The sequence below is a fragment of the Amborella trichopoda genome, chromosome 9, assembly GCF_054954075.1.
Source record: "Amborella trichopoda isolate Santa Cruz 75 chromosome 9, AtrichopodaSantaCruz75HAP2 v2.0, whole genome shotgun sequence".
NCBI classification, from domain to species: domain Eukaryota; kingdom Viridiplantae; phylum Streptophyta; class Magnoliopsida; order Amborellales; family Amborellaceae; genus Amborella; species Amborella trichopoda.
In genome coordinates, this window is record NC_142344.1 from 54,258,029 (window position 1) to 54,317,068 (window position 59,040).

At 35.7% G+C, this 59,040-nt stretch overlaps 3 protein-coding genes and 3 long non-coding RNA genes across 6 annotated transcripts; 3 read left to right on the forward strand and 3 right to left on the reverse strand.

Moving 5' to 3' along the window:
• Window positions 1-1,035: 1,035 nt before the first annotated feature.
• Window positions 1,036-11,417, reverse strand: LOC148780661 (uncharacterized). Its single transcript, XR_016040401.1, has 3 exons — window positions 11,065-11,417; window positions 1,343-1,876; window positions 1,036-1,248 (listed from the first exon to the last, which is right to left on the reverse strand). It is a non-coding gene; the product is annotated as an uncharacterized LOC148780661 (long non-coding RNA).
• A 7,608-nt stretch (window positions 11,418-19,025) lies between these two features.
• On the reverse strand, window positions 19,026-20,580 carry LOC18447867 (putative transcription factor At5g28040). The gene has a single exon (XM_006857953.4). The coding sequence runs from the start codon at window positions 20,528-20,530 to the stop codon at window positions 19,277-19,279; it is 1,254 nt and encodes a 417-aa protein (XP_006858015.1). The 5' UTR covers window positions 20,531-20,580; the 3' UTR covers window positions 19,026-19,276.
• Window positions 20,581-24,369: 3,789 nt separating this feature from the next.
• On the forward strand, window positions 24,370-26,837 carry NEET (2 iron, 2 sulfur cluster binding protein). Its single transcript, XM_011630096.3, has 2 exons — window positions 24,370-24,642; window positions 26,538-26,837. Exons 1-2 carry the CDS (start codon window positions 24,422-24,424, stop codon window positions 26,635-26,637), a joined length of 321 nt encoding a protein of 106 aa, XP_011628398.1. The 5' UTR covers window positions 24,370-24,421; the 3' UTR covers window positions 26,638-26,837.
• A 3,768-nt stretch (window positions 26,838-30,605) lies between these two features.
• Window positions 30,606-31,595, reverse strand: LOC148780662 (uncharacterized). Its single transcript, XR_016040402.1, has 2 exons — window positions 31,040-31,595; window positions 30,606-30,844 (listed from the first exon to the last, which is right to left on the reverse strand). It is a non-coding gene; the product is annotated as an uncharacterized LOC148780662 (long non-coding RNA).
• Window positions 31,596-34,126: 2,531 nt separating this feature from the next.
• Window positions 34,127-38,087, forward strand: LOC148780663 (uncharacterized). Its single transcript, XR_016040403.1, has 2 exons — window positions 34,127-34,178; window positions 35,154-38,087. It is a non-coding gene; the product is annotated as an uncharacterized LOC148780663 (long non-coding RNA).
• A 3,139-nt stretch (window positions 38,088-41,226) lies between these two features.
• On the forward strand, window positions 41,227-45,412 carry GT18 (glycosyltransferase 18). Its single transcript, XM_006857951.4, has 2 exons — window positions 41,227-42,937; window positions 44,688-45,412. Exons 1-2 carry the CDS (start codon window positions 41,416-41,418, stop codon window positions 44,981-44,983), a joined length of 1,818 nt encoding a protein of 605 aa, XP_006858013.1. The 5' UTR covers window positions 41,227-41,415; the 3' UTR covers window positions 44,984-45,412.
• The last annotated feature ends 13,628 nt before the right edge of the window (window positions 45,413-59,040 follow it).

Here is a 59,040-nt window from a genome sequence, read left to right on the forward strand (position 1 = left end):
TTTTCCTCTTTCTAGAAAATCAGCGTTCATCCCGCCGTTGAAAGCTGAGGTTCTTCACTTGGACCGTCCGATCCAAAATGTCGGTGACGTTCCATCTCTTTCCTCTTTAGGCAAGAGTACATTGTTACGAGTACAAACGTGGATTGTTGTGACTGCCCACGTTTTTACTAAAAAAAGGAATTGTCATGGATGGAGGAATGGTGAGCATTTATTGAGCACCGACATCACCCCAAGGGTTTTATACTTTCGTGGAGAATATGTCTATTTACCATTGGATGTATTGATGGTTGTATTTATTTTATCGATCATTTTTAAAATATAAAATTTTATTTTTTGAATTTTGTGACGCACTTAAAATCTAGGCTTTCAAATTTTACGTCGGATCGGATGGTTCTAACTAAATATGACCTCTATGTATAAAAAATAAATAGTCTCATTGCATGCAATTCCAAAATAAAAAAAAAAGTAATTCGAAGACTTCAAATTTTAACATGAGTAAAAATAAATAAATTATATGAGTTAAAACCCATTTAAATTCCAAATAATTTGGTTTATTATTTGTTTAATTATGAGAGAATTTAGATGTGGTTTCAATAAGCGATAAGATGAGAGAAAATATATTTAGATCGACTGGGTACGTACGACACACACTCAGTATTACCTGTTGTGAGGTGGGAGTTGGTTTAAGCATGTGGTTTCTCTATAAAGTTACAACATTAAACAATCCAAGTAAGGCGCACCACCAAATTTTATCATAACATGTAGTTTTGGTGTAAAATATTATTAGAATATATGAAAATCTATTATCATATCTAATTATAAAATTTTAAACTTCAAAAGTAGTTAAAATCAAGTAGACCTATAAGCATATGAAAATCTTGAAAATGGACGGTCTAGATAACATATTGCAAAATGCACTATTTCTAGAACTCAAAATCTTTTTTTTTTTTTATTCTTATTCTTATTAGAGGGTTTTCCAACATTAATACAACTTTTTTTTTTTTTTTGATAGAAATTCTACTATTTTATTCAACTAAAAGAATATTACAAAGGCAGAGACAATAGTCTCAGAAACGAGGGAAACCCCTTTAGCAAGGGAATCAACCAATACATTCGCATCCCTATAGACATGTACAAATTAAAAGGAAAAGGGATGAGAAAGGTCTAAAATTTGAAAAAGCAGTGATTTGATCCCTCAAGGCAACTTCTGCTCCCCCGTACACCATTTGATGACGTTCAATGAGTCACCTTCAAAGACACAAAAACTCCTCAATTTTCTATCCATAAAGATACGAAGGCCAAAGAACAGAGCAAATAGTTTGGCATAATTAGCAGTACGCACCCCTAGAGGACCAGCATACGACAATATAACAGTCCCTGGCCAATCTCTGAGAACACCAAATCCCGCAAGACCCGAGTTTCCTAAAGAATTGCCATCAAAGTTTAACTTAAAAACCCCAACAATTGGACCCACCCACCTACCTTTCGGTCTGCACTTCAGAAAGTCCAACTGGAACAACAACTTTAAATTACTCCTGACATCCACCTCCAAGATATTTTGACCAAATTTAGAAATCGAAAGATATAGCCAAATGGCATGTAGAATCTTCTCCCAAAGGATCTCAAATAGCAAACTTATCCCATCAAACACTCTTCTATTTCTCTCTTTCCATATTTCCTATAAAATTATATGTCACACCCCAAGAATTTACAATACTATTATTCCTGAGATGTGACGGACAAAACATATATACATCTATTGATAGGACAAATTTACAGTGGCGAGGTCTTACATAGTAAATAAAGAAAGCTAGCACAACAACAGTATCTTCCAAGGTTGATCTTGACTAGCACTCAAAATGAATCCGTAGTTATCCTGAAAAAATGTTTACCATAGTTTGATGAGTTTGGCTACTCAGTAAGTGATCATCATAATCCTAAAAATAATCATGATTGAAAGATATTAATATTTTCCAAAATGAGATCTATTAACAGAAATGCATCAACAGTTTCACTTTCAATAAATGCATAATTAAGTATAATCCGAGTAATTGAAATGCTTATAACACTTTTAACGGCAGTACATAATTCAAAGGATTTCACAAAATACCCTACTGGCGTCCCAAGTAGGTCACCTATATACCCCATCAGCGTCCTGATGGGTCCACTTAATTCCTATCGGCGTCCCAGATAAATCCACTTAATCCCTGCAGGTCCACTTATACCTCACCGGCGTACTGGATGAATCCACTTAATCCCTACCGGCGTCCCAGATAGGTCCACTTATACCTCACCGGCGAACCGGATGAGTCCACTTGCATACTTAAATTATTTCTAAATCTCTTTAAACATTCGAAAGCAGCAATATCATGTACTCAACATATCACTGAAATCATTAATATGAATTTCACTTAAACCATTAATAACAGTCACTCTCTATAACATTTCAAAAATAACCAATCAAATATTTTGGGCTCAAATTTAGAAAGGTAGCAGTTTGTAAAGGCATTCTAGCATAATTGCCAATTTAGTATGTATAGAAAAACTCTTATAAAAATTCAAGAATACGAAATTATCACAATTTTTGGAATATCAATTCACAAATAAACATTTCACAACAATACTATAATCAATTGCAAAAATGTCAATTTTTAAATAATAAGGCAATCATTTGCACATGAATTTTACAATGTCTAAATATTCAAAACAGTAGAAAGAAATATCACAATTTTACTAAAAGCAGAAATATTTATTTCTAACAATAGACAAGAAAAATAAATAAATTTATTTTTCTAATTTACAGCATTTAAAATTTCTAACATAGATAAAATATCACAATTTTTATTAAAAAGATTATTTTTCAAGATAATGAGGTCACGTGCGCATAAAATTTATCACGCCTAAAATTCATGCTAATAAGCAGAAATAATTATTTCATTTTATTTTTAAAAAGAATGGATTATTTTTCGAGACAATGAGGTCACTTACACATAAAACTGATAAAATAAAGATCCTAGACGGAAATATCACTATTTATTAAAAATAGACTATTTTTCAGAAAGACGATGTCACTTACCCACAATTATTTGAGAGGGAGCTTCCGATAAAAAATTCGGTTCGAGAGAGAAGTTCACTATGTTTCGACCAGAGAGAGAGATCTCAAAATTTTGTTTTAGGGTGGGAGTGCTCACATCCCCTATTTAAATTCTTATAACGTATTATTATATTGTTTTATTACGCTCTACCTCATACCTGAGGTGTCGCGTTAAAAACAGACTTTTATCGTACGAAAACCACGTCCGCTAAAGGACGCTGCCAGCTGCAAGCAGCAGGAGGCAAAAGCATGCAAAGGAAAAAAAGTAAAGGCAAAGCAAAAGTTAATCCAAAGCAAAAGTTTTGAAAATAGTGATGGTCCCCAAGGACCATCATACTCAATCAGACCATCACCTTAAAGCATCATTTCCCCCCTTTTTTTTTTGAAATTTTAGGATTGTTACATTATACCTCTAGTGATTTGCCAAATGACAGCACCCGTCCGAGACAAATCAATCGTCAAATTATGCAAAATACCTTCAACACTTGGCGGCATCACCATCGCAAACCCAAGCAAGGCAAAGAACCTTCTCCAAATGCGAAAGGTAAAGAACAATGAAGAAAAATATGATCTCCAGATTCCCCATTCTCCTTACACATTGGACATATATTTGGCAATATTTTCCCCCTCTTGATAAGATTATCAACTGTCAGCACCTTATTTTGAATAGCCAACCATATAAAGCTCTTGCACCTTTAGAGGTAAGGGCCACCTCCAAATGATGGCCAGTTCAAGTCTCGACCACTGCCACCGATCATGGAAAAGTAGCTGGTATATTGACTTCACCGAAAATTCTCCATCCTTATCAATCTCCCACACAACCTCATTTATAACATTTAGAGAGATATAAACCTCATCCAATAATCTTAGCAGACCGGAAAGCTAAAAAAAAAGTGCATCAGAGATCCTATTATTAGGGAGCTCAATATTCCACAAAACTTGGCCAGCTCGATGCTGATAACAATAAAAAACTATAGCGTTGGGGTTAGCCACTCTCTGGAAAATATTAGGAAATGCCAATTTTAATGGAGCATCCCCAACCCATTTATGATGCCAAAAGGAAATATTATTGTCATTACCAATAGACCACCAAATGCCTCTATGTAACAAAGCTTTACAGTTCTGAATCGACCTCCAAGTTGGAGACATACCCCTGTCCCCCCTTTTGGTACCCACCCACATTCCAAACTTATCAACTTCATACTTCGACACAATAACCTGGTACCAAAGGTGATATTTGCAAGTTAAACTTCTCCATCGCCATTTACAAAGCAAGGCTTGGTTCAATGTAACGATTTTCCTAATCCCAAGACCACCCTCCTTTCTGGGTGTGTAAACTCTATCCCATCGAAGAAGATGGAATTTTTTCGTTTCCACAGAGGATCCCCACAAAAAATTCCTCATCATCATTTCGATCTTCTTTGCTACCGAAGAAGGGATTTGTAGGATTGACATCTGCTAAATAGGTAAGTTAAACAACCATGCACTAATTAGAGTAATCCTACCTCCAAAAGAGAGATATTTAAACTTCCATAAATCTAGTTTTCTTGAACACATTGAAGAATTTTGTCCCAACCAGCAAATGAAAGGCGGCCATCCGAGATAGGCATACCCATATACATGATTGGGAACTTCTCTACCTTATAGCATAAAACCCGTGCCAATGAATTTATCACAAATGAGAGAGAGGGTCACCTTGGCGAAGACCCCGAGTAGCCTTGAAAAACCCAATCCGACTTCTCTTATACATAATAGAGAAGTGGGTTGAAGATAAGCGACCAAAGATCCACTGTCTCCATCTATCGCTAAAACCTATGTTTTTCATAATTTCTAATAAAATACTCCATTCCACCCTATCATATGCCTTTTTCATATCTAGTTTGATCACCACTCCAGGATTCCCACTACTTATTTGTGACTGGATACATTCTTGCGCAATGAAGACACTGTCTGAAATCAACCTATCCTTATGAAAGCCGACTGGGGACCAGAGATAATGAAAGAAAGAACCACTTGCAATTGCTCAGCCAAAACCTTCGCTACTATTTTGTATAAGCTCGTCAACTGATTAATGGGTCTAATGTCTTCCAATTGGGCAATAATTGACTTTTTGGGGATTAAGGCAATGAAGGTGGAATTCACACCCTTAAACATATGCCCACTCCTAAGAAAACCTCTAGTCATTTTCAGGAGCTCGCCACTAACCAAATTCCAGAATTTTTGGAAAAAGATTAAAGGAAACCCATTAGGACGAAGGGCCTTGTTACTCGGGAGGGCAAAAAATGTTTTTTTTAACTCTTCTAAGGAGACATCCTTATCCAATATAGGAATCAAATTAGATGGGAGGACTTTAAATCCCACCCTACTTAGCCTAGGCAGAACTTGGACTTCTGAAGAGAAGGCCTTTTGGAAATGGCTGATGATAGCTTGTGATATGCCCTTCGTCCCTGAATAGTGAGACCAAAAACGTCATTCTGGTGCCTTCGAGCGTTAGCAATGGCGTGAAAGAATTTGGTGTTCAAGTCACCCTCCTTCAACCACTTAACCATAGATTTGTCTCCAATACACCTCTTCCACCCTTCCAAGCTCCTGAAGTTCATTCACTTTAAAGTTTCGCGCCATAGCCAACTCCTCAGACCAAACCCCCGACTGTTGCATATGTTCATGTCTTTTTTATGCATTTCAATACCTCGCCAATCTTCTTTTTTATAAAGGAACATTTAACTCTTTTCCAATCCAATAGTTTATGTTTGATGGTCAATAGCTTTTTATGAATTTGGAAGTCTAAAGAGCCAAAGGAGATTGAATTCTCCCAGATACTTCTGATTATCTGAACCACTTCCTTTTCCTAAAGCCATCCAATTTGAAGCCTGAAAGGTTTGGGAGCCCCCGACCAGACTTTAGAAGATAGCAAAAGAGGAATATGGTCAAAGGAGAGTCTAAGGAGGCCTTTGACAAAGGCTAAAGGGGACAATTCAGACCGTTCCCCAGACACCAAGAATCTGTCAATCTTTGACGTAGACAAATTTACAACACTTCCATTAGTCCAAGCAAAATTCGAGCCTGAAATGGGAAGATTAACCAAAGCATGAGATTCTATAAAGAGATTAAAAAGACGCATGGCAACAGTAATCATCCCCCCATTTGAACTCTCTTAAGGCCAGCTAGTGAAGTTAAAATCCCCCACCGATACAAATAGGATATTGAAACTAAGAAATAACATCAGACATATCAGAAATGAACATTTCTTTTTGGGCAATAGGATGAGGGCCGTAAACATTCATCAGCCCGCACTAAAAATCCGCCTCTGGACCCACAAAACCAACAAGCAAAAGTTTTCTTTTTTCACCAAAGTAAAAGACAGTAAGACTGAAGGATCCCACCTGATCCACACACCCTCAGAGGCCCCAACAGAATCCAAGACCACGAAATCTAAAGCTCCAGGACCTCAAACCTCTCGAGCCCCAGATAAATTAGAACGCATAAGTTTAGCTTCCTGAAGAAGAAGCACAGTGGGTTTATACTTACCTACCAGAAAAAGAACATATTTTTTACGCCTGAGGTCGCCCAAGCCTCTAACATTCCAAGACAGTACTAGCATTAGAAAGGGAAGAGCCAGAACCATCCCTTCTGGAGCCGAATAAACTCTCTGGCTCCAATAGCATATCCTCTATAGCCTCATCAAAAGCAGCATCCAGGGATGATGACGAAGAAGGAGAGGGACTAAAATCAACGGCATGTTCGTCGTGGATGACAATTCCTGGAGCAACACCCGGACGATACCCCCGAGCCAACAGTCGAGCTGATGATCTAGTGCTTTTCATCAGGCTCTTACCTTTTTTCTTTTTCTTAGCCACCTCCTTCGACAGAGACTTCTCACCAACAACTGCGTCCTTCTTCCCTGCTTCATCACGAACCATCTTCCCATCATCATCATCAGCTTTCCTTCCTTGATCCTCAGCTCTAAGTTTCGCCACTATGTCCTTGAAGACAACCCCAATGGGCACATCGAAATCCATTCCGCTATCCTGAACAATAGCACCCACCTTCTTCTCACAATGGAGTAAAGTAGAAGAGGGCCTAACTGACACTGGAGCCGGATTCCCAACATGCTCAGTTGTCAGGTGGAGGAGCTGTGGCTGCTCTTCAGAATGAATCATAGACAACGGCGCAATCGCTTCAGCTTCCACCGTTGCGAGCACAAGTTCCTCCACCCCTCCTTCGTCTTCTAATCCAACAATGGGGGGAATCTCCATGTCTCCCTCTTTCATCACCACAATAGGGTCAACCTTCTTGTTCACCACGACCAGAGCCAAAGGATTAATGTTGAGTGGATCAAAGGCTAGCCTTATAGAGGGGCAGTTCTTCCTTGTTGCACGACAATGTCAGAGGGGATACATGATTCCAAGCACAACATGTACGTGCTGAAGGGCAACCGACGAAGAAAAGTCGGCACCAGCGACTGAGAGAAAAGTGGCAAGAGTCTTGGCCCTTAACAAGAAAGTAGTTATCGCTAATGAGGAAACCTTCGGAAGCTTGGAGAAGACGACTCCAGCATCTCACATGCTTGCGGAGGGAAAGTACAGGCCGACACATGGACCTCTGCCGTCATCGCAGCCGTCGAATCTCATGGCGTAAATCCTTGAGATATGCCTCCCACCTTTTCGACTTCATATGGAGCATGCGAGTCTAACGGCTTTGGTGGACTCGCAGCATTCGAAACCGCAAGTGGTCCTTCAATATATTCTTAAACGTTCGACGTAGATCTTGCCTCATAATTCGCAAAATGGCCCACCGGTATCCATCTTTTTTGAATTTTTAAATTTTGAAACTCCCTCTTTCATGTCCTGGAAACTCGGGAATTAATCACTGACATGGGAGTGCCACCTGGCTTAGGCCGAGCAGGTGTAGCATCACGATGACGAACAACTTTCTGCCAACCTACCTCATCCTGCAACAACTTAGGTTCACCCGTCTGTGCGCAAGGAAGTCCATCCAGTGACGACTTAGGTACAATCCTCTGTGCACCAGGAAGTCCAATACCCTTAACTTTCGACTCTTGCAATACCGAAATTAAAAAGGACTCTTGGCTTACTTGAAGCCTCAAAGACTTAGGAATGGAAGCCCCACACAATTTCCAAATACGGATATGAACAAAGTGCAAATCACCTCCATTAAACGTAGTTTTATCAATATCACAAAACTCACCACACTTGTTAGCCAACTTACGAAAAGTCGGCATGGACCAAGCATGAAAGGGAATACCTGACAACCTGATCCAAAAACTTTCCTTCCGTAAATAAGACAGATGGGAAGCCGGTTTCCATAGATCAAGAGACAAAAGTCTATCTCTAACACGGATGAAACAATTGTGTAGCTCCTGAATTGCATCCTCTTTAGAATAAAGGAAGAAAATGACTTCGTTATCTGCCATGATTTTTACCTTCTAGGCAAAAGACAAACCCCAGCTTCTTCTAGCCCAATCGAAGAGGCCTAAGAGATATCATTAGATGGCAGAGAGAAAGAGCCCACCATTGGAAAGTTCGCCCTCGACAATAATCCACCTACTTTAGAAACCACAGCATCACCACGTACTTTAGAACCATCAATGCGACCTTCATTCTCTCCCTCCATTACCTTTTGTTAATCAGAATGCAACATAACACCTTAAATCCCTTATCCCTAATTCATTTCATCCCAAACGGTGAAACCCCATGGCCCCAGCTTTCCTCCTCGCTATGCCTCTCTTTGAGTGCTCTCTCACTCTCTTACAAGTCCACCAACTACAACCCTAATTGAAAACAAAATTCCCTTCGCTTCCACCCAGGGCCATAGGAAAACATGATCACAGATAGAGAGAGAAAGTAAGAGAAATAAGGTAAAGAGAAAAAGTAAGAGAGAGATTAAGGGGAAATAAGGAAGCTGCTTGATTCCTTTTTATTAACACTGGAAACCCCACAAAATTTACCAGTAAGAAACTGCGTAAAAACAAAAGCTCTGCAATCTCTCTCTATCTTCACCGTTTGTTTCTCTAAATGCCTTCCTCCAATAAAAAGCAAACGCCCACTTTTAATCATGCTATGAAATGACCGTAAGGAGGTCCCTGTATCTTCTGAACATATTCGAAAACAATAATTTTTTAGCATCCCCAAGGTACGACCTTGGGAGTCACAAGTACATTTATATCCATTTCTTTTGAAATTTGATGGACAAAAGGCTGTGACCTCTTTGTGCTATATAAGTCCATTGAAACAACTTTTCCCCATAAATTTTTGAGGCGCATTTGTAATTATACATTTTATTATATAAATTTTTTTTTCAAATAAAAGATTAGAAAAAGACAATAGGTAGACCCAAAATGGTATAATTGGAAGTAGTGAGAAAATATATATGGATTTATGACCTTACTAAGATTATGACTCTTGATAGAGTAAAATGATGGATCAAAATTCATGCAGCCAACTCCTAACAATTGCAAAAAAAAACTCTTATGATGATAGCTTGTTTAATCATGGGAAAGGTTAGTCATTCATGACTGGAATACTATTGTTCTAAGTTTAAAATCTATTGTTGAATTACCCAAAAGGAAATGTTTATATGATAGCACTTTATCAATGGAGAAGGAAATTGCATTGGCCTTTTTTTCCATTCGGACAGCCTTCTAATGAATATTGGAAATAGACAAAGGAAAATTCTTTTTTTTTTTTTTGGGAAAAAATTATATAGAGTCAAGGCTCTAAACAATCAAATTAAAGAACACATCAAAAATTTCACTAGAAGATATTTTTTTTAATGCCCAAATATCCTTAAATTTATCATCTCAATATCAAGATGCATGGACATGAGAAAAAAATGGATTTCAAGTTTTTAGAAATAGTGCATTTTATAATATATTTTTTGACCGTCAATTTTCAAGATTTTCAAGTTTTCATAGATATGCTCGATCTACACTATTTTTAAGGCTTTAAATGTTATAATTAGATATGAAAATATATTTTAAGGCTATCACAAATATTTTCAGTATTGAAATCACATTTTTTGACTCTATTTGAAGGTGTGCTCCACTTTAATTGTTTAGAGCCTCGGCTCTATATAAACCGATCCCTTTTTTTTTCTTCCCCTGATTAAGCATCGAGTGGAAATTTTTTGGATGTGATCTCTAAAACCCAACAAACAAACTCAAACGAAAAATAAATAAATAAATTTGACTCACTCTCTATGTACCTAAAAAAACAGGGGCTTCCCAACATGGTATTGACACCATCCAAGTTTTTGAGGGAATAATCTAGATTTATGAACTCAAAACCCAAATCTTTTTCTTTGAAAATAATCACAATTAGATGGATACCAAAAAAATTTTTTTTTAAAAAAAAACTCCCAAGTTAGTGTTGTCTGATGGAGTAAATGTATAGCACACTTCCTAGGGTTCATAGGATACACGTTCAAAACTCAAGAGCGAAAATAAGTTTTGAAAATAAAGAGTCTCTGTTCAAATCTTGAAATCTTGAGACATTATTTTTTTTTCAAGTGCATACAGGAGGTAATTAGGATTATTTATTTATTTACTTTTTTATTGAGGTTAGTTTATGGGTTGAAGTATTATATTCCCAATATTTGATATTCTAAAATTAATCCTATATGAGGTTTTGTAGGAGGGAGTAAATGAACAATATACTCCCACATGAGCAAAAAATATTTGCCCTTCGTCTTTTTTTGCTCTAGGAGAGAAGAAGTTTAGCCGAGACCTGGTTTCTAGTAAAAGCAAGGGGTTTTTGGTGAGTTGTAAACTTGATGCCATCCAAAACTGATTTTTTTTTGGGCTATGAAAGTGAAGTTATTAAAAGCGGTTTTCTTGTCAAATGAATTAGTGATTAGTGATATCAGTGAAAACAAAGTAGGCTCTGACAACCCAAACAAGCTCTTATAACAAAAAAAGAGTAAATTTTAGGGAAACAACAACTAGTACAAACCAGGTGTCACTAAATAGAAGAGAGACCCATCTGGATTAGAACCAGTCAATTTGGATTGAGAATTGGTTGGACCGAACTGAATACTCGATGAAGAACTGAATACTCGATTAAGCGAGGAGGCTCTTTGATGAGATGCCGGAGAAGAATTTGATCACTTGGAATGTGATGATTTTGGGCCTGCAATTCATGGCCATGGTGAGGAAGGCCTTGAATATGAGAACCAAAGGAATTAAACCAGATGATGTCACTTATATCGGACAACCTGATCTATCCGAGAATCATAATTGTTTAGTCATCCATGAACCAAAAAAAAAACCACGAAAATGAAAGACAACAGTGAAATGCATGTCAAACTTAAGTATCTTGAATTCCGCACAATAAGCTGGTGGTCAAGTAGAATGAAGTCATAGTAGAAAATCTTGCCATTCTGCACAGTTAAACTCAACACATGGTGATGGTCATGGTTCTTAGATTCAGTCAACTCGACTCGACCTCGCCTTATTGCCGAGGCTGAGGAGTCCGGTGTCAATGGTACAAGTTACTTTCAACTCCATGAACGAACAAGACTCGGTGGAATATTAGAAGACTTTGACCCCATCAACAAACATTGACTCGGTGGAATATTAGAAGACTTGGACCAAAATCACTAAAACTCGAACATGAACTCGAACATGAATACGATTTGGGTTCATAAAAACCCAAATCGAACAAAATTTCATCACAAAAATTATGGGTTTTTAGGGTTCTTTGCGCAATCAATCCGTCAAATCTTATGTATTCTCACTGATTTCTCCATCAAATTGATTGAGTATTAACTTGTTTTCAATATATTGAAATTGTATGTAAAAGCCATGTGCTGAATCACACATATACCAAGTTCATATACCAAGTTCAATCACCATAATTTTTCAGTTTGAGGGCTCTTCATGCGATTTTGTTTTTTTTATTCTGCCAAATTTATCTACGTTGTTGCTGATTTCTAAACCAAATTGGATGATTTTTTATTTGTTTTGAAGCTTTTAAAATAGGCTTAAGAAGCCCTATGCAAATCCATGGTTTTTTTTGGTCATTATTGACTGATTTCGTGATTGAAAGAGGTAATATCGATAGTCTATCAAAAAAATCACCAAATTTATTCTCCCTCTAATTAGTCAACAATTTTTTTTGATTTTTAGTTTGTTTTGAAGCTTTTAAAATCATCTTCAAAATCCCTATATAGATTCATGTGCTTTTTGCTTTAATATCAATTGATTTCGTGCATCAAAGGAATAATACCGATAAACTGTCAAAAAATTGCAAAATATATTATTTATCTCTAATTTCTCAACAATAATTTCTCATAAAAAGTAGAGGTTTGGCAAGAAAAAAAATGGCACAAATAACCTTAAAACGAAAAAATTATGGTAATTGAACTTGATAAATTTGTGAATCAGCAGATGGATTTGGTAGATAATTTCAATAGATTGAAAAAAAAGCCAATAATCAATTAATTTGGTGGAGAAATAAGAGAAAATAGAGAAGATTGGCAGATTTTCTATTTCCCGCTCAAATAAGCCTAAAAACCCATAAATTTCGTGATGAGATATTGTTCAATTTGGATTTTTATATCCAAACTGTATCATAAAGATTAGATTGTTGATAAAACACAAAAGTTCCAATAATTCATCAAAATCAGACCAAAATTTCCATTTTTCAGTTGAAACTTTCCATATTTAGAAAACCAAGCTTTATCTGCAAAATCGGCATTCTTGGGCGAGTTTCAACGATTATGATAAGAAGCCTCTAACATTCCATCCACCGAGTCCTGTTCATTCATGAGGTAAAAAGTAACTTTTACCATTGACTCGGGACTCCTCGGCCGAGTCCAAGAACCATGCAAAAAAGTCATCAATGGAAGTTAAGCTGAGAAGGAAAAATACGTATGTAATTTTGATCTTCATTTTCTAAGGGTAAAATCTAACCAAATCCCTCCCCACTAACAACTGCGATACATATTCTCCAACCATACTCTGATGTCACAATCAAATTAGATCAACTATTATCACAGAGCCAGAAGTTATCCAATAAAATATTCTCTGAATTGTTCCTCAAAAGATTTTGGATGCATCTTCCCTTTTGTATGCCATGTCCTTGCTCAACCTAAATCTCTTCAAAAGAATTATAGGTGGCGCCACTGGGCCTGGCACGGTGCACTGCATGAATAAACATACCTCGCGAGAGGTTACCAATAACCAAGCACAACCTATACTTCGAATATGAAGCAATCACTTAGGCAATGCATCGTCTGAGTCCACCATATGTTCAAGCATGAATAACAAATAAAGGGTCCTAAACTGGTGCTGGTCCCGCCTAAGCAGGGTCCGGGGAGGGGTGGGCTGTAAGTGGTCCTAACCTTTGGCTTATTATATTACGATTAACATTAGTTCTGTTTTGGCTTATTATATTACGATTAACATTATTATATTTACTATCATGCATATTATATTACGATTAACATTAGTTCTGTTTTGGAGGGAAAGATTAAAAATAATTTTCCAAATAGTAAAGTACCCACTGGGGGAATGTCAATGGCTGCTCTTTAGGCCAGCTGAGAAGCGGCAAAATCATTGAAGGTGGGCTCTCGTAACTGTACTTTGGGCATTCAGTAAGAGGATAAAAACCACATATCTGGAGGTACCATCTCAAGGGCATCTTCAATGCTGCAGAATGTTAGCAACTCAGTCATTTTTTGGTTGCTGTCTCAATCAGAATTCAGTAGCACTTTAATATTGGAGGTTGCTCAGATGGGTACAAGCTCCTCTTCCTTGCCTGTACTCGAGGTGGTGGCCAGCTCCCTTAAGATATCTTAAGCTTCGATTTCGCAGGTTTTGGTGGAGTAATTACAGTCCGAAGAGCTTTAAGGGAATTTTAAGGGTTTGCCTAGGGATCTCGGTGAGGTCCTTTCTCTGGCCAACGTCAGGATCTAAATTCCTATGTAGTGAAGGCTAGAGCACTTACCATCAACTTTAATAGCAGACCAATCAACTCCTCCAAAACATCCATCTTACTTGGGAAGGGAATTTGCTATATGTTATTCGGTGGGTAGTGTGTGAGTTGCCTACTTCAGGATATGTGGCAAAACTCTCATAGGAGATCAGCGATCCACACCTTGTGCGAATTGGCTCCTATATCTTTTGCGCTCAGCCTTGTCCTTGGGAGAAAATACAAAGCTTCTTCTACAGGCCAGACAAACCAGAAGAGTTAATTTGGAAACCTGACTCTTAAGTGTGACTTCACAGTTAAATCCATGTATAGGATCCTCACGTGGTGTTACACGCAGGGTATGGGATGTCCAGGACACCCAAGTTGTAGGCATATTAACCTGATTGAAAGTTTCACAAAAGGATTTTGATGGTAGAACAATTGATTGAGCAAGGTGTCTATCCCAAATATTTGTATTATGTGCAAGGCTAATGCAGAACAGCTAGCTACCTATTCTTACACTGCCATGATGCTGCCACAATATGGCCTTTGAATTTGTTTGGCCTTATATGGGTTCAGCCACCCTCCAGCCCTGCCAAAGAGAGCGTTGACCCTATGAGGAATGATGGTGTTAGAGGTGCGGTTCGATATAGGAAAATAAAAGGGGGTTCAAAGACCAAGCTCCAGGTAAGAACTCTGATAGAAAATCTGAGAGGTACCATAATTTCTTGGGCTAGAAGCGGAAAGGATTATGGGGTTATTCGGTGGTGGATTTAGAAAATCAAGGGGAGAACATAGCAAGCAAGGCTAAAGAGGGGTAGTAGGTCAAATTTTGACAGCTGCTCCTGAGCTAACTTGGGGCCTGCACGGAGTAGTGGCATCTTCAGGGACTACCAGGGGTGAACAGCAATGTTTACTCTAGCCCATTACATGCATGCAGCCCAAGTGCGCCTGAGGAATGGTTGCTTCTGTTCAGCCCAAGAAATCTTCATCTTAGTTGGAAAAGTGTAGCCCAAGAAGGCACAAGTATCTTCTTTGGGAGTGACAGATTCCTCCTAATTGTTTCTTTTTTTTTAATAAATATTCCTCCCAATTCTTGCTCATATTTGGAGGATCCATGAGGAACAAAAAAAGCAAGTAATTGTTTGAATAGTTTTTTTTAGTAGTTTTTTAGGCTAATTTAGATTTTGTTTTTATTTAGTTCATTGTTGGACTAGTTATAGACTTTTTAATTAAAGTTTGCTAATTTCAAGTTATACTTAAGTTAGGACCTCTTAGTCACAATTTTCATTGTATGGACAAATATTGTCCAAAACATTAAATAGATACTATTTAAGTGGGACGTGGATGGCTCGAGGGGGAATCACGTCACCTTTTTTAGATAAAAACAAACTTCTACTGAACAAGAGAGAAAAGAAACCTAAGGCTTGAGACTAGGTGGCGAGAAAACCTCAGGGCTTCCTCAAAATTGCATGCGTTTGGCTGAAATTTCTTGCTGATTTCTTGTTGATTTTATTATTTCTCAAGTTCTCTACATCAATGATAGAAGGCAGAATTATTCTTACTTTTAATATTCGTAACTTCAAAGGATGTATATTTTAATTTTAGTTTTAGGCTTTATTTCTAACATTTTTAAGTTTTTTAAGGATTCTAGGGTGTTTTTATATTTTTAGGTATTGTTCACTGGTTAATTCATAGTAACTGTTCACAGGTACTTTTCATGTTATTGCTCATGTGTATTTATTCATGTATTACTGTTCACATGGGTATTTCTGAAAATTTACATTATTTAGGGGTATTTTAGAGCCTTAAATGTATAATTGGTTTCAAGTTAATTTTAGGATATCATAGGCTTATAAAATTAATTTTAGGGTTTCATAGGCTTATAAAATTAATTTTAGGGTTTTTTAGGCTTATAAAAGGTTGGGATGTCAGATTTCATGAACTTTGGCCTGTAGTCAGCACTTGCAAGTGACCCTAAAACACCCTACAACATGCATGGAGAGTGTCAAATGTCGAGGTGGATAGCTCGCTAGGGGGTGGGGGTAGCAAAACAAAATCTCACGAGCACCAGGTTTTTGCACATATACCCAGAAGGCCTTAGAACATTCATCTCACTTTTGTAAACTCCAGGTGTAAAGCCTCATTTTTGTAGTAGTAGAGTCTGATATACATAGACTCAATTTTGTAGAAGAACTGCTTATACTTGTGGATCAGTTCTTAATATGCAATAAAAAAACAGTTACCATTTAAATAAAAAATGCCGTTCTTGACCTTTATGTGTTTCCTTGAAATCTCTTTGACTCTTGTTGTCTTTTTAAATTGTATCCTAGAGGTCTACTACAGTTCTCTTCGCTTCAATAAAATTGATTACATCGAAAAAAACCCAACATGGGGATATTCAGTCATTTCGATACTGCTCATTTTGATAATGGGCTGTATCAATACATGTAGAAGTATTATTCAAAGAAAGCACTAAGCCTGGTATCCAGTGAGATGAGCTACAAAATAACCTACTACATGGAATTACAACCATAGAGCTGTGAATTCTGTGTTTGGAGGTATACAAGTTTTTCACTTTATCTTTTAGCTAATTTAGCCATATTATAAGTTTCCTTCTCTGACGGCATAATTACTTTTCTCAACTAAAGGACCAAAAAAGCGAACCAAATTCCAACAATATTCAAGAAGGTTGTTGCCATGAGCAAATTAAAAGATCACAAATCATGGAAGCAAGCAGTCCTGATCTAGAAAATCTTTAGAGCTAACAACAAGAAAAATTACATTCATCTTTCTCAGTCTACTGTTAGAATACTAAAATAAAATGACTATGGCCGAGAAGCTAAATCCTTGGTACTCAACAGTAAATAACACGTAGAAATGTGATCCACATTGAACATCATAACTACACTTCATTGTGCCAGTTGTTTTCTCGAACCAGATTGGATGCTGAATTGGAAAGTTGCAATACAAACAAAGCAAGTGATACATCTTAACCAAAATTGTATTCCAAAAAAGCGAACCAACAATATTCAAGAAGGTTGTTGTAATGAGCAAATTACAAGATCACAAATCATGGAAGCAAGCAGTCCTGATCTAGAAAATATCTTTAGAGCTGACAACAAGAAAAATTACATTCGTCTTTCTCAGTCTATTGTTAGAATTACTAAAATAAAATGACTATGGCCGAGAAGCTAAATCCTTGGTATTCAACAGTAAATAACAGGTACAAATGTGATCCACATTGAACATCATAACTACACTTCATTGTGCCATTTGTTTTCTCGAACCGGATTGGATGCTGAATTGGAAAGTTGCAATACAAGCAAAGAAAGTACTACATCTTAACCAAATTTGTATTTAAAGCCCCATAGTAAGATCCAAATTGATCACATGAATAATAGAACCAAATCTTGAATACCAATTTCACTATTTATTTGAAAAAAAAAAAAGAATCTGACTTCAATTGTGTGCACATAATGAAATCCTGAGAAAACAAGTTACTTTCTTCATGGAGTAGTGTAATGCTACTCCACTACAATGCTATACTTCAACTCAGAACCGAGAAGGAAGCTGAACCATAGTTACTGGAAGCGCCCAACTAGGGTGACGCTCCCGCTCCAGAACCCAGCTCCGGCGCTCCGTAGCCGAGATCTCGATCGGAACTCGTTCCCTACTTTTTGGGAGCTTGCTCCTATTTTTAGGATTCTCGATCCCGTTCACAACAAAGCTCGCTCCCGATACTGCACGGAACGAGTTCCTTAAATTTTAGGATCTCGTTCTTGAATAAATTAGATCCTCGCTCCCAAAGTTTTTGGAGCGCGATCCCTACATTTCCGGAACTCCATCCCTATTTTCCCGAAACATCCTCAAAGAAACTTCTTAAATGAAATTAATTTTTAAAATAAAATAATTATATTTTAAGCCAAATTTTTATAAAAAGGGAGTTCTGCGATGGGAGTGTGGACTAATCATGCACAGAACGCGATCCTTCCTTGAATGGAAATCGATCCTTTCCAAATAGGAACACGGTCATTCTTAGATGGGGGCGCGATCCTGCTGTCGATGGGAGCATGATCCTAATGAATATGGGAACACGATCCCATTTAACATGGAAATCATTCCCGTTAAATAGGGATCTCGATCCCGATGTATTGGGACTGCACTCCTTGTTCATACGGGATCTCGATCTGCTACTTTTACCCTCACCGGAACTCGCTCCTCGAGCTCTAGAGCTTTGAGCAGACATCGCTCCGACGCTCCCGCTCCCGCTAGCTATGAGCTGAACCACTTAGCTATGAAGTATTAATAGTTAAGTATGTAGAAATGACACGTACTCAACGCACCCATCCACCAACAGGAGTAACCTGACATCTCCTTAATATTATCCACTCAATAACTTCACGAATCATCTTTACATACATAACATAATTCATTACATTTACTCTGAAAATACAAACATACGACAACCACCAATTGATTTGGATCTACTGATTCATTTTTTTCTCCAAAGACATAAGAAGATCTTTTCTTTTTTTTGAGAAAGGGTTGACTTTATAAAATAATAAGTAAAATACATTAAATTTTAAATAGTTAAGAGGCATCCACAAACTGGGTGCTCAGAGTACAGAAGGAAGTAAGAACACGAGAAGGAGAAATCTGGGGAAGAAAAGGAAGCAGAAGAAGTCGGTTTAACAAACTTAAACCAGATAATGAATTATAGGAGAAAAGGAAAATGGGGTCTTCTCGTAAATTGTAAATTCTACGAGTACAGAAGGATGTAAGAAGATTAAATTATAACAAGACAACTTGTAAATTGTAAAACATAGGGGACATCAACATCAATCAAAATGGAGAAATCAATCATGCATAACAGAAAGATATCATAGCACCACACACGATGACAACAAGAGGAAGGAGATAAACCAAATGTAAGGATAAACCAACCCTGATTGACCAAAATCATAAAACGAATAAGGAAAAAAACAGAAGAAAGCCAGTCCAACAACAAATCACAAATTCATTATAAAAATTATAAACTAACCTCAATCATGCATAACAGAAAGATATCATAGCACCACACACAATGACAACAAGAGGAAGGAGATAAACCAAATGTAAGGATTAACCAACCCTGTTTGACCAAAATCATAAAACCAAAAAGAAAAAATAAGGAAAGAAAGCAAGTCCAACAACAAATCACAAATTAATTATAAAAACTATAAACCAACCTTTCCATCTATAAGTAAACCTATGTATCCATCGACTTGAGGGTTTCCACCATTAACTTTGTTTGCTCATGCACCAGTTCCACTCTCTTCAAGTAGACATCCATCTCCAACATCTGCTGCCTTCCCCACTTCTCCTCCAACATCTGCACCTTTGATTTCTCCATCGACCCCAATACCCTCTTCGCAAGCCCCTCACCCCCAACAAACCCTAGCCCACCAAACCCTGGCACAAACCCAGGGTTATGGGGACTCGGCCCACTCTGAATCCACTCACTAACCAATGTCGAACCTGGATCCTTCAGCTCGGGTACTTCACCACCCACCACATGGTTCTGGACATTCTCCTTCTTGACCGCCTTTGCCTTAGAAAGGAGTCTCCTCTTTGCATTTGAAACAGGACTGGGTTTAGGTTTTTGGGAGTCATTCTCTTCAAATTCAGCTTCCTCTTTACTATTTTCATCCCCCCAGATCTTCTTGGAGAGCTCGTATGCGTCCTGCTCCTCTGGGGTCTTGAAATTAACCTCTTTTCCTGCTTCCTCCCTTGCAAAAGTGGTCTTGAACTTCTTCCTGACCCTCCTGAGCTTCTCCACAACCTGAGACTGAGATTTATTACTCTCACTGTTGAGCCACTTCTGAACAAACTCATAGATGGCGGCATGGTCTTGACGGCCTTTCGGGTGCTTCTTCGAATAGTCGAGGAACCCTTTGAGAAGATCAATCTCCTCACCAACTTTCCAAATCCTCTGAAAAATCTGCTTCCCACCTCCCTCAGCATTCACCTCCGAGAGCTTCCGTTTTTTGGGATCTTTGCTCTCATCCTGTCTAGATTTCGCGGGTTCAGAGCGTTTCAAGGGAGGAGGCGGGCTGTTCATCAGCTCGGTGGGCCTGGACTTAGGGGAATCAGTGAGCAACGGAGTGTCCATGGCCTTCGAGCTCAGAGGCTTGGCTGAGTGAGACGTGGGTGGGTTATCAGGGTTCCCTTTGTCTTTGTCTTTGATGGAGGAGCGGATGGTGGAGGACCTGCCTTTAGTGGGTGGCTTCACCTTCTCACCCTCGGATTCTGATTCTTCTTCATTATCATCTTCGTCCCCTTCTTCGTCCGATTTTCGGACAGTTTCTTCTTCTCCTCCTTCCTCAGATTCCTCGCTTTCAGAGGTAGGGGATTCTGGGGGACGGACTGCGGGCTTACGCTCATATTGCGATTTATCGTCCTGTTCCGAAGAGGAAGAAGAACTTTCAGAGGAAGAAGACGAAGGCTTTCTCTTGAGGGCCATGTTTCTTTCACTCAGTGAGAGAGAGACAGAGAGAGGGAACTGGCGAAGACAAATGGAGTTCGGCAAACAGGTCCCTGTATAACTGAAAATGATTTCTCTCTTTCTAGGGTTTACAGTTTGGAGCGAGGGTTTAAAAAACGGTTCGGTGACCCAGATCGCACATCGTGAAAATTGGGTTGGATAGGTGGATCGACGGTCGTGATTGGAGGATCTGCCGAATCAATAAGGTGCGACATTAAATTTTGAAAAAAATATATTGAAATTTTTAAAAGAGTATTGATAATACAAGACCTTTACACACCTATAAGAGTAGGGCCCTAAAATATTATCATTAAATTTTAACATAAATCTCTAGAAAAGTTATCAGATGAGCTTGAGATTTTGGTGAATGGGTTTATTTATAACTTTTTTAAAAATTTATGTCAAATTTAATAGTGATCATTTGGGTCACACTCATATGAGTGTGGGATGGTCTCATAGTATCAATACTCAATTTTAAATATCTTTTTTTATAAAATCAGTAGTATTGTATTATATTTTTTATTATTTTATTAAAATACATAGAAATTGAGAATTTGTCTCACGTCGAAATGTTTGATATTTATTGCATTCATTATATAATCAAAATGATATTTAAAATGCAAAGCATTGTAATAAAATAGATATCTCTTACTCAAAGGAAATGTATAATAGTTTTGGACATTTTGATTTAATATAACGAAAGAAAAAATATAACTCTCACAAATAAATAGATCTACAATATTGGGAACTAGTCGGATCTTGCTAGTTCTTTGATAGAACTAAGGGTTTCTCCCATAGATTGACAAAAACTGCATCCACTGTTTTTTTATTTTTTCATCACCAAACTGGCCGGTTCGGGCTGGTTATATTCGGTTTTGGCCGGTTCTATTACAATGAGGCCCCATTGTATATTTTCAAATTTTTTAATTTCCAATTTGGTAATCTGTTTTTGAGGCAAAATATAAAAATTTAAGCAAAAAAAAAAAAAATAACTTTGATGCAAATAAAAGCAATTTATGGCTAGATACACTCGATTTCCTACCACATATGAGCTTTTGGGGTCAACAAGGTCAATTTATTAGACAAATCAGATCATAATCCGGTTAAAATAACCATCTCCCGCAAAGACAAGAAGCTTCCAGCTAATATTATTCGGGCCGGACCACAAGCTTCCAGCTAATATTGTTCGGGCTGGACCACATTTCTACAGGGTCCAAAGTATAAAGCATCCATCTTAAAGATGGATGCAAATAGGTGGTCCATCTAAAAACAATTGAAACAAAGGGTCGAAATGTTTTTTTAATAGAATTATTATTTTTAATTTATAAAATTTATTTATTTTTTCATATTCATGATCTCCATATTAGAGATTACATGTCCTTAAAAATTAAATAAAAAAGTCATCTCAAAAATAGATTTTTAAGATATGGCAAAAGGTGTTCCTTTTTAAAACATATAAAAATTACATTAAGGCTGGAGCTTGCACAATATAGTCCTAGACACTCCTATATGAGGACATTGTGAAGCTGATTCCCTCAGGCAAAAAGCTTACTTAGGAGTATATTTTCTTGATCTAAATAAATTTAGATCCACTTTAAAAACACCATTTTGAAAAAATAAATAAAAGAATTCTTAAAAACTTAGAAATTTTGAGTTGGGTAGTTGATATCTAAGTTATACGCAACTAAAATTTAGAGTCCCATAAATGTTTTTGAAAAAGAAAAAATAGCCTTGCAATATATGATATGCTTGAATGGAGTACATAACACTCTTGGCAAATAGTGAATGCATGAGCTCCCATGAAATACTTAAACTTTTGGTGATTTTTTATTTTCCCTCAATATTGCTAAGTTAATATTCAAAAAGAAAAAAATTATAGATACCTTTTTGGACTAAACTTTCTAGGTATGCCACCCTTTATTACTTTTTAAGCTACATCACTAAGTCTAAAACTATTCATTTTTGCATTTATCCCCAAAGTACCTACATGTATTTAAGATAATTTTTCTTTCTAAAAACTTGAAATTAGGAATTTTAGAGGACTAAACTATCTAGGTATGCCACCCTTTATTACTTTTTAAGCTACATCACTAAGTCTAAAACTATTCATTTTTGCATTTATCCCCTAAGTACCTACATGTATTTAAGATAATTTTTCTTTCTAAACACTTGAAATTAGGAATTTTAGAGAGAGAAACTATCTAAAAAATTTTAAGTGAAAAATTATCTCAAATTTTAAAAGTTTAGAGAGAGAAATTATACCCCCAAAGTACCTGCATGTATTTAAAATAGTTTCTATTTCTAAAAACTTGAAATTAAGAATTTTAGAGAGAGAAACTATCTAAAAATTTTAAAAAAGGAACTTATCTCAAATTCTAAAATTTTTGAGAGAGAAAACTAGCTCAAATATCAAATTTTAAATAGAAAAAAAATTTCAATTTTTTTAGAGAGAGATACTATCTCAAATTTCAAGTTGTCTCAATTTTGAAGTTTTTAAATAGAAAGTAGATTTAGGTGGGCTGGCCTTGTGCGACACTGACCAAATACAACATATATTAAGAAGTGCAAGTTAATTCAAATGGAAAGACTTAAAAGGGCACGGGGCAAGACCAAAAAATTGTGTTTGGAAGTAGTTCGAAAAGATATAAAGACTTATGGTTTCATTGAAGATACAACATTTAATAGAGCATATTGGTGGTTCAGGATTCGTGTAGCCGACCCAATTAATTGAGTAAAGGCTATGATAATGATGATGAAAATGAAACTCTCTAAAAATTTAAAACCAGATATAAAAAAACTAAATGGATGGGAGCATTGATTTCATTATCATCAAAGCTTTTTTCCAATTAATTGCAGTCAACTACACAAATAATGGTATGCTATGCTGCTCTATTGGGCATACTCCTTGCTCTTTTAAGCCTTCTACTTAAATTATCTCGCACTCCCAACAGGTGTTGTATTGATCTGCACCACACATGATCAGCCCACCTAAGTTTACTTTTTTTTATCTTATCGTCTATTGATATCACACTTAATTTTTTCTAAATGTATTCATTTTAAATTTTATCCCTTCTTATATTGCCACTAATCCATCTCAACATGTTCATCTTCATTACCCTCATTATATAGATATGTTGTTTTTTGACCTCCTAACATTCCCCCTCTTAAAGTAAGGATGGTTTCGCAATTGTTCTATAAAATTTGCTCTTTCAGTAATTGGTATGCAACGATCACATAAAATTTCAACCGTGCATATCCACTTCGTCCTACCCAGTTCTAATTTCATGTGCGGCATCTTCCTTAATATCTCAATTTTCTTAAATTATCAACCTAAAATATCGGAAGTGAGCTATTTTTGTATTTATTGAATGTCAATTTTAACTATTTCATTATAGTTTTTATCATTATTAAACCTGCATTCTATATACTATATTTTAGTCTAGCTAATTTTAAAATGGACTAAAGCATGGTTAAATGGGAATATTTTGTTCTAAAAAAAGGTATGTTTTTTTGCCAAGAGGTGGTTAAATGGGAATATTTTGTTCTAAGAAAAGGTATGTTTTTTTGCCAAGAGGTTGATGAAAAGATAAATAGCATTAGAGTTAACCGTGCATGAAAGTATATTCGGAGGGATATCTATAATTTTTTTAAAAAGAAAAGTTAGTGCAAAGTTAAAACATCAGGGAAATTGCCACGTGTTAACTCAACGTTCACAATCTACTCACCACATGTTGGAAGGCGCATGTCCTCCACACGACGATCACCCACCAACCCATTCCAAACAGAACGTAAAGTTCACACAGATGAGAGAGTTTAGAGAGAGAAAGGGCTTCTAAGAAGAGCGAGTTAGAGAGAGAGGGGGCTTCTAAAATGGCTTCCTCCATGGCTCTAGTTGGTGCAGGTTTCTTGTACAGGCCAAAAATGGAGGTGGAAAGAAGGTTTAGATCATCATGTATCAAAACAAAGCCTTCCTCCTCCTATGTAAGTGTGAGAGCTGAAGCCATCAATCCTGAAATCAGGAAGACTGAGCAAAAAGTAGTGGACTCGGTCCAAGTCTCTGAACTCTCCAACCCATTAACTGCTTATTGCAGGTACTTCTCTCTCTCTCTCCCTCTGTGTAAGGGCATGTTGACTCGGCGCTTACCTTTGCCGAGTAACTCCATGGAGTTCATCTGACTCGCTCAAGTGGTGTACATGGCTAAAAATGACGGGCAATGATTTCACGCGTATAGTAATCTGTTGCAACAACTTTAAAAAATTATTTTATGGGCATTAGTTTAATTCAAAGTTTGAAATATATACTCCTTTCATTCTGATGAACAATCACAAAAAAAATAAAAAAAATTGAAAACACGAAAGTATTATTTTAGCCCAATTAATATAGAACGTTTATTTTGATGAGATGCTTAGATCTAGGTTTAGAAAGATTTTTTCATTTCTAATTTTTTTAGATGGCTTTATTATTATTAGATGAACAATGTTAAAAAAGAAAAAAATAATTTTGAGTTTATAAAGGCTAAGATATTGAAATTTACAAAATGAAAGGTCTAGATTCGTTTTTGGATGGGATTCATTTTGATCATATCTAAGGTTCAAATTGAATTTTTTTTGGAGGGATTGATTATTGAGATAAAGAGAGAGAGTGTAAAATTTGTAGTCATACAAATATCACAAACATAGTTTTTTAGAAATGTCGTTGCATTATACTATAATACAACGGTTACATTGGATCATTGATAAAAAAAGGAACTAACATAAATATTTAATTAAGAAAGGAATTTTAAATAAAATGAAAATTTGTGTCCATACCATTATTTTGAACATTATGACAAAAAGCCCTTACTATTTAGAAGGATGAGCCCCTCAATTTTTTTTAAAATAATTTTTAGACAAATTTGATTCTCTCTTATTTTTTAATCATCGGACCACTTGATTTAAGGTGGTTTGATATTTAAAGGTTTGCCCTTGGTCAGTTTTTTTTAAGGTTTAAGGTAAATATCGGATTGCATTTAGACCTCCTTTTCTGAAAGTTTAAGGTTGTCTAATGTTTATAACATTGGAGTGCATTATAGACCTCATTTTCTAAAGGTTTAAGGTTGTCTAATGTTTATAACATCATACTGTATTTTAGACCTCATGTTTTGAAAGTTTAAAGGGGCCATAAAATTTTTAAAATAAATTTTACATATGGTTAATTTAAAAGTCGAACCGGGGCCAAACTTATAAAATAAAAAATTGGGACAAGGACCTCCGCATATTTTTGGACCATCACATAATAACGGTTAATAAAATTGTATGGGCATAATCCTGAATAAAAAAAATTAGAAGACTATTATAAAGACAGAATATGGAAGAATCTATACAGACTTTTCCCTTTCATTTATAGCTTGAAATAATTTAGAAAAAAAAATTAAAAATCGAATTATAAAAAAAAAAAGAAAAAAAAAGGGATTGCATACTATGATATCATTTACTTTTGGTTCAAGGAGACTACAATCATTTTTGGCCATTGGATGTACAATTCTATATATTGAAGTGTGTCACAATATTCAAAAAATTTATTTTAAACCTTATACCCAATTAACTACACATCTTCATCCACTCATGTTACATCTAAAGGTTTATAATGATTGTGATATCCTTGCATTAAAAGTAAATGGTCTCATTGAATGTATTTCTTAAAAAAAATTCACAAATCATGATAGATGGAAGTACATTTATATATAAAAAAAGTATATAATGAGACCATTTACCTTTCATATAAGGTGGTAACAATTAACTTTAGAACATTGCATGTGAAATTAGGTTGTTGCATTTATCTCATTGATTAAGCTCATAGTTCTTTTTTCTTTTTTTTTTCGAACTCTGTGATGCAATCAAGCTATCAAATTTTACATCCTTGTACCAAAAATAAATGATTTGAGATCCGTAGGCACTTGTTACTTTTTGATAGAGATCACTCTTTTAAGTATTCATCGCTCTCTAGGTGCTGGAGGTCAGGGACGTTTCCTTTGTGTGATGGAAGCCATGTAAAGCACAACAAAGCTACTGGAGATAATGTAGGGCCTCTACTTCTTAAGAAATAAAAAGATTATCAAATTCTTTTTCATTATCATATTTTGTAGGTATGAGGGTTTATCGATCAAAAACAACTTATTTGTGGATTCAAAGTTGTTCTCCTTTTCTTGCTTGAATTCCACCAACTCTTGTCTTCCTCGTTTCTACAATTGATGTTGTTTGTACTCTTATAATATCACAGGTCATTAGAAGTTCTATTAAGCATTTATATATGGGTGTGGTTTGTATAGTGCCTAGGCTCTAAACAATCAAATTAGAGCCTATTTTCAAATAGTGTCGAGAAATGTGGTTTCAATACTGAAAATCATCGTGATAGCCTTAAAACATATTTTCATCTTTATTTATAAATTTTAAAGTTTAAAAAATAGTGTAGATCGATAGATCTATGAAAACTCGAAAATCTTGAAAATTGACGATCCAAAATGTATTACAAAATACACTATTTCCAAAACTTGAAATCCATTTTTTTCTCATGTCCTTGCATCTTGATGTCGAGATGATCAATTTAAAGATATTTGAGCATCAAAAGAACATCTTCTAGTGAAAGTTTTGAGGTAGGCTCTAATTTGATGGTTGAGAGCCTCGGCTCTATATAAACTTTTGCCTTTATATATAGGAAAACACTTGAGTAGGGCTGCACTGCTATCAAAATAAGTAATACCTCACCTCAAAACTCATGGAAAATTGTACTTTTGGTGTCATAAAACTTTCAAATGGATCATCTTGGCCTCGACAATTATGGTTGGGAAAAAGAAAGGATTTCAAACTCTAAAAACAGTGTATATCAATTTTCAGAGTTGCAAAAGTATTCGATCAGTTTCCAAATCGAAACACTGCAATTTTTTGTAATTTACATCACTTTTATACAACCGTGGTTTAGGATGAAGAAATAACACCATCCACGGAAAGTCCTAAATAGGAAAAAAAGAAAAGAAAAGAAAAAGCATATAATTAGACTTAATAAGTGTTATCTTTGGCACACAAAGGTCACGAACCGTCCTAGCCATTCGTTGCCAAATGGAGAGGCTAGATCTGTATCATTGACCCATTTTGAAGTTCAAGAAAAAAAAATTTAAACTTTATGCAGAGACATGAATGTTTTATGACCATATTTTAAATTAGAAAAGTATATAATAAGATAAATTATCTTGGTACAAGGGGGTCACAATTAATCTTGACCATTAGATGTGAAATTACATGATTGTATTTATTTAATTGATCAAGCTCAAACTTCAAAAGAAATATTCTTGAACTTTATGACATGTCCAAACTATCAAATTTCACATATGATGATTGTAAGTAATTATGACCCCTTTATATCAAGCGTAACCAGTCTCATTGTATACAATCCCTTTTAAATTTGGGTGCTTCATGTGTTTGTGATGTTTGTGCATGGAGTCTTTGTAGATTGACTTATCGAGAGGTGAATCGTCTCTCTCTCCACAAGTCGAATGTCGTAGTATTGGATCAATTTTAAACTGGAAATATTGCAAGTTCTTCTAATTTAAACAAATTAATGGAAGGAAAAAGTATATAAGGTGTCATATTGTATAAGCAAGATGCACTTCAAAAATCCATTGGGAAAGATTGTTCCAACACTTGAAATCTGTCCAATTGATCAGCTCGATCTCGATATGCATAAATATGAAAGAAGAAATGAATTTCATGTATTAAAAAATAATACATCTTGTAACACATTATCTAGACCGTCCGCTGTCAAGATTTTAGAGTGTTTATAGATATGTTAGATCTACACCATTTTTGGGGCTTTCAATTTCATATTAGGGGTGAAAAATAGATTTTTAAGCCATCATACGAGTTTCAATACAAAAAATACATCTTTTAATGAGATTTTGTGGTGCACCTTACCGTGATTATTTAAGTTAACATCTTATACAAACCTCATCCTTAATGGAAAATTCTGAATAAACAATAATCCAATTAGTTTAATTAATTTAATAAGAATTTTATCTTTGATACACAAAAGTTACAATTACGCCTAGCTATTAGAAACAAAATCGGGAGGCCCAAGAGGTGTATCTATACTACATTATTAAGCCACAGTTAAGGGGTGGACACATGTCCCAAAAATAAATAGTGATCCTATTCCTAGAAAGAATGTAAGCTAAGTGACCATAAATTTAGGGCACCTAATAGGATTACTGGATACCATTTGTTAGGATTAAAGATTTTATAACTTTCTATTTTTTTGGCTTTATCTCTCCACTCCCTATATTTTTGTTTAGCTCTTATAGCTCAATTCTCTCAACTTTTAATTTTTATGCAATGTTATCAAATTCGCTTCGCTTAGGTCGAAGAGTCCGAAATTTTCAGATTTTCGGCCTACACCAAAGTTGAGCTCAGCTCAGGTGCATCAGCTTTGGCCTACTTCGAGCTGCTTCGACCTGCTTGGGTTTGATTCAGCCTCTTCAACTAAAGCTTCGGCCTCTTCGGCAGAATCACAAAATCTTCTTTTCTTTTTTTAATAAATTATGTTATTCGGTCTGCTTCAGTCTAATTTGGAATCTTTGGGTAAACCTGAAAATGTCTTATATTACTATTATTTTAATTTTTTGAATTGTTTATTTTTCAAATTTTTATTATTTTCATATATTATATATAAAATCTTTGGCCTAAGCTGAAAAATGTCTTATGTTTGTAATTTTGAATTTGTAATGTTTTAAAATTATATTAATATTATATGTTCCTTTTCCTAAGAGTATTTCAAATATAAAATTTGGGATTATCGTTTAGCAAAACTTTCATGTTTTAAAAATTATTTATGATTAATTTTCGAAATGTTCACAATAAAATTCTAAATGCTCATAACTATGATATTTTGACATTTAGGGTATGTTCGACAAAAACATGATTTACATATTTAAATTTTTTAAAAATTGAATAAAGTCACTCCCTTGCATTTTATATATTTAGATTTTACAATATCTTGATATGTTTTTTTTTTTTTTAAAGTACCGTCGTATCTCTTATTTTCGGGTTTCATATCTTAATAGACCCAAAGATTCAAAATATATCTCTTGGGTAAGCTTTCTTTGCTTCCCCTACAACATAGAAGTTCTATCCTCCCTCTCATCCAACCGTCCATTCTGAATGGAGGCCAAGATTGCCCCAATCACAATGTCACGTCTCTACACTATTTTATTTTTAATTATTCTATAGACTATTTTGACGCCAAATTTTGGACGTCCATTCCTCTATTAAACTCGCACAAGCAAAAAAGATATATAAAAAAATATTTTTAATAAAATAAAATGATCAAAATACCCCTAAAAATTTTAAAGGGTATTTTGGTCATTATATTTTATTGAAAAATTATTTTTAATTTTTTTTTATAGGTGCGCCCTAATAAAAAGATGGCACATATCAAATTTTATTCTCATACAATTTGTATAAAAAAAACTAAAAATAAAATAGTTTGAGACATCGGATCTAAGATCAAACTATGAGTGACACTCTTGATCAAACTTGGACGGCTGGATGGTAAGGGGAGGATATAACTTCGATGCTGTAGGGGAAGGATAGAAACCTTTCTCATATCTCTAACCCCTTGACTAACTTTACTCGTTTTTTAACTATTTTTTTAGCCCTAACAAATATAAAAAAAACATGTTCATTCTAAACCCTTCATCTCTATAGATGATATATTCTCTCCTATTTTTTCTCTCTATCATTCACCCTCTTTGTTTCTCTAACGGGGGAGAGAGTGAGTGAGATATACAAGGGATAAAGAGTGAGAAACTAGGTAGAGAGAGATTTAGGAAAAAATCGCATGAAGAGAGAAAAGATGGTGTTTAGAAAGGATATATCTTTCTTCTATTTATTTGGAGCAAAAAAAATAGGTTTAAAGGTGATAAAGTTAGCTTATGGGGTTAAAAGATATAAAACTTAAAATTTTTATGGCATTTTGAAACTTTGGGTCTATTGAGATATTAAACTTAAAAACTGAATATAGAGATTTTTTTTTTTTACATGTTTGAAATAATTATTTATTACAAGATTAAGAACCGGACCCTTCTCAATAACTGCATCTAGCAACTTTTGGTCTTCTACCATTTTATCCACTTTTGGTCTTCTACCATTTTACCCACCATTTGAAAATCCTAAACACCTATTCTTCATCTACTTTCCATTGAAACAAAATCTCGAGCAGTTTGTGATGATCCAATTCTCCAATTTCCCTGGAAGCGTTTTCATCTGCCAAAACAAGAGAACAAACAAAAATCAGCATCTAAACAAGTAGAACATCGCATGGTAAATAAAAAGCCAGAGCTCTTCCCAATCGACTACCCTTTGGTAGCCATCGCATGGTAAATAAAACAAAAATCAGCATCTTAACAAGTAGTATAGCAAACAAAACAGCATAAACATCTAAAGCTCAAGCTTCGTTACCTGTGTTCTTCGTTGAGACGTCGAGGATATATATGCGGATGGAGATGAGCAGCGCCGTCTACAAATCTCGTCGAGAGATAGAGATGCACAAACAGAAGGGGAAACAGAACTGACGCATGGCACCATGCGCGACGTGTGAAACCACATGAAAGAGAAAAAAAAAAGAAAGAAAAAAAACATGCACGACACTGCCACTCGAAAGGCAACAAGTTCCATTGATTGATGGTTGCCCATTCTTTGTTTCAAGAACCATTATATTTCCCGTCCTGATAACCTTACACGCCCCCTATTCCCAAAATCTAGAGAGAGAAAGGAGTGGAGGCGTTCTACATGGCTAGAGAAAGGTGTGTCCTCGATTTTTAGAGTTCCTCAAACCTAGAGAAAGAAAGCACAGAGAGGAAGAGACCTTATTCGAAGCCATTCAAGCTCTAAGTAGTTTCTTCAATGGTGGATTCTTTTGCTCACCGGACCCTGCTCTCAATTAATTTGTCTTCTAAGGCTCATGAGAAACAGAGCTAGGCTTTTTTCCATCTAGGCTCACATGTCTCCAAGAGAGAGAGAGAGAGGGGGAGATAGGCTCTTTGTTGTGACAGAGACGAGTGGACGAGAGATGTAAATATTTTAGAGGGAGAAATTGAATCCCCAAAAATTTAAATCAAAGTTGATAGGGTTAAATCTTGATTGGCGATCTAAATAGACTTATAGGGTGAGAGATTTGAGACATGCATTCGTTAAATCCACCGTCAAGATTCAAATAAAGTGCTAAAACCTTATCTCTAGATAACATTTTCCATAAATTTTTAATTTAATTGATTGCCTTGATTCACAAGATTAGAAAATAAAAAAGTATTCGCACTAAGTGGGGTGTGCCACATATAAGGCCTTATGTTGGCCCCACACACATCACAATAGTGGACTTAGTGGTCCCATGGACCCTCTCCAAATTTTATGAATTAAAATGATTTTTAGAAATGGGAAAGCTTTCTATGTTCCCCCTACCATCCAGTCGTCCATTTTTTATCAAGAGAGCCACTCACCGTTTGATCTTAGATCCGACGTCTCAAAGTATTTTATTTTTAGTTTTTTTAATACAATTTTTTGACCATAAAATTTGGTATGTGCCATCTTCTCATTGGGGTTCACCTATAAAAACTATTAACAATAATTTTTTGATAAAAAATAATGACCAAAATACCCCTTAAAACTTTCAAGGGTATTTTGGTCATTTTATTTTATTGAAAATATTTGTTTTATACTTTTCGTTTGTGTAAGTTTAATATAGGAATGGACGTCCAAAATTTGGTATTAAAATAATTTATAGAAAAAAATTAAAAATAAAACAGTGTAGAGATGTGACATTGTGATTGGGGCAAGCTTAGCCCTCCATTAAAAAATGGATGGTTGGATAAGGGGGAACATAAAACTTCTATGTTGTAGAGGGAACATAGAAAACTTTCCTTTTAGAAATAAGCTTTTATTTATCTTTGATTATTTAAAACATTAAAAATTGATTTACTCTTATTTTATAAATTCAAATTTCAAAAATAAAAAAATTGAAGATTCACAAAAATTTAAATAAATATTTTAAAAATTATATGATATAAAATTAATTAATTTTGATGAGAATCGGATCCGTCTAGGTCTAAAAATTTATCAATGTATTGGAGCACTCCACCTTCAACTGCGGATCACGATCCTCCTAGTTTTCTTAAATTGACCTAATAGTTTTCATGACCCATAATCCACTGGCAGGGCTCATGATTGGACCACCAAAGTCAGTCAATAGGCTAAGGGACGCAATCCTAGTATGTAAATTTTAGGTTCTCTCCTAGAGACAAAACCATGGTCCCCCAAATCATGATGCAACTACGACTCAATAGTACATGGGGGTAATCTCTCACAAATGTAAACACTTCACCCTCAAATAATGGATCGCTATTTAGATGCGACTATCTATGCACATGCAATGTGATGATACAATGAGGTTTTAACCATGTCTCTACGGGTGTGTTTGACACATTGAGTTTTTAGGAGTGGAAGGGACTCTCCCACAAATTCTAAAAGACTTCTCCCCCACAAATTATGGAAGACTGCTCTTTCATCCTTTTTGATGGAAAAACGGTCTTCCAAACACTAAAAAAAAGTTGCATTGAAGGTCACCATTCCAGTTTACAGCTTCTACATAGTAATATCAAACATGGAAGTGGGGCATTTAACTCCCACTTTCAGAAACTTCAACTTATCATACACGCTCTAAAGGTTATTTATCACACTCAAGGATCACACAGTCCTTTGGCTCTTATTAAAGCATACATTGACATCATAAAGGGCTAACCCACTAAACTTTTTTCGGTTTTATCTTTATGCCCAGGTACTTTGGTTTTCCCAACTTGGCTGGCCTAACATGTCGAGCCTAGCCCGAGTATCGACAAATCGCATTCGTTGAGTATGGTCCACACGAGGAGCACACTTCCACTGAGTATATGTTTCACTGTATACAATGCTTATACAAGCTCTCCCAAGACCTTTAAAGGCCACATAAACCTAACACACATGTAATATTAGATAAGTATATTAAAATTGTATTAATAATTTATTTTATTTTTCATTTATCTCTCCTTACATTTATTTTAATAATATAATTGCTAATTTATTTTTCCTTGAATATTTAATGTTATTCTTGAGGTAAGGCTTGATGATTATTCTATCTCTTAATACATTTATATGCATTTAAATCAACCAGCCATTTACATTTTCAGGAGTCCAGGATATATTTTCTTGGACTTTGTACAAAGAAAAGAAACTCCATGTACATGAGTGCTTTGGGTGTTTGTGATCTTTGGGTGTATAGCCTTTGTATGTTGGCTTAACGAGAGCTCTCTCTCTCTCTCTTCGATCTTTCAAAAGGAAATATTGCATTTTCATTTAAATATCACTGGATGGTATTTTAAGATGATGAAATGACAAAATCTTTGGAAAATCTTAAATAGAAAATTTCACTACTCCTAGCTGTTAGAGCAAGGTCAGGTTGTTAGATGCATACTATTGATTTTGTTTGCTGATGTATAATATTGATTTTGTTTGCAGTCCAGCCAGGGCCGAGCCACCACGCCTGAGGGGAAGGCCGGGCTGTGCATGGGTGAGATGCATAATTTTGTTTTAGGTTACATTTTGTAGCCCAGGCCATAGTTTTTCAGGGCAGAACCGATCAGGCCAAATTGGGTCTGCACGGCATACTGCTAGCCTTAAGGATAATGTCATCACCTTCATAAAAATTAATAAAACTAAACCATGCTTAAATGGTTTGATCATTGCTAGAGGTTCAGGAAATGATGGGATTGGGTGCTAAATTAACAATGTCCATCGCCATCCTGAGCAATTTATGTTGCCATTGATTCAAAAGGGGTGCAATTGTAGGCTAGTCCATCAGAAAATAATTACAATGTCTTATAAATTCATGCCTTTAATATGAAAAGTATAAAATAAGACTATTTATTATTTGTATAAAAATGTCATAATCACTTTAACTGTTTGACATAAAACCATGCCGTATAGGTTTTGCCGCTTATAAGGCTTAATGTCCAAAATTGACTTTAACTTTGTGATCCCTAATTAATAGACATTTGATAGCCAAAAGTGATTGTAACTTCTCCTATCAAACTACACAATCCCATCTTACGAGCACTGATACGATTGTGCACTTCGTACAACTGGCTTTATATTTTTTTCTTTTTTTTTCAAACAGATGAATGCCTCTAAAAAATTGGTACAAAGAGAGAGCTGTAAAATAAAATGAGTAATAATCCTATAGGACCCTCTCCCATCCATCTGTGTAGGACCTCAAAGGATCACCATTAAAGTTGGTACCCATCTCTAGAAAACATATGAGAGTGGGACTTGACTTTTCTATAGATCCGTGCTAAATTTAATGGTGATCCTTTGAGGTCTTACACACATGGGTGGATGAAGGTCTTATAGGATCATTTCTCAAATAAAATATACAAAAAAAAAAGAAGTACTGATATTATACACTCAAAAGATATGTACAGTTGTCCTGACGCACCCTCTTCCTTTACACCAATTGTTCCAATAATAAGGTGGTCTATTGTTGTAGGATATAAGCAAATGGGGACCACATTGCTGCGGTGCTTGCGGAAGAGCCAAAGCCAGTTCCTTTCGATGTTCATGTAGGACAACATGCCTCTAAAATAATTGAAGCATCCTTCTCCCCTCTGCGAATGAGGCTAAGTCTCAAGAGTTTTTCTCTTTTCTAATAATTTCGATCCCATATTAACGGGCCAGCGGGACTCTTGGCATTCGAGCCAAGCCCAAGCCCAAGCCCAGGCCCAGATCAGGTGAGTTTAGGCCAGGCTTTGGTGGACCTGTAGCATTTTCGGGCCTGCCCCAACTTGGCTTGGGGCCTATCAGAACTTTTTTATAAGCTTTTAAATCAAGATTTTCATGCATTTATAAAAGGCCTAACCCTACCTTGGTCCCCCGGATTTCTTAGGGTTGGGCCTCATAGGCCAGATTTCAAGCAGAACCCATGCAAAGCCTGAAATTTAATTTTTGGGGCGGTCCTAACTGGGCCTACCATACATATCTTTGAGCAGGATTCGGTCCCGATCCTGATCCCTTAAGAGGTCTATCAAAACATGACAGTCTCCTTTCATTCTTAAATCCAGTGCCAAAATATTCCTCAGCTAGGTACTTGAAGGGGGATGCAGGGTTCTCTTAGTCGTTGTTAGTTACCATGTATCATTTACTAAACGCAAAGTTCAAATTTTTTTTTTTGAACTTCGTGACATATCATAACCATCAAATTTAATATCTAATGGTTAAGAATAATTGTGACTTTCTTGTAATAATGATAAACAATCTCATAATAATGATAAACTGTCTCATAATATGCAATACTTTTAGAAAATATAAGGCCATACTCCTGTAGGCCAAGGTTGGCCCCAGGCCAAGCCTAACCTAAGAATTGATTGAGCCGAGCATGTATGCCTAAACCCTGGCGGGCAACACTGTTCTAAAACCCAAACCTGGCCCAATGACCCAGCCCCCTACTGCCAATCTGTCGTTCCCTTGACATTCCTTGAGCAGGTTTGTAAAGCGGTTTACTTGAATTGGATGGCAAGTAGCCCTTCAATAAAACCTCATAGTTGGGCACCTAATTCTGGGGAAGTAATATTTCATATATTTAATTACTAAATTTTTTTTGGGCTTTTCTTTAGAAAGGATCATTTTAGAATGCCATGCCTAACAAATGTTTCATGGTTTTGTATGGATTCCATTTTCACTTTGTATCTCTAATTAGGGGTGGCAATGGACCATTACCCGACCCAAGGGGTAGACTGGATCCAGGTCCAAAAATCGAACCCGACAGGTCGGATCGAACCCCGGACTTGACCCGGCCTGACTTTACATGTTTCCACCCCTATGTCTCCTTTATGTTCGAACCTACTTTCGTTGAATGTTACAAAGACTTCACCATTGTCAACTCTTCTCAAACTTCCTTTTTGTGTTTCTTGGGTAGGGAAGCAATGCTGATTCATTTCCATAACCGACCCTTTGAAAGCTGTCCAAGCCTTGCTGTAAAACGTCATTCCACTTGGAATTAACGAAAATTTTCTCTTAAACAATTCTTAATAATCCTTGTGTCTCCATTCAACAGTTTGAGGATGGCCAAGCCTTGTTTGACTAAAGAGTTTTGTTAGTGTGAGGATCAGGCTTTATGATTAAAAGCAAACCTACATCTCAAAACCTTGTGGAAAATGCAATTTCAGTATTAGAAACTTCTATGACAGTCAATCTATTTTTTCTTCTGATTATGAAATTTCAAGTTCTAAAAAATATGCAATTCTGATAGGTTTGCGAAGCTTGAACTTTTTAGATAGTGTGTTAAGAAGACATTGTATGAAGAGCTTGTTTAGATCCACATTGTCGAGATTGAGATGATCAGTTAACTTTTCAATACAAAAATTGCACTTTCTAAGGGGGTTTTATCAAGGATAATCTTAAACTCGCATATTTGCTTTTTATCGTAAAGCCTTTCCGTTCTTGTTTTAGAATCTATTCATAATTTGGGCTTAAGATTCAAACGTAGGTGTGGTGTGCATAAGGTTGCTACCTTAAACAACCAAATTTAAGAACAACCCAAACTTTGACATGATATGTAATTTTGATTTCGAAAATTCTTAGGATGGTGTGGTAGTCTATTTTTATCTTTAATTATAAAATTTTAAATTTTAAAAATAATTAAAAAGCAGATCTATAAACACATGAAAATCTTGAAAGTAGACAGTCCAGATAATTTGTTGCAAGATGTACCATTTTAAAACTTGAAATCTTTTTTTTTTTCTCCATATCTAAATGTCTAGTTATCCAAATAAGCAATTGGATATTTTTCAACATCAAAACAACATTTTTCGAAGGATTTTAATGGTGCACCTCGGTTATAAAGCCGAGGCTCCAAACAATCAAATTTGAGCTCACCTTCAAATAATGTTGAGAAATATGCTTTCAGTACTGGAAAGTTTTATGTTAGTATTAAATTATATTTTTATCTTTAGTTATAAAATTAAAAGCTTAAAAAATAGTGTAAATCGGGCAAATTTATGAAAATCTTGAAAATTGACAGTCTAATAATGTTTTACAAGATGCACTATTTTCAAAATTTGAAATCCATTTTTTTCTCATATCCATGCATCTTGATGTCGAGATGATAAATTTGATGATATTTCGGCATGAAAACAATCTCTTGGCTCTAATTAGATTTTTCAAAGCCTAACCCTTCTTTCAAACATCGATCAATATTCAAAAGAAACTAAAAACTAATCAAATATGAAGTACAAATGAGAAAGCCACTCATCGTCCGGACCCTATTTAAAACTCATGCACAGTTGTAATTGGTTGTCAAAACTCCATCTGAATTTCGTATTCCGCACCGAAATTTAGGGAACTATTTGCATTTTGTTTCGAGCTTTTCGTTGAAATTTCGGATCAAAACAGGACAAGGAAAACGCACATGATCTGTGACCTAAAACTTAGGAAAAAACCAAAAATAACGAATAAGGTTCATTGATGGCAAACACGTTGGTTGTTTGTATCATACGCGCCCTCGAAAAAAGACAATTAATAGTGAAATGGATAACCGTCAAAGAAAGAAAAAAGAAAAAAAAGCCAGCAAATAATTATTTGTGAAAAACAAAAATAGACAACAATAATTAATGGGAAATTATAAAGGTAAGGCTATACATGTATCCTCCCTCCATCATTCATGTTAGTGAGGGCTATAATATCAACCTTGGTGATCATTAATGAAAATAATAAAATTTTTAAATTTTAAAAATTAAATTATTTTTGCACTTCTTCATAGATCATCAGATCTAAATCTTTTTTCATCATCATCATCCCAACTAATTGAGGTAGGCTACACGAATCCTAGTGCATCATTCTGCTCTATGAAGAGTCATACCTTCAGTGAGGCCATAAGTTTTTATATCTTTTCTTACTACTTCCAATCATGTCATTTTAAATATATATCTTGATTGTTTCAAGCCTAAAAACTATATTTTTAATCATTTAGGGTGTAATTTACACCCTAAATCAAATGAAAATGTAAGTGGACTTATGAATCCGAGACTCCCCGTAAACTTTTCTAAAGATAAACAGCACTTACCCATTTTTTTGGTTTAGCTGGCATATGCCCTAGGCTTTAAGGCAAAAAGGCAAAATTGCACCAAAAAATCCCATTGGAAAATGAAAATGCACTTTTGGCACGGGTAACTCTTAGTGCTTGAGAACCTATTTTGGCCTTTGATTATGAAGTTTGATGCTCCTTAAAAAATGATATGGTGGATTGTGGATTCTTGGAATAGCTAGTTTGGAAAAAGTACTGTAAATACGTTATTTTTAGTGTTTGAAATATATTTTCTCTTTATATCTATGATTCAAGGTTGAAATGATCTTTTTACAAATTTTTCTAATTAAAAATTTTTATTGTCTACTGAAATTTGATGAACGGCTTTACAAAGCTAAGATCCTACAAAAGGACTTCACCTTAACCAACGAAAGAGGTCAGAGTAAAACGCCACTCCTTATGTTAGGTTTGATGATAGCCAAATCACTACACCCATATTTTTTTCTAAAGATTAGGGTATTATGAGAAATATAAAATTAACTTTTTTGAGAAGCAAGAAAGTGATATTTTTATTAGAGAAAAAAAGATGGCATAATACCCGTCCTTTGAGGGTCACCCATTTAGGGATTATGGGAATGGATTTCCAATATGGAGATGGTCTCCAAGAGAGATACATGACTTCTGAAAAAGGGGTGGTATTCCCATGAGTTTTTGGTTGGTTAACTTCTACTTTTAAAGAGAGAAAATCTCAATATTGCTCTCAAGGTTATATTTCCAGTAGCGGTATTGCGGTGGAAAAGAGGACGTTGATCGGCGGTGTTACTTGGTTTGGAGAGTGGGTTTGAAGGGAAGATCGGTGATGGTTTTTTACCGATGTTTAGATATAGGTATTATCTCTTGTAACTCAAAACTGTAATATTCATTGTGATAGTGGATTTTTAGTTGCTGAGTTGTGGATGTAGCCTTATGAGGTGAACCACGTAAATCGTGTGTTGCTGTGGTGTGTTTTTTATGTTTGCTTTATTTTTTGCACTCGTGCTGTGGTGTGCTTTTTATGTTTGCTTTATTTATCGCATTCGATTTATAATTGTATTCATCTACTTTTCATTTGACCGATTGAATACACGATCTTAGATGGAACTCCGGTATTTAAGATTCCTGTTTCTACAAGTAAGGGGTTCACGAGATCCCTACACTTTAAAGCCATAACTCAGATCTTACCAAAAGTTGCTCTTTAGGAACAAGAAAATCATCAAAACGATAATATCAACCCCAACAATTATGAATATGGAATACTTCAAAAAAAAAAAAGTACTTTAAACGAAAAAATAGATATTGATCCCAACTAATCACGTATATTATCAGCACTATTCACACAGAAAACATATATTATTTGCATTTTCGGGTGGCTTTTAATGTCGTATGCATCGAGCTAATAACACACCTCCTTGGGCAAACAAATTCAAAGGGTCATTATCCACATTTACGAGGAAAAAAGAAAAAGCAAAGGGCAAAAACAAGGGTGAGGTTTTTATAAGGTGCCTTCTTCATATTACAAAAGTAAGGTGCATCTCGAAATTCATTTGGAGATATAGTTTGGGTGTCGAAACTTTTTGATGATTTGAAAATCTATTTGTATTCTTAGTTATAAAATTTTAAAAATAATACTTAATGAGGTCTATAAAAACTTTAAAATCATACAAATAGACAGATAAGTTGTGTACTAAAATACTTCAAATTCTTTCTTTTTTTTTCTATTTGTACATCCCATGGTCAAGATGATTGATACAATGGTTCTCCAATTTGGAGAAGTTTTGAGGTGCCGCTACTTCACTTTTGATCAATAAACACCAGTCAAAAGGCGAGGGCCTCTGACCTAGAGGTGCCTGTACTTCGCTAGTTTAAGGTCGAGGCCTTGTATAGACATGAGTACTCTCATACATAATGGTTTTTATGAGTCCATGTAGAAATGAATCGTCTAGTAAAATTATATTTTTAAGATGGAATTTTGGACAGGATTTTTAAGAACACATAAATCTTTAACATGGAGAACATGAATATGTAAAAGTAAATAAAATTTAAAAATTAAAAATAATAAATTTATGAAGAAAACATTTGAGCCATTAGTTTCAATGTTTTTAAATAAACCACCCATTTACATCATCATTAAGATCGATGCTTTATACCTGCAGGGACGCAAACGTAGAAATGCGGCCCCCAATGCATGGAACAGTTTTCCTCCTTCGGGTTGCCTTTTCGCCGGCCGCGCTGCCGATTGACGTGAACATGCACTAGAGAGAGGGGAACGTATTGACCGGAGAAATCTGAACCGCAAATTTTGCTATAATCAACGGTATACAGTACAAACACGTGTGCAGGAATCTCAACGAGTCCTAACGGTACATAGACGATACAGGAAACCGTTTCCCCTGACCGACACGTGTCTTTCTTAGGCACCACCGAGTGTCGGTTGCTAGTGATAAGCCATGCGATTCGTCACACGTGTTGTAATCTAGTGGTATTAGGGTTTAAATGTTGAATTCAATGAGGGCGCACGCATCGGAGGGCGTGGGCTAAGAGCGCCGGTAAATTTCGCGGAGAAATTTTCCGGCTATTCTCATCCCCTTTAAGAACCAGAAATCCTAGCTCCATTGTTTCTCACTCCTGAAAAACCGGCTCTGGAACCGGTATTTTGCCGGAACTATTGCCGGAAATGACCTGAGAACTGATTATGGCCGGAAATTTGAGTGATACCGAATTTCCGGCGATTTCGTATGCCAGAGCCGCCATGGACGGGGAACATCAGTTCCTCAAGAGACCAAAGTACCCAGACCAAGTAAAAAGCGCTGTCTTCTCTCTCTATCTCTACATGTCCAGTCACCCTGGTCGGTGGCTTATTTTCGCCATTTTTTCTCTGCAACTTGTGTTCCTCCTCTTGATTCGAAGCTCACATTTGATTAAATTCCCATCTCACCCTTCTCCGGCAGCCGGAATCGTTGCCGGAAAAACTCAATTATCTGCCCGCGGGACTCTGAATGAAGAAAACCCAACTCCAGTCACCGGAATTATTGCCGGAACATCAGAAAATCAGGAGCCCCCAATACCTCAAATCCCACCTTTTCCCGTCCGTGAAAGACCGTCTATTCTCTCGCTTGAAAGCTCTTATCTTCCCTCCTTTGGAAAAAATCCTTCTCTTCTCTCGCCTGAGAAAAACCCATCTGTTCTGTCTCATGAAAAAGCATCTTTATCGGCTCCTGAACTTCAAAACCCATCCTTTCTATCCCCTGAAAATCCATCTCTGCAAATCCATGAATACCCAACCATTCCATCACCGGGAAACCCAGCTTTTCCAATCAAATTTCCAGCCAAAGTCTGCGATTCCAGTACCGTATATGTGTACGATTTGCCCCCAATATTTAACCATGATCTTGTCAAGAATTGTGAGACTCTGAGCCCTTGGGGCTCTCGATGTAAGATGTTAGAGAATGGTGGGTTCGGCCGCCATGCCAGTGGGTTAGCCCACTTGGTCCCATTTGAGCTCGAGGGTTCATGGTTTGAAACCGACCAATTCGCATCAGAGCTCATATTCCATGCTCGAATGCTCGGCCATCCGTGTCGAACCCTTGAACCAGAGTCAGCCTCTGCTTTCTTCGTCCCCTTCTATGGAGGTTTAGCAGTTGGAAAATACCTATGGTCCAATTACTCAGCCGATGAGAGAGACCACCATAGCAATTTGCTTTTAAACTGGTTAGAAAACCAGATATTTTGGAAAAGGAAATTGGGTTCTGATCATTTCATGATGCTTGGTCGAATTACTTGGGATTTCAGGCGATCCAAGGATGAAGACTGGGGTGGAAGCTTCCTTCATATGCCTGCCATGAAAAATGTTACTCGTTTATTAATTGAGAGAAACCCTTGGGACCAAAAAGACGTTGGAGTTCCTTATCCCACTGGTTTTCACCCCAAAAACTCCTTTGAGATCCGGCTATGGCAGTCACATGTGAGAAAAGCTAAGAGGTCCGATCTCTTCTCTTTCGCCGGAGCTAAGAGATCAGCCATTCGTGGTGATTTTCGAGGGGTTTTGCTCGACCAGTGCGCCGAATCAAAGAGTTGCAGCGCCATTGATTGCTCGGGTGGGCGGTGCTCTAATGTCTCCTCTCCCGCCCTTGGGCTTTTCCTTGGCTCCCAATTTTGCCTTCAACCAAGAGGAGATAGTTTTACTCGGAGATCCATTTTCGATTGCATGATTGCAGGTTTGTTTCTCTTTCTTTTTTTTCTTTTTTTTTGTTTTGAGAAGAATAATATCACTGTCATTATACTTGTTGCTTTGATTCCAATTTTTATTAGTCATTAAAATTTTACTCAATTTTATACATTTATTTTTTGGAGAAGAATGGTGTGTTGGACGTATCATTACCATTGTTTTTGTGTTTCTACTTTCTAGAGAAGAACTATGTTATCAGTATTGTCAGTGTCAATGATCTTATCTTTGATTCCATGATTGAATCAGTACCATTGCTTTTGTGTCTCTAGAGATGTATCAGCATTATCAGTGTCAATGATCTTAGCTTTAATTCCATGATTGAATCAGTACCATTGCTTTTGTGTTTCCAGAGATGAAACTATGTATCAGCATTATCGGTGTCTATCTGATCTTAGCTTTGATTCCATGATTGATTTTTAAAGAATCTGGCGAATTGGGAGTGTCAGTGTCCTTATTTTAGCTTTCTTTTCTTTTTTTGATTATTTTTAAGATGAAAAAAGTTCATATAGGATGTCGACCTTTTAAGAAAGGAATGAGGTATTTTGTGGATAAGTGTTTCCAAATGCCAATTTTGAAATTGAGTTTAGGATGCTACAAAGGGGATGGGGAGTAGATTTGAAAAAGATCATTCACCCAAACAAAAGATTTGAGAAAGATGATGAAGAAGTGTCTAGGTTTCCGATGATGGAAGTGTACCGTTGTGAATGTTTTGAAACTCAGCTCGGTCCTCAAACTCTTACCTGGCAGAGCTTGGTTAGTCGGCCGAGTTAGAGTAGACTCGGTCCTTGCACACCCCAAAATAGACCCAAAAATTCAAAAAAAAAAAAAACAAAAACAAAAAAAAGAATGTAAAAAGTTATTAGAAATAATCAAAATCAGCAAAAGCTAAAATAAGTGGTAGAAACCATTAAAACCCTATAAAAGATGGAAAAATTATATAAAATTTGGATTATTAAAAAATTGATTTACACTTTGAAATATCGTCGAAGCCTTATCCCAAGTCAAGTATTATTCCCAGCCCAACTATTTGGGATAATAAAAGAAAAAAATGAAAGTATATAAAAAGAAATTGTAGAGAAGTTAAAAAAGTTAAAAAGTGTATAATAAGAATAGTTCACATATCATCATAGAAAACCTGGAAATCGTGTAAAAATATATTTGTAAAAACATATATTGGTGTTTCTTTAACAAAATTTATGATCTTTTAATGTATTTTATGAAATGCAAGTTAGCACATATACCCCTTGACAGGTACCGAGGCCGAGCTATTCATTATTCAGCCGAGTCCGAATCGACTCGCTGAGCCCCAAACCACTGTTTCTTTGTGTGTCACGGCCTGAAAATTCATGTAGCCGATGGTTATAGGGATTTGTATAGCCGATCCCAATTAGTTAAAAAAATGTTTCAACTATGATGATGATGTGTACATGAAACATTCATAGAAAAATCGAATACATCTTTTCAATTTGTAGTTTGCCAAAACGAGAATGGACTAGCAATTTTGTGAAGGAGAATGGGATTTCAGGAGTGTCAGTATCACTAATTGGGGAAAGCGTCATGGAGTCTTATTTTATTTGGAAAACAGGGGGGTATAGGGTTAAGGAGTTACTTTATTCTTCTTTTTCTCTGGAAGAATAACATATTGGGAGTGTCAGTTTCAATAGATTTTTATATTGTTGTTGAAGAATTGCATATTGTGACTACCACTCTGATTATTATTATTTATTTTATTGTTGCAGGTTCAATTCCTGTGTTTTTTTGGAGGAGAACAGCTTATTGGCAGTATGAATGGCACTTACCTGAGGAGCCAACAAGTTATTCAGTGTTTATAAGTAGAGATGCTGTGAAGAATGGGACCAAGATAGCGAAAGTGCTGAGGGATTTGCCTAGAGAGAGAGTGGAGGCCATGAGAGAGACTGTGATTCAAACTATTCCTAAGCTTCTCTATGTGTACCCTGAGAAGGGGATTGGAGATCTGGATGATGCCTTTGATGTGGCTCTGAATGGGGTTTTTCAAAGGTTCAGAAGTTTGTAGAGAGAGAGAGAGAGAGAGAGAGAGAGAGAGATTAGGGTTTGTAGAGAGAGAAAGGGGTTTGGAGACATTGTAGAGGGGGAAGGAGGGGCTGGGTTCTTTTTGTTTTTATGGGGTTTTACAGAGGAATTACAGGGATGGGTCCTTTTTCAGAAAGTTGAGGCAGTGTTTTCTCTCATCATCTTGGGGCACTATTTTCTCTCTCATCTCCTTGAATGGAGAGAGAGAGAGAGAAAAAGAGAGAGAGAGAGAGAGAGAAAGAGAGAGAGGTACTTTTTCTTTTGTTTATTCTTGGGTCTATTTAGGGGGCTGATTCTTTGTTATATATTGGTTAATGTGCATAATAGGTTTTACGATCATAGAGAGATTGTTTTCTTGTTTTATTTTTGAGGGTTTTATTGTATCTTAATAAGGAGAAAATATTATTGGTTCTCTCTCTGTGTATTTTTAATTCGTTGGGGTTTCTGGGGTAATTTATTTGAGAATCCTAGATTTTCTAGGAGTTCATGTTTCCTATTTATTGTTTTTTTCATGAGCAAGATAATCTTACCATTTTATGGTACAGTACTCTATGGTTTTGAGGGAGATGCGCATGGATCAAGGGATATGGGCATGGATCATTACTTATTACCATTTTGGGGTTTCGGTTTCTTCTCTTTCTGTTTATACTTTTTCACTGTACTGTTTCTATTTCTGTATGTTTAAGTGAAGGATATTTTCCTTTCTTTATTGTTTTTCAACGGGCATTCATAAATACTGAAAAAATGGATAAATTTTTTGTAATAGTATTAGTAGCTGACTCTTGATATACAAGAGTGTTGACTGTTCGAGCTTTTTGGTGAAAAATGACTGACCTCAAACAAGAACGTTGACTTGTTCGAGCATTTTGGTGAAAAATGGCTTACCTCAAATTTTGTGTACATGCATTATTTAAAAAAGTATACTGGTGGGTTGGGTTACATTAATTACCCATCGGTTTTTTAAAAAGTATATTGGTGGGTTGGGTAGTATAAGTCACCTATCAGTTTTTGTTTTTTAAAAAGTATAGTGGTGGGTTGGGTTCACCCATCAGTTTTGAATAAGGCTGGCAATGAGGTGGTTCTAGGCCACGCTTTCCTTGGTCTTAGCTCGGGCCTTATCCCCATAGGGTGCTAGGCCCTAGCTCGGCTCTCATGCTATATTTTCGGCTTAGGCTCTAACTTTTAGGGCTAGGCCAAATGGGCTTCGCTACGTCGAGCTGGCCCATTGTCAGCCCTAGGTTTGAGCTAGATCGACACTCCACTTTTTGGGATTCTTTTGTATGGAAAAATTAAAAAACTAAGAAGAATTCTAAGAACCAAAGGAATTGGGGCAAGTCGGAGATCTTAGATCTGGATCTATTCAGAGTTCGTCCAAGCGGTTTCCAATTATCTTGATGATTTTTAAAACAATATTCACACGTATGTCTCATCCTGGCGCTCCAAATAAAAAACAACTATATATAAAAAAATATGAAGCAAAATGTATACCATTTTTGCTATTTAGATAACTTCATCTCTTTTAATCCATATTGTCCTACAAAATATATCCTGTAGCTAACATAAGCTTTTGGACAGTTGGATATGAAATTAGGTGATGGGATGTGTTAGTCGGATAATTTAATTTATTTTTTGAACTTTATAAGACTCCCAGCTTTTGAATTTCACGTTAAATAGCTATAGCAACTTCCTCGTATTAAAAGTAAATGAATCTATCCTTCGGAATGTGCATCGTGCCAACTAGGGCAGGAGACCATCACACTCTCAACATGCAGAGGTTACAACACTTATTTTCTCTCAAATAAAAAACAATAGGATAAAGTAGTCTTAGTGCTACATTACTTTTCATTAATTATTCCTTTCAAAATGGGGATCAATGATTGCTTTTGATCTTTTTCAGGCATTTTCTAATCTGTAAACTCAATAAACAATTCTTATGTTTTTTATACTTTTACCGGAGTATTTAAATGCCCTTGAAACAAAGATCCGACCACTGTCCTCAAGAGTATTTATATAATAAATGAATTCCTTGTTGAATCCAATTCGTTCAAATCATAGCCCAATCCAATTAAATAAATGAAAGAGTTTATATAAGGTGTCCACCTTATATTATAGAAGTAAGGCGCGCCTTAAAAACCGGTTGGAAGAGGTTGAACAACGCCAGGAAATGCTCCAACTGATCATCTCAGACTCGATAATATTAATATTAAAAAAGTGTTCAAGTCATGAAAATAATATATTTTTTAATATATTATTCGGGATATCGATTTTTAAGATTTTTATGTGTTTATAGATCTGCTTTGTCTGTACTATTTTTTAAAAGAAAAGTTTTTATACTTCCTCTAGTGTTTGTAAAATATATATTTTCTCTCCCCATCTAGCCGATCAATCTTGATCAAGTGAGAGCCACTGACTGTTTGATCTAGATCTGACGCTTAAGAGGATTTTATGCTTTAATGTTTTTTCTACAAATTATATGAATATGAAATTTTGTATCGGCATCATCGCAATGGGGCGCACCTAAAACAACTATTAAAAACTATTTTTGGTAAAATAAAATGACTAAAATACCTTTGAATATTTTAGAGGCATTTTTGTTATTTTATTTTAATGAAAATATTTGTTTTATATTTTTTGCTAATGTGACTTTAAGTGAGGAGTGGATGCTCTGTAAAAATATTTTGTATAAAAAAAATTAAAAATAAAATAATATAGAGGCATGACATTGTGATTGAAAGCATCTCAGCTTTCCATTCAAAATGGAAAGTTGGGCAGGAGGAAGTATGGTTTGAAGGTGCGGCTTACTTCTGTTTATTTTAGGCTAGCACCTTATGCATACCTCATCCTTAAATAATGTAGCCTTGCACTTTGTTGGCACGAGTGCTGGACATTGGGAAAACACAATTGATTAAAGGTTTTGCAAGGAGAGTTGAACTTAAATAAGGTAGCCTTTCACTTTGTTGGTGGCACGACACAATTGAACGAGTGCTGGACATTGGGAAAACACAATTGATTAAAGGTTTTGCAAGGAGAGTTGAACTTAAATAAGGTAGCCTTTCACTTTGTTGGTGGCACGACACAATTGATTGAAGGTTTTGCAAGGGAAGTTGAACATAAATTTATTTAGTAAAGGTAAGCATATTTTTTTTTTTTTGTAATGAGTAAGCTTTGATTAACCTTAAAAAAAAGGTGTACGGTTTTATTTTATTGAGGGAAAATTGGAATAAGAAAAAGTAAAAGAGTGTAAAGCAAATGAATAATTTCACTTGTTAGGTAGAGTAGACATTTGTCTCTTTTCCAAATTCTTAAATAAAGTTGAAAAAGTGCTTACTCCTTGGGGCAATAACCTAATCAAGTACTACATAGTCCGGAGAAAATCCTCTCTCAAACAACTACGGAGGGTCCGCGCGCGCTGGATGTTTGTGAGTGTGCGCACGCGTGCTGTCCTATGCACGGATAGGAACCAACAAAGAGATAGATTTTACGACGGGGGTGTGTTTAGGATTTTACGACGGGGGTGTGTCCCGAACACATTGGGCAATTCGCCCTCTTAGAACAATTACGAAGCCCTCCGGTTATCTGCCAATGCGGTTTGGACACTAACTCTCCACAGGCTTTAACACGTCGCTCCGTTCTTTTTCGCTGGAAACTGCAATGTGGATTCGTCAGTAGTCCTCTATAAAGGTTCACTTAAACAAGGGACTGGCTTGCAAGAAATAGAACAAGGGGAGAAAAGGTGACAAGTATCCCCCTATGCGCTTAAACGCTATGCACTCAGGCGATCAGAGCAGCTAAAGAGTTAGAGCTTTCTTTACCGTCGACTCATGAAGACTCCACTCGAGTGACTGAGGGAGAGAACGTATGTGTTCCTCGCAGCTCAACTCAACTCAACTGTACGGAGAGGAAGTTAGAGGGATGGTCCAATGATTGGAACTCTTGAGCTAGCTTTGAAGGGTATTGAGTCGAGTGTATATCGGATAGCGGGATGCTGAGCAAAGTAGCAGGTTTACTGTGTTTACGCTCCAATTGCACCGGGGAAGGACACAAAGGGAGACGGGACCACGGGTTACGTGACTACGAGTCCTACAACGTGACGAGAATGAGAGAAATAAGTGAGAAGAAAATGGGACCGCGTATTTGTCGTGAGCCTAAATTGCTGTGTGGGGCAAGCAATGGGTAGCGAAAGAGAGGAAGAAGAGGAGAGAGAGTGGGCTTGAGGTATGGCCTAGCCTAAGAGAAGAAAAGAGAGAATGGGACCTCGTGCTCAGGATGGCTCAGGGGTATTTTCTCTTTTTGAAAGTTTTCTCTCTCCTCGTCACTGGATCCAAGGATTAGAAGCACAAGGACAAGTGGACACAAGCTTAACGTCTCGATTTTGTTAATGAATTATCCAACCTTTTTACAATTTACCTAAGCTTGTTTATATATAAGATCCACCGAATAAGGGTGGATGCTCAAAACTAAGCCAAATCAAAATTAAAACAAAATTATAATAAAATCCCGAATTTAGAAATAATGACCAAAATACCCCTTAAAACTTTTGTGCTAATGATAAGGCCTTTCGCTATAAACCATCCATCTCTGAGGGTCCTTTCACCATTGCCAGGTCTCTCAAACTTTTTCGGATGCTTGTGGTGGTGATTCAGATGATCCATCATCGTAGTTTTGATGCTTGCTTGATTCTGAAGAGTTTGATGTCTTTTGATTGTCTTGAGATGGACTTTTCCCGAGTGGTAGAAATCCTACTAGATCATGAATTTTAGCCGTCAATGCAATGCAATCCATGTTGTTCTGAGTCTTTATTTTTATTGCAAATTAAAGAGGAGACTACCACCGTTGTTTTGCACCAAATTTTGTTCGTTTTGGTTTTTGCTTGAAGTTCTTTCTGAATTCGGGAGATCGTCTAAAAAAGGGATTTCGGCGACCGGAAGATCTTGCTTTCTTCAACATTGAAATTTATAATTTATCCGGCCTTAGATTGAGTGTAACAGTTATACCAACTCGTAGCCCTTCGTGATACGATCTCATCGGACCTGATTGTATGATGATCCGATGCACGGATCTCGAGTTATTGCTTCACGAAGTTCGATATGTCTTTTCTTCAAAAATTCTGATTTTCATGGTTTCAGGCTCATCTTCTTTCTAGAAAATCTTTGGTTTTAGATCATGTCACGATGTGTGCCATATGTCAAAATGACCGGATTGTCGAGACCTAGCTTGTGTCCGAATTTAAGCTTGTTCCTACCGCAAACGAGCGATGTGTGGGCGTTTGCAGATCATCACGAGATGTGACGAATGCAGCCTCCATGATTGGGGACTGGTTCGGTGAGGCCACACCGCAGTAGTGTACAACCTACCCGTTTTGTGATAATTTGGGCCCAAAATGCTCTGATTGAGTCCAAATTTGGTCCTTAGGGTTTGTCGACGTTCTGGTTATAATGGTAGTGGTTTGGTACTGTTTTGAAGCCCTTAGCATGATGCTGTAGTTATAAGGTCTTTTTTTGGCATGATAGTACTCTTTTCAGGGTTGCTTAGTTTTAGGCTTATTTTGCAGTGTTCCTTTGATCTGCCAGTGTCTTGGATATCGACAGAACCAGGTTGTCACTGGCTCTCTCTTTATTTGCATCAAGGATATAAGTACATCAAAAATGGCGTATAACACTCAATTCTTACCCACTTGAAAAATGACTAATTTTACCTCAAATATTGAAACTAAATCCAACATTTTGATCAAAGTTAAGGGATTGTCTACGAAGAGACGATGTGATAAATGTTTATAGTAAATCGTAAATATGAAGGTTAAGAATACATGGCAAATATGAACATTCAAAAACAAAGAAAATGAAGGTCGAGCGATGTGATAAATGTTACGAGTACATGATACATATGCTCCAAAACTTAATGACCAAATGCAATGATTTAAAACCCTCGGGTTGGGGTTCGGGTTAGGGTGGGTGCGGGGTGGTACGGGAGGGGGTTTAGCCGGGAAAGGGGTTGCGGGCAAGCCGCGAGAGGAGTTGGGGGTAGGCGCTACAAGGAAGGGTTGGGGTTGGGCAGCGGTAGCGGTAGTGGGTAGTAGGGGAATGATGTGTGTTTTGGAAAGTTAAAAATGTGTAACACATGGTTAGTGGTGTATATCCTTAAACTATTTTGGACACTTAGATACATAATTTTTTGTTTAGAGGTATTTTAAGTAATTTGTCAAAGGTAAAGCAGAAATTCCTAATAGAAACTAAAACATTTATTAACAATAGTGGACAATCACATCATCGACATGGTGCGTGACATACCTACATGATGCATTAATTGTTTTTTAATTATTAATAGAATGTCACTATTATCTTATAGAAATATCCATTTTAGCCTTCCAACGGACAAAAATGCCCCTATTGTATTTAAATGTCCAAAAATATTGAAAACTTTAAGGGTATACACCATTTAGACAAAACCATATATATATATAAAGTCTTCCCAACGGCTATAGACGAAAAGTGATTTCGCCTACCCTAATTACCGTCCAAAGTTCATCGCACGGTCACGATTGTCCGGTAGTATTTTATTTTTCATTTTTTTTTTATAAATCAGAATGTTCTGAAATTTGGAGAGTGTGTACATCTTAGTGAGGCGCACCTAATAAAATTATAAAAATAATAATTTGCAAAAAAAATTGATCAAAATACCCCCAAAACGTTTTGGAGGTATTTTGGTTAATTTTTTTCATATATAATATTTTTTTTGATATTTTTCGTAGATTCTCCTATAAACACACGCTTTACATTTAATGTCTTTTCGATTTGGAGAAAAAAAATGAAAAATCAAACACTATCGGACAATCAGGACCGCGCGATGAATTTTGGACGGTGATGAGGGTAGGCGAAATCACTGTTCATTTTCGCCAATAGGCGTTTTGTAGTATCTTCATATATATCTTCATATATATATATATACTATTAATAATTAAGTTATTTATATAAAAACTTACAATTTGTTTTTATTTAATGAATAAATTATGCATTAAAATAAAAATTTAAACATAAAATAATGACTTTTTGTTAAATACATTAATCGCAACTCATTCTAACATTAACTTTTATATTTTAAGGAGTTGTTAACTCTAGACAAAATAGTGTCATAATAATTTTTCCAAAATTGAGGGCCCAGTCCTAATTGTTTTTTTTCCAACTCCTTCCATTTTATACAAGCTTGTCTTAATTGGCTACATAGGGTCATTGGGAGAATGCATTAACTTTATTTTCATTCACTCTCCTCAAAAAGACATCTCACATTTATTCTTTTATATATTTGCAACCATTTCAACTCATAATCATGTTTTTATGAGTTTTATGAAATTCATCAAAATATATGGGTAAAATGGTAAATAGTCAATCTCTCATGTGTATTTTGATGAATTTTTGTAGAATTCGTTGCCTTCAGTCAATAAGGAATCCATAATCACTCCTTGCCATTGGATGGCAATCACATGGCTCGAGTTGTGATGTTACGGGATTCAAAATCCAAAAGAAAATCTAGAACTTGTAACAAATTGTTGTTTGTTAGATTTTCAATCTGATATAGTGATAGTGTAAGGATGTTTGCGACTACCAAAGGTAAAGGGTTTTATATGGTACACAATCACAATAAATTAATTTTAAAAAAAAGCAGATCGACTGGACACGATTGACGATCTGAATTGGTGGATCGGCCCGATCTGGCCTTAAAAAAAAATTCAAATAGATATTAAAAATCGTTATAAATATTATTTTTTGAGTTTCCAAGAAAATGATGGTTGTACAATATGGACTTTCAATATTTTGCAAAAGTACATGAATATTGAGAAGTTTGTCTATTGATATTAATTTTGATACTAAGGTATAGTACTTTGACAAAAAATTTGATACTAATATTAGATATAGTACTTTGACAAAAAATTTGATACTCATCTTGTGTTTTTTAGTGAAGAAATGAGGAAAAAAGTGATATCTTTTGATGCAAATTTCATGGCACTAGTTGTCATTTTGTATGTGTGGTTTTTCTCTAACACACAAACATAAAGCACATTGGACATCTCTCTCACGCGTACACACATTCATACAAATATACTACCATATTGGGCCTCTCTCTCTCTCATACACGTACACATGTATAAAAACATTGGCCATTTTTCTCTCTCTCTCTCTCACGCCCAAGCACTCAAAAACACACATTGGGCATATCACTCTCTCTCTCTCTCACGCCCAAGCACTCAAAAACACACATTGGGCATATCACTCTCTCTCTCTCTCACTAACATTATCAGAACATTGTGTTTGGTATTAGCATTACCTAGGCACTGGGTTTTGTTTTTGTAAAATTGTGCCCTGCACCACCCATAATTATAAAGAAAACTCTAAATACAAGAAATTTTGAGTTATAAATAAAGCATACAAGGCCAAGAAATAATGGGTTAGTATAGCCGACCCCTTTTTTTAAAAAAAAAAAGCTTTAAAGATGATAATAATGATGACAAGGCCAAAAACCAATGGGTAAATCTTTGTAAGTTACATGCTAGAATGTATTCAAATATCTCAAGAGAAAAAATGGAAGAAGCCTGAGAAAGCAGTTGTATCCCCATATGGTAATAAGGCCAGAGAAGTGAATAAAAATATAAAAAAAATTAAAGATCGTAGAAAAATATAATAAATAAAAAATTTCATGATATTTATATGAAAATGGCACGTCCCAACTAGTTCCCTATTGGATCGGCCGATTCTGATTTAGGACAATGATTTGTAAAACTTTGAAAGCTTGGAATCCAACCAAGCTTAAATATAAGCCAAACACATCGCTTAAAAAAATTTTAGAGAGAAAAAAAATTGTGCCCCACACAACTCTTATGGTGGTTATGTCGTTGAACGTATATGATGGTAACACAATAATATAAAGGAAAGGTTTATATACTTCCCCTATGGCATAGAAGATCTAGGCTTCTCGTACCATCTAGCCATCCAATTTTGATCAAGAGAGTCACTCACTGTTTGATCTTAGATCCGACATCTCAAAGTATTTTATTTTTAGTTATTTTTATACAAATTTTATGAATATGAAATTTGGTACGTGACATATTCTCATTGGGGCGTACCTATAAAAAATATTAAAAATAATTGTTTGATAAAATATAATGACCAAAATACACCTTAAAGCTTTCAGAGGTATTTTGGTCATTTTATTTTTTTGAAAATATTTTTTTTTTATTTTTCGCTAGCGCGAGTTTAATAGACAATTGGATGTACAAAATTTGGTGTCAAAATAGTTTATAAAAAAATTAAAAATAAAATAGTATAGAGACATGACATTGTGCTTGGGGAAATCTTAGCCTTCCATTCAGAATGGACAGTTAGATAAGGGGAACTACATAAGTTTTATGTTGTAGAGTAAGCATAGGAAGCTTGCCCATAATATAATATACATTTTTCTATCATTTTACATGCAATATACACTTTCCTATGTCGTAACATTCTCCTCTCACAAGGAAAGAGCAATATATCTTTCCTATCTTATAATATATACTTTTTAATTTGGGATTTTATTTCTATTACTCCCCCTCAAACTCTGTTGGGGAGACATTTGAAGCCCGAGTTTGAAACAAATCTTGGTAAAGATATCAGCTACTTGATTATGAGAGGAGACAAAATGATTGATAAGTAATACAAGAACAACATTTTCACGCACAAAATGATAGTTTAACTCAATGTGCTTTATTCGTGTATGACAAACATGATTAACTGCCATCTAAAGAGCATTAATGTTGTCATAAAAACGTATTGGTGGTTGAGGAAGAGGCAACCTAGTAACCCAAAGAATAAAATAAAGCTATGTTAATTCTGCAACAGTGGATGTCATAGAGCGATATTATCAGTCACTGTGGACTATTTCTTGACACTTCAAGATGTATAATTAGAACAAAGATAGGTACATAAACCAATAGCTGAACAACGAGTGGTTGGACACCCATCCTAGTCAACATCAAAGAAGGAATAATTCAAGAGACCTAACAGATAAGATTATTATACCACATGATTGTGTACCATTGAGATAACAAAAAATATGCTTAATTGCCTGAAAATATGCAATTGTAGGGGCATGCATAAAGTGACACACTGTATTAATACTATGGGAAAGGTCTGATCGTGTTATGGTAACATATTGGAAGGCACCAACAATACTTTGATAAAGAGAGATCAAGAAATAGATTAGAATTTTCATGAATACTATTCTTCATTGCCATTGGTGTTAAAACATGTTTGGCATTGAGTATCTGAGCACGATCAAGAGGATCTCGGGTATATTTGCTTTGTGATAGAAAAATCCCACCTGAAAAATAAGATACCTCTATGCTAAGAAAATAGTGAAGAGTGCGATCTTTCATTGGAAATTCCTTTCCAAGTTGGGAAATGAATCAATTTAGAAGATCTGAATTATCACCAATAATAATAACATCATCAACATAAAGGAGAATGATAATCGTGCTTTGAGTAATACCAGAAACAAATAGAGACGAATTAGCTATATTACAATAAAAACTCAAGATAATAAATAGTCACTAAATCAATCAAACCAAGGCTGTGACACTTGCTTGATACCATATAAAGCTCTTTCTAATTTTGTTGGATGTATTTTTAGTCACATATAAGACTAGGTACATTATGACGAATACTTGATAAGTTGAAGGCTTGATTGTAAGGCAAGAGTTTTTAACAGACGTCAGATCAATGTATTAGTAGACAATGGATAAAATATGTGAGCTTAATAAGCTTAATCCATGAGGATATACCTTGATTGCTAATTATGTTCTAACAGATGCTCAATAAATTGATAATGTCATCATAAAGCGATGTCTTTAACGAATACAGTGGATAAGATAAGAGCATGGTTTTTTATGATACCTATTAAGATATATCCTTGACATGATACAAAAATATGAAAATTATGATATGAAGTTGGATTTGTAATATGAAGGCCCCAATATGCTTTCGGAGTCCTGATTCGTTTGTCGAGCCCCTTTACGTCATGATTTACAATCGATAATAGCAGAAGAAGTCAAACCATCTTAATATTGAACATATTCTAAGATACATATACTCTTAAGGCTGATATATGTGTCTTCACAAGATATTGAAAGAATTTGATAAGATACCAATGATATGTCGGTCAAGTATTGTTCATCTTGACTAATAATTGATGATAGAAGATATTAAAACCATCTCAGTATGAGACAGGTTCTAAGATACATATATTCCTAAGGCCCCCTATATGCCTCTCCATATGACGATTGGAGGAATCTGATGTGGTATGATAGATTTTCTAATCCATCGACAATTACACATATGTATCGTGATTAACGATTGATGATAAGAGACCATGAAGACATTTCAATTTCTGGCAGAACATTGGGAAACATACATTTCCATTACCAATATATACGTTTCCACATATATCGGAGGAGTTTTGGTGAGACGCAACACGACTCTTTTTTATCCATCGTCCATTAAAAATATAGAGCTTGACAAACGGGGTGTAGATGAAACCTTTCCATAAAATATCATGATAAAGTGTATCATTGAAGATATACATATCAAGAGGCCTTATATGCCTCCAAATCTAAGAATTGTACAAATTGGGCATAATTTGGAGTTGGCTTACCCTAGCATCCGTATTTCTTGTAAGTTAAGATATCCTTTGACCGACGCCTCAAAAATTTATATTTGGGATTGAGCCAAGACTTTCAAGGAATCATATTTGAGGCATTATATCATTCGTCTTGAAGTTTCATATCTTTCGAAGATGGTTTAACCCGTCATCTGTATCCAATGCTTGTTAAAAGCTTTAAAATTGTATGTGTTTTCTGTTAAAGCCAGGATGATCCCAAGTCACCAAAATTGAGATTTCTCTCTAGATATGAAAATTTTTCTCTTGGGACTAGGACCATTGGATTCTTAATTCATTGCTCTATCACTTTAAAAGGTGCGACATTGGTTTGATCTTTGTGTTGGAAGCAGTTGCATCTGCAATGTACTGATCTTGTTGACGTAATTTCCAATAAAAACATGTTAACTTGTACAGACTAGAACTCTCTCATCTATGATCCATTAGACGCCACCTAGGGCTGCCATAGATGGAGCTTGAGTTTGTCTGGTTTTTTGCAACATGAGCTTCTCCTTATTCATGAAGAGAAGGGGCTTCCAATGGGTGTAGTATGAGAGAAAAGGTTCGCCTTTTGTAGAGAGAGAAATAGTATTGGCTTTATAAAGATACTGCCTAGGGTTGCCATAGATGGGGCTTAAGCTTCTCTCGTTTTTTAGAGAGAGAAAATGAAAATGCTCTATTTATTCAGAGAAAGAGATATTAGATTTGGGGTTTTTAAGGTTTCACGGAGTTGTTGGATCATGGGTTGAAGTTTGCACGGGGGTGAGAAAGCTGCACTTTCATAAATAACAAATCAAGTCTGACTTGAATTTTTTTTTACGATAACTTTTCCCTTGACACTACAATATAATCTGTTTCCCAAGATTTTTGAATTGTAATAAAAAAATATTGCAATTTTGGATACATCCAAACATGCACCTAACAATCTATTTTTATATCCAATTATAAAAAGGTAAACTCCAAAAATAGTTAAAATCAAGCAGATCAATAAACATATGAAAATCTTAAAAATGGACGGTCTAGATAATGGATTGCAAGATGCACTACTTCTGGTACTCAAAATCTGTTTTTTCTTTCATATTCATATATCTCGATGTCTGATCAATTAAAGGTTTTTAAACATTAAAACAACCTTTTTCGATGGATTTTTGAGGTCCATATGTAGTTCTACATTTTAAGGTTGGAACTTTATATAAATTTTTTTTTATTTAAATGATATAACTAAAAATATACAGTTATACTTATTTAAATATGTATATTAAATACTATTTATAATAGCACTATTCAAGCCAGGTAGGGTCAAGTCCACATGTACCCAGATACGACTCCACTGAGTTCAATTTTTGGACCCATACCCAGACTTAGATAGGGTCCGGGCCATTGCCACCCCAAATGGTAATAATAAGAAGGTCTATTGTGAAAGAAATCGAAATTGTTGTATGATATAAGGGATTCAGGTCCACATTGCTGTAGTCCTTGTGAAGTAGCCAAACACAATTCCTTTTGATTTTCATGGAGGACAACATGTCTCTAAAATAATTGAAGCAATTAAAGATTAAATAGTGTATAGGTGTGACATTGTCTTGGAGCCATCTTAGTCGTCTATTCAGGCTGGATAAGATAAGTATAAAAGTTTTATACATTAGGAAAAATATAAAAAGCTTTCCCATCTTTTAAACTTCAAATTTCAGCAAAAGTTTTTGACATAAAAACTACATCTTTCAGTTTGGTTTGAAGGTGAACCTTGCTTCTAATTATTTTAGGCTGGCGCCTTATGTATACCTCACCCTCAAATAATTTTGCCCGTCACTTTGCTGCCTTGGTTGCTAGACATAGGGAAATTATAATTGATTAAAGGTTTTGCAGGTTGAAATTAAATTTATTTAGTGAAGAAAAACGTTTTTGCAATGATTGAGATTCGTTTAACCTTAAAAAAAAGGTCTACGGTTTTATTCTAATAAGGCAAAATTGGAATAAGCAAAAGTAAAAGAGTTTAAAGTAATTGAATAATTTCACTTGTTATGTAGAGTAGACATTTGTGTCCCTTTTCCAAAATTCTTAAATAAAGTGCTTAGCACTTGGGGCAACCACCTAATCAAATACTCAATTCTGACCCACTTGAAAACTGAAAAGTTTCGCCTTCAAACATTTAAAGTAAATCCAAATACTAAATTCTGACCCACTTGAAAAATGAAAAATTTCAATCCAACATTTTGATCAAAGTTAATGAAGGCCAACCTATGAACATTCAATGTTAAGAGTACATGATAGATTAATGACCAAAAGCAATGGTTTAGAAACTGATAATTGCTGATCCAGATTGGAAATCATTTCATATCAATTAAGAACTGGGACTCACTT

Excerpts from the sequence above, each read along its gene's own strand:
- LOC18447867 (XM_006857953.4), bottom strand. The coding sequence starts at position 20,530 with ATGGCCCTCAAGAGAAAGCCTTCGTCTTCTTCCTCTGAAAGTTCTTCT.
- NEET (XM_011630096.3), top strand. The coding sequence starts at position 24,422 with ATGGCTTCCTCCATGGCTCTAGTTGGTGCAGGTTTCTTGTACAGGCCA. Across the intron at positions 24,643-26,537 it reads CCATTAACTGCTTATTGCAG|GTGCTGGAGGTCAGGGACGT; the intron begins GTACTTCTCTCT and ends ATCGCTCTCTAG.
- GT18 (XM_006857951.4), top strand. The coding sequence starts at position 41,416 with ATGGCCGGAAATTTGAGTGATACCGAATTTCCGGCGATTTCGTATGCC. Across the intron at positions 42,938-44,687 it reads TTTCGATTGCATGATTGCAG|GTTCAATTCCTGTGTTTTTT; the intron begins GTTTGTTTCTCT and ends TTATTGTTGCAG.